Source organism: Helicoverpa zea, chromosome 18 (assembly GCF_022581195.2).
Source record: "Helicoverpa zea isolate HzStark_Cry1AcR chromosome 18, ilHelZeax1.1, whole genome shotgun sequence".
Taxonomy (NCBI): Eukaryota; Metazoa; Arthropoda; class Insecta; order Lepidoptera; family Noctuidae; genus Helicoverpa; species Helicoverpa zea.
The window spans coordinates 187,985-260,073 of record NC_061469.1 but is presented as its reverse complement, the minus strand read 5'-3'; the positions used below and the strand labels follow the sequence as shown (position 1 = coordinate 260,073).

At 39.9% G+C, this 72,089-nt stretch overlaps 3 protein-coding genes across 4 annotated transcripts; 1 reads left to right on the top strand and 2 right to left on the bottom strand.

The window, feature by feature from the left end:
* Nucleotides 1-5,036: 5,036 nt before the first annotated feature.
* Nucleotides 5,037-7,843, bottom strand: LOC124638879 (protein charybde-like). The gene is made up of 3 exons (XM_047176012.1): nt 7,492-7,843; nt 6,666-7,011; nt 5,037-6,549 (listed from the first exon to the last, which is right to left on the bottom strand). The coding sequence occupies exons 1-3, from the start codon at nt 7,541-7,543 to the stop codon at nt 6,465-6,467; spliced, it is 483 nt and encodes a 160-aa protein (XP_047031968.1). The 5' UTR covers nt 7,544-7,843; the 3' UTR covers nt 5,037-6,464.
* Nucleotides 7,844-40,377: 32,534 nt separating this feature from the next.
* LOC124639170 lies at nt 40,378-41,823 on the top strand. Of its 2 annotated transcripts, none has more exons than XM_047176406.1 (2): nt 40,378-40,878; nt 41,029-41,823. In XM_047176406.1, exons 1-2 carry the CDS (start codon nt 40,483-40,485, stop codon nt 41,401-41,403), a joined length of 771 nt encoding a protein of 256 aa, XP_047032362.1. In that variant the 5' UTR covers nt 40,378-40,482; the 3' UTR covers nt 41,404-41,823. The 2 variants fall into 2 exon arrangements, with proteins under 2 accessions (XP_047032362.1, XP_047032361.1); XM_047176405.1 differs by having other exon boundaries at nt 40,387-40,878; nt 40,969-41,823.
* Nucleotides 41,824-57,485: 15,662 nt separating this feature from the next.
* Nucleotides 57,486-61,998, bottom strand: LOC124639056. The gene is made up of 2 exons (XM_047176275.1): nt 61,529-61,998; nt 57,486-58,186 (listed from the first exon to the last, which is right to left on the bottom strand). Exons 1-2 carry the CDS (start codon nt 61,847-61,849, stop codon nt 57,659-57,661), a joined length of 849 nt encoding a protein of 282 aa, XP_047032231.1. The 5' UTR covers nt 61,850-61,998; the 3' UTR covers nt 57,486-57,658.
* Between the last annotated feature and the right edge of the window lie 10,091 nt (nt 61,999-72,089).

Below are 72,089 nucleotides of genomic sequence, written 5' to 3'. Positions count from 1 at the left end.
ACTAAATTGATATGGCAAGCATCTCGTTTGGTTCTCGTGTCCTTTTCTGCGTTGTCATTAGCTGTTATTTCATGTATAGCTTCGTGTTCTTGATTACGTGTTTTTGTCCAAGTAGGTGCAGCTCTACGGAGTATGATTCGTTAAGGTTTTTGTCTACTAAACTCGTTTTTGTCAGCTGCTTGACCTTTGTAAACTGATGGTATAACATAACTGGGTAAAAAAGTAATAACAATTTCTTCATAAGTAGGATATCCTGATCTTATCTTCATCAGCGACAGAAATGAGCCTTTTTTGAGACTCGTACAATTTTTGACAAACTAGCCAGATATACCGATTTATACACAGTGTATAATATTATCTGATTTCACTTATAATTTAGTATGAATACTGAAACAAGAGGTGTAGAATAAAACAATAGGTACAATTAAGACTTAGCTAACAAAAACATAGATGTTAATACTGAGATAATTTGGTTAAGTTTTAAGGTAATCGCAGTCATAGAAAAGATACTTGAAGAGTTTATTTTATTATCTTGTTATCTCGAGAGACGTAGGTAATTGTTTTGTTGTCAGCCGCACGTTAGTGGGTAGGTACTAGATCCGGTTGGTTCGAGAGTTGTTTTTTTATTTGAACTGAGAGATTTTAATTAAAGAATACATCATCGAGTCCCGTTACTTACATATTAGAGTCATTTCCGTGAGCTGTTGTTCAATTATAGTCAAATCAGTTTAATGACAGGTATTACACACTAAATACATAGTATATAAAATATTGGTAAAATCAACATCATCATAGAAATCTATGATGCGTGACTTAGAAGAAAAGAATTATTACTTATCTTACTTTTTTTGTTATAAATTCCTAGGAAATAAATTTTAAAACAAGCAACATTATAAAATAAAACAAAACCTCTAGGTATTAAAAGGTGAATCTATTTAAAAAGTGGTTCGTTTCTGAAACGAGTCATTACAAAAAAATAATATGACGTCATGATTCATATACGTTACCTAATTTTAAATACACGGAGATCCTTGTGAAGCAAAAACTTAGGTATATTTTATTTCTTACTGAAGTATAAATTAGCATTAATTAAAAAAAAAACGTTAAAAAGTGAAATCTTTAGATTTTGGAATGAATATCAGGTTTTATCATTACAGACATTTAGTTTTTTATGATTTTCATTTTTTTTTTCACCAATTGTTTTTCAATTAAAGACAATAAATTCGTACTTTGACCACTACGCTGTTAGGTATTACTCATTTAATCTAATTAATTGTATCGAAAAATAATTGCCTTTGCATTATGGAATAATAACTACTTTTAAATAATGGCCGTGTTAGCAAGTTGTTACAAGAAAATTGAGTTAATTAGAAAAGTTGTAACGACCCAACTTCTACTGTTACAACTTATTTTATGGTTCATTAATACTATTCAATAATTATTGGAACACGCAGACTGACTTACGATATTTCACCATTCAGCTGTAGAATCCTACAGCATACGTTAAAAGTAGTTACGCCCGATATTTTTGGATAGTAATTACCTACTGCCAATTAAACGGTGTACCTACCTTTAAAGTAAAAATAAGAAAAGATTTGTTTTCGAATTTGTCATGCGAACAATTAAAATGACGAAACTAATGACTGTAGTTATCTGCTTATAATTGTACTCAAATAAAAACAACTCCACCAGATAACACTGGGTATAAAAACGACTAGTTATTATGAAAGTTCGTTGAAATTACTGAATGGATTTTATCATGACTACCCACTTACTAGGTTGTCAAGTTACGATAATATGTCCTATTTTGAATAACAAAAGCATATTTTGTGACTTTTGACCCTTCTTACATCATCGCTAAGTATAGATTAGCCTCTGCCTACCGTAATTGCTGCTATTTTCTTGTCAAAAGGTCGATACCCCCTGGTTTGTATCACGCAAGTCACTGTTTCAGATCAATTGTACTCGTTAACTACGGAATAATCATTGTCACGAATGCTCTGAGTAGCAGAATCTCCTTAATGAGGTCTCATTTTGCAAAAAGGTCAACTCATAAACAAATGCTAAGCGATTTGCAATTATTTCAATTCTGTTTTTTAGTGTGACATGTGAAAATCTGAACTACGTTTGCAAACTCTTGAAAAATCCTTCCCCACAAACAAATGTTGGAGAAAACCGTTTGTTCAACCCAATCTTCGATAACCAGTGGTTGTCCTATCAGGCCTTGGCAACGGTTAACGTAATCTACGCCACTTACCCCCGGGAGCAGCTGGTCCCCCACGCGACGTGGTCAAACGTCCCCTTATCGCGGGGTAAAGGGGTATTATAGACATCAAGGGGGTACTGCTGATATCGTTGTGTGATATGTCAATAATGGTGTTTCTTCAATGTTGTGTTATGGATTGAAAGTACTGTTCATATTTTGAAAAGTTTATTTGTTATCATCATCTGCGGAGCCTTTGCCCAACTTTGTTTTGGTCAGTTTACAGGTTCCGTGGACGCAACTGTCCAGTGTTTAAGTACACACTAAACTACATATTTGCCCTTCTAAACCAAGTTTTCCAGGCAACCTATTGGTAAGACTGAACAGTCAGATACACAATTTGTCCCAAATGTCATTTTTTCAAATTGATTTGAATTGATCACCAAGGAATATTTATGAAAATGCTAAAAATAGTATGCTGAAATTTTCACTGTACCTATGTGATAAAAGCGTATTCACCTGACGAATGTTCTAAACAAGAACCTAGCCGCTGTTTCTACCCATGTCACGTCCTCAAATTCTAATGCTTGACTCTTTAGATCTTTGATAAACAAACTATAAAATATGTTAATTCATGAATCACCAATTCTCTCTGATTTCAAAACATCGCTAATATTATTGTTATCGATACGAAAGAAACATGATTTTGGAATAATCCGGAATATCTATAACATTATGTTTATGATGGTATCGACATAAATAGCCCGGCCTTAGCAACACTTGTATCAATATTAACTTAGTTGAGTAAATAACTGAACCACGGAACATCTTTCCTGAACATTGATAAACAAAAATATACCTAAAGATGTTTCGCAGAAAGTTTATATTGCTTCGGACTGGATTGATTATTTTGAATATCCATTTTTTTATATTATTTTACGATAATTTTATTCAGTTACTGCAAAACTAACGGAAAAACATGTTTCACTAGGTTCTTCAGCAGCTCTGTAGTACCGTTAAACGATAACAGATGGCGCTATTCACAAGAGGCGTACCTTCACGAGCCGCGCCTAGCAACAGCACGGCAATCAATGCTTTCCAATTCTTTATACATAAATTGATTTCAGTTTAGTGCTTGTAATTTCTATTTAATATACCAAACGGGTTTATTGAAACCATTCAACAACACTCACTTATTATACCTAGGAACGTACCTAACTACTACCTACTTATTATTGCTATTATTTTAATCGCTTTTGCATAAATTATAGTTCATAAGCTAGATCTTACTATTAGAGCCAATCAATATGATAGCTACCGAGTTAATTGAAGATAATTTGTGAGCTAGTGATGTGCCGCGTCGAGAGCTGTCGATATCGATAGTTGTAGCGAAGTGGCTGGTGAGCTCGCTGCGTTACGCGCGTCGCTACAATCATGTCGTTGGGTTGCGGTTAGAAAGTAAAATAACCCCTTGTTTTAGTACCTATAAAATTAAATATTGCACAAATTGCGGGATTTCGTTGTTACCTTAATGGTAATGAGATTAATTTATTTTGAATAGTGGATAGGTAAGTACGTCGAAAACAGTCAATCGTATTCATGATAATCTTAAATGAACATAATTTATAATAAGTAGATATGCAAAGTAACTCGTTAATAATCAACATTTTATTTACGGTCAGCTAAATATACACTTACGTGGAGATAAATAAATCAATTCACAAGTCATAAAATAAATACGAAATACAACAAGCTATAATTCTTTAGTCACACATTCGGAAGTGGTTGCCTATTTTTTAGCGGATTAAAAGTGATAATTTGTGTTTGCCAAAACCGTCCAGTTATATCTGAACGCATAGAATTATAGTCTTTATTTCCTTCACAAAACTGGCGATAATCGCCGACACGCCTTTCTCAAAACGTGTTGCTACGTCAGCTGGTCCATTTCTTTAGAATCGATACAAAGACCTTTGCATGTTAATTTGTTTACTTCGAACGGAACGAATTTATTTTTATGTTTTCACATCCATAAAAACTTTATTCGTTCGCTAAAGTCAACGAAAAAGTGAAGCGAGTCTAACAGCCAAACAAAAATTGATGATTGCTGCTTAATTTTGAATACAATGGATAGAAATAGTCGCAGTCATCTCGTGTGCTGAAGATGGAGTTGTTTATAAAATACTGATCATAGGACCAGATAAAAAGATCGATGGAGCATTTGGCATTTCTTTATATGATGGACATATAAATAAAGAAATGCCAATTTACTGTAAGCAATTCAGCATTTGAAGCTAGAACCTATGTGTTATCCATAGCGCTGTCTTGCATTACTGAGGCACATCAAAGCTATTTGGCAGCCTCCGCCGACACGAGCAGGCAATGCAATTTTTCTCATATCGCAATCGGTACATATTTCGCTTCAGAATTTAGATTCGTAAACTCGCGAGAACATTTACCACCATATGTACAGGTACATGTACGACTGTACCGACTCGCTGATACCTAGGCACTAATTAAAATACAAAAAACACACGAGGATGGGGTTGCACCAATCTGTAGCGAGACCGGCTCCTGAACCGGTCCCGACCGGTCCCAACCGGTCTTATTAAAATATTACCCCGACTCTCTGCTTGTTTTTACCTAGTTTAAATTTATGATAATGTATGGAAACGATGTTCTTGGTTCTCTTTGTTTCTTTAAGTGTCGTCTGTATGGAATATGTTATCTCGCATTGAAAGCGTATTGTTTGCGGATGAGGTAACTGGGTGCGCTCATCCGCATTGTGGGCTTCAGCTCGCGTGTTCAGGAGGAGGAAGGGTATTGAAACAATAAATTTCCATTTTGAAACTATGTATTTTTTTTCTTCAATATTTCTACATTTTCTTTTACGGTCTATCAAATAAATATCAATTATAAACAATTGATACATTTATTATTATTGTTAGTTTTTGTATATGTCGACATTTCAAGTTTTAGAAGTAAAATGTTTTTGTAGCTTTTTAAAATCTTTTTATTTATCGATGAAAGTGAACTCTAGTACTATGATATTGTGCGTTTAAAACACTGGACCCTACAAACATTTAGATTTCGTTTAAAAACGGTTAGTCTATTGATTTACATTTAATGTAGTAATTACACTGGATGAAGAAAATGCAATCTGCAATATTAACATCTCGTCAATTATTATGTACTGTTAGTACAAAATGTATCTCTTATCACCCACTGGACTATAGTAACGCAGCTTCGCGCGGCGATAGAAAATAATCTTACAAAAAATTTCATTTTATATTAACTTAAATAACTTAATACTTTTAATAACTATTAATAATATAACCTGAGATCTTTTGCCTGCGGCACGCGGAGTGCGCGGGGCGGTGCGCGCGCGCGGCCTGCGCCCCGCCCCGCCGCACCCCGCCCGTGCCTCTACTCTCCACTCTATGATACACATCTCTAATATTTATAAATCTGCATTCATGTTTTCACATTCATAAAAAGTAATATTTTTTTCTCGCATTTAAATTTTATACATTACAAAAGTAGTATCACAAACAAATGTACAATTACGAGAACGTACACATATCGGACCTCTACAGAGACCGCCTCTAATAAATACAGTTACGATACATGAAAATACCAACTCTACGCAACTTCACAATAGAATCGAACTCGAAACAAAAAATAATACCTAAGACTATATCGTTCAGGGTATCAGTATCACACGCGCGGCGGCGGCTGAGATCAGAGGGTGCGCACGAACGCCGCCACGCCACTCACGCGACCAACCACCACGACTCACAATCATTAAAATATCCAAAATACGAACAATGATCATACAATGATTAACATAAGTACGAGCGGCGCGGGGGGCGAGCGCAGCGGTGGGCAGACGAGACAACCGGCGTCCGGGGGGGGGGCGAGATCGACGCTCGCCGCCGCGCGCCGGCGCACGCGCGCTCGCGCTCGCCAGCACGCTCGACCGGCGACCGAACATCGGCACACTTTATCGACAACAAAGTGCAGTTCGCGTCACTATCGACCGTGCCCGCGAGTTGCGAGCGACGCAACTAAAACCTGCGCTCTTCCGCGCGCTTATACTACAACTATACGTTACATATCACGCTGTGCTTTTTTTCTCTTATTAAAAATATATAATAATTAATATAATATATAATAATATGATATTTGTTAAAATAACGATACGTAGATATCGAGGAGGGCTGTCAGTCGGCTCGCTCGCATCACGCGCATATCACAGGCGGGTTCACTCTGCCTGGCTCCTGAACAATTTCTTCTTTTCTATCGTGAACTGGGGACTGATGATGATGGTGCCGCCTCGCGTTAAGTTTCTGTAACAAAGGAGAAGGTCCGTTAGTACCGAACGATTGCCCTGTCGCAACTGTTGCTAAGGTGTTGCAAGTTTATCAATGAATTGCCGGTGCATCAGCAGCGGAGCTGAACTTACTTTAAGAATTGCGGCAACAGGCTAGTCCAGTTCGTCGCATCGTGTTCCAGATGTAGATGTATCTCGTGTGTGGTTAATGTGTTGGGGTCTATTTTGAAAGCTGCTAGTCTTCTCCCCGCGACGTCGACTATGACGGCGGCCCCCCGGGAGCCGCAGGGCTCGCCCTCGGCCAGCGCCAGCGTCTGCCGCGAGGCTCGCGCCAGCAGCTCCGCCGGCACCAGCACCTCGGCCGTGGCTAGCTCGCTGGCTCCCTTGGCCGCGCGAAGCTCTCTCTCGAGCCTCTGAGCCAGCGCCGCTTCCGTCGGCACCGGCACCGGCGCTTCCCGCCATGTTGGTCCATTCCAAGCTATAACAATAGAAAACAAAGTTTAGATTTCAACCCTTCATATTAAAGTTTGTCTAAAGTAATGTCCTAACTCCATCGGAAAAAAACTAAGTTAATGCTGTTGCTATATTGCGTTAAAACAAAAGTTGTTTTGATCTAAATTCATGAGTTGTAACTAGATTATAACAAAGTTAGTGCGCGTGTGTCAGTCCGCACCAAGGGCGAGGGAGTGCGGCGCAGCGGAACAGCTGACACGTCAGCTGATACTGACGGCTGGGCCCGGCCGGTGCACACTGCGCTACCCGCTAGTGAGCCGAGCCGGGCCCCTCGACTGGTTGCTGAGGGCTGATGGAGCACCGCTGATGCTGAGCACTAAGTTCTGATCGGCAAGAGTGAGGGGCGAGCGAGCGCAGTGCGCGCGCCGCATAGCAACAACAATCAGCCGGTTAGAAAGCCAGTTCCCTCCCTCGCCTCTCCACTCCGAATAGAAAGTCAACTCACCTTTTTCGCTATTGAATCCGACAAACTGATTCGTGACCGGCAGGATCTCCATGTTTTCCAAATTTTTACTTATATTGTACACTTTTAAACGACGAAAAAATTAAAGCGTTCCGCTGCGGAACTTAATATTACTAGAAAAATATCACAAGTCTCTTTTGTACTGCGAATGCGCACTGAACAGACCGGCTACACACCACCGGCGACTAGTTATCGTGAAGAGATCGATGGGAAATTGATAAAACGTCCGAAGCTCACGACCGCATCAGATCTGATCTCGTAACCATAGGGCTTCGTCACTCGCCCACGGCTCACTATTCGACCCACCCAACCCTGTCGCTCTCTGTGACGGACTGGCGATGCCGGGGAACTTCGCTCGTTATATAGAGGGCCGCGGCGGGGGTGCGGGGCGACGCTCCGCGGGCCGCAGAGGGGGCCCCGCGCGCCAGTTGCGCCGAGCCTCGGTCCGCGGCGGTCGTCTCCACGCCGCTCCGTGCCGGCGCCCGGTACAAGCCGGCCGGCTTCTTTGTTCGCGTCCCACCGATGGGCCGACTCGGTTCTATAGTATAACAAAGTGTTCCTGGGTTCGATTCTCGTGTGTTACTTTTCGTGCTCCTATTCGTTTATGCATCGGTTTCTTTGTTCAGGCTTCTGTCGTTCAGAATTTGCTAGAATGTACAAGTCTGTATGTTGTAACTATCTTTGTACAGTAGATTATGGAAACCGTAGCTATCTGGTGTGTAATCTGCCAGACTGTTCGTACTTTTCTATATCATTAAGATAAAATTTTAGACAGATAAGAGATTTTATTGTTCTTATATTGTGATTATTGTGCATTATGTATGGTAATAATAATATTGTCATTAGGTAAGTTATGAAAAATAGAGGTGTATAAATCCATTGGTTATACATATATAGGACATAGAGAGTTTTTATTTATATCTAGACTTTTGTGCCTAACTGTCTTATCTTGATATCTTTGAAATTGATTCGTTAATCCTCCTCACTTGTTATTTTGTTAGAGATACAAGTTTAGGTCATATCAATAAGTACGAAAAACATCGATAAGCAACAATATGTTCTATTTTCTGACGATAAGATAATTCGCTGCAGCTGATAGCTACTGCATAAACATTCATACAAACGCGGTTGAGAAAGAATAATTAGTTAGAACAAAGGTTTATACCTAACTTGCAAATTTTCAAAACCATGTTACCTGCAGACCTTCCGAAGATCCTCAGTGCATAATTATAATAGAAACTGAAGTTTACAAAACTAACTACACTGACGATGTTACATGAGCAAAATTTGGGTTTTCAATATCATTCCATTAAGAAAAAAATAATATCACCTCATCTTGTCGAGCCAACTCAGACCGAAGAAAAACAAAAATCCTCAAACAACACAATCAACCAATAACAATCGGCCAGGAAAACCGGATTAAGCTTAAACAAACAGATTCCACCAATAAATAATAAACCAAAAATCCATATTCATAAAGAAGTTAATAACTCCCCATAATTAAAGCCAAGTATGACTTTCATGATGTTAACTGAAAACTATAAAAGATCAACCTTCATTATAAAGAAAACAAAGCTAGCAAAAAAATCAAATCCAAGAAGTTAACAGATAGAAATTGCAATTAAATAATAGCTTCAGTTGAAGACACATCGGCAGCCTACTCAAATATAATAGCTTCAGTTGAAGACACATCGGCAGCCGACTCAAATATAATAGCTTCAGTTGAAGACACATCGGCAGCCTACTCAAATATAATAGATGTAAAAAGTGGCGTACGTGACGATCCGCCAGCCGATAGACAATAGCACAATGATTTACTGCGACCAATCCAATACAATAAAAAGGATGAGAACTCCTTCACACAAATACAAGTAGATTCCAAACAAATTCAAGAGGAAATGCAATAACTGTTTACCAAGCTAAACGTTAAACACAAAATAATGCAGCAGAAACCTAGGCTACGGTGATAACAGTCGCAGGTAATTTTGAAAACAATAATGAAATTTCAAATTACGTTGCATCAGCCGACTAGAAATTTCTCTCTGTAAAAACCACTCTACGTGATTACTTGGGCGTACAAAAAAAAGAACCCCGTGGTCAGAATCAGCGTCCCAAATCGTTAAACGTATATTTTGGAACGTTTTCAAACTGATTCCTTTTTTTAATTTACCTCCAAGTTCATCCAAAAGTTTATGAACACCCGAGATATAAAAAGTAAAATATAAGTGTTGACATGAGAATGTGTTGTATAATGTAAATAAAGATTGGCTTCATTATCGCGTGTGTTATCGCGCTGCAAATGTTTTGCATAAATGGAAAAACGTTTTTTCTAACAATCGTCGTTTTAAACGTCTTTTTGCAATGCAAAATGGCAGTAAAAGTAGGCATTGTAGAAAAAAATAACTTTGAAATCCAAGTGCAGAAAACAGAACGATTTCAAATATAATAACTGGAAAGCCACAAAAACAATCGAACAAAAAGAAATGAAGAAAAAAATAGGTTCGGTTGCCAAGCGATGCCGGCCGGCGTCTCGGCCTTGGGCGGACATGAGTCACGATTGACAAGCGCGGCGAATCGCTCGCTAGTCCATGTTCGTGACTGTAGCTCTGTGCTGCTAATGTTAATGCCAATTCATATCTAATCAAAGTTCACGGGTCGATTCTGCTGTTTATGTTTGTGCACCAAACAGTTTGGCTACCATTTTTGTGGTTTCTATCTTTAGATGTTTTTTATAGCTATCATTATCGAGGTGTGCATATCGTTTTATAAAAACTGTGGTTGGTTCTAACAAAAGATTTATATTACTCTTATTATATATTTTCGCTTGCAAAGTTTGAGAATGAGTAAAGTTCATCGGAGAGGTAATAAAATCTTCGCTATCAAGTCTCCTTCCGCACAGTTTATCGTTAAACACACTTAAAAGTAAATGAAAGATAATAATTGAAGAGTTCGCTTCATTATGATACCGGTGTATCTTTGTTTTAGTAACGACAATGATGTAATTGTTCAAACAACCGTAGTGATTATAACATTGTGTACAGTTTCATTGTGTACCGATAGTTTCGTGAATAAACTAATGTTTGTGTCAGATGTGCTGGCGATAAACCGCGATGGCTTATTCCTCTATGCTCAGGACTTCATCTGTGAAACTGACAATCACTCTATCTTTATTAGCCTGGTATTGAACATCATCATTAATTTCTCCTTTCTTTAACTTCAGACACTTCAGAGGCTAATTCGTCATTTCATACTAAAGGTTCAACCATTCTTTGTACCTTCAAAAGTTACTATCATAATCCTATATCGCCAAACCAACAATAAGTTCTATCAAAAGAAAAATGTATTAAACCTCAAAAAAAGAGATGAAGGTAAATTCAACGTAAAAGGGAAGATTAAATAAAACCCAACGGAAATTAAAAGAGCGAGCAACCTGTCGCGGGATTCCCGTTCGCTACACAATACATCCCTTAGCCCCGACTTATTCTTGCGATCCCTACACAAAGGGACAAAAGGGACCAACAACGCACTACAAGTTACATGTCCCAACCTGTTCCTACCTCACTATATTCCCCTCTATTATATTTCAACGTAGCATTCATTCAAATTAATGAAAATTCATGAACAAAAATGATTTTTTTTGTACACAACCCAAATGAAACGACATTGTAATTAATTGAAGCAGAAAACTAAACGAAATAAGTAGTGATATTAGAATAAAGTGTTGAATTGTAAATTATGCTTTGTATTGTCGACACTACAAACATTTGCTTAACGCTGTAAGACGACTATTACAAATAGCTTACTTTGTTTGCAAGTTACTTTGTATGAGCGACATTTTCATTTAGCCGGGTGTTAGGTGATTTATACTGGCAATGTTCTCTGTGATCAGTATTCAGCACTCGTGCATGCTTCATGCCAAGTTTAGGCAACGATTCATTAGCAATTGTAATGTGTTTCTGTTTGTGTCTCGCAAGTAGCCACGTGTATAGTTATTGTATCAGTGTACACTACATGGCCTTGTATGCTTTTAAAATTATCTAACTCCAATATTGTCTCATCAAGATAAGCATCGTAAGCTGACAGGAATTATTATTTGTTATTTACATTTAAATTACTCATATCAGGATCAGGAATATAGCTTTAAATGTTTGTACAAGATATTGTTCTTATGTAAACAGTGCACTTTAATTTTACGATATACGAAAAAACTTGAAACAAAAAGTATAATAAACGTTGTATAACAGATTTTTTGCGTTTTTATTTCTCCAATTACCCACCTTGTTAAATTAGAAAAAATAACAAAGACTAGATTGGGCACGTTATGTCATATTTTTTACTAAAATTAGTAATACCTACCTACCTTTTGTTTTTGTAATCAAGTTTCAACTTAGTCAAGTTTTTGTCTTCTTTTTTTAGTAAGTAATTAAAATTGATTATATTTGAAGATAAATCATCTTCACTTTAGAAACTTATAAATGAAAGCCATTCATCATTGAAGCTTTAAAAATTACGAATCAAATGAGCTACAAATAAAAACTAAAATGCAAGGACATCAGTTGATTGCTGCATAAACTCTAGCAGCCAGAGGAAATAAGTATTAAATACAAACACGATAATTACAATAAATAGGTTATCGCAGTGTTTATATCTTAGGTCATTATGGCACTCCGTGACACACTATTTGGCAATTTAGATATAACAAATGTTAATGATAATGATGAATTTAGATAAGTCTGTCAAGCAGGCTGGCTTAACACTTTCGATGCCCAGCACCCGGGATTCGAGTCGAACCATAGTTCATTCCTTATGCCCGCAACCCGAATACCGAGTCGTCGCTATGTGTAGCTATAGATGCATGTGCTTATGCCCAGGACCCGAATAGCGAGTCCATAGCTAAGTAAGCTGTAAGGGTTGTCAAAAGTAAATAAATGAAATCAATTGAAAAAACATCGCTTTAGTTTATAACGGATTAGAAAACGTAAATTGGTATTATTCCATCCAGTTATTGCTTCACTCCAGTATTGTATTAAAGTTAAAACAAAAGTGCATCTATCGCCTTTTGTGCAATAACGAGATTTATGGTTCTTTATCTCTGGCCCGTAAAATGACAAAGCGCGTCGGCATGTTTTTTGAGATTACGAGTATTTAAACTAAAAACTAGATACTTATTTTCTTTGTTATCCTATGCAGGTGTTAAAACAAAGCACGTCGGCGTTGTATTGATTAAAAAAAAAGCTTACAGAAACATGTAGATAAATCATATTAAGTAAATCTGTTCTAACAATGTACGTTAAAATTAAAAAAATAGTCTCTTTAACAACATAATAAATTAAATAACAAGACGGGATTTATTTTCTTTATTCTGATCAAAAATGCACAATAATTATATTCTAGTAAATTATTTTGGGTAGCCCTACGCTCGGTGGGCGGGGCTTAAGTGAACCCGGACGCCGGGTTTTCGGGCATAAGGGTCCCGTTCCGATACAATTGCGCTGTTGGACTCGAATACCGGGTTGTTGTGTAGTTATACAAAATATTTTTGGGCATGTGGATAGGAATTGCTTTTCGGAGCTGGGCAGCGAAAGTGTTAATGACGTCTGCTCTTAAATTTTGGGTTACACGAGGAACTAGTACTTATAATAAGTTAAACGATAATGTTCAGCTTGAGAAAAATCCAAGTCACCATGAGGCAGAAGATATTACTGAATATTCTACAGATCCGGATGAAGGTGACAAGAGTCTGCCGTCGGTAACAAAACGAGAAAAGTAAGTATTGTCTTGAAAACCAATCAGATTCACAAAGAACAATTGTAAGTATAACAATATAAAAAATCGTCAAGATAATCTATTAAACAATACGAAAGCAAAAGATAAAGGTGCCTTTGCAAATAAATGATATTTTTAATCTTATTCTTATTCAGAAATCAATAATATAATCGAGGAAATTTAAATAAAATGCAATAACACTTCTGTAGAAAATAACCTTATCAAATGACATAAAGATAAATCCCGAAATTTACAGTAAGAATCATTTATAAAAAGCATTATATAGTAGAATTCACTTCTATAAAGTAAACATTATTATTTTTTCCTGAAATCTACTGTCTTTCAGGAAAAAATCAGTATCTATATAAATACTTCCAAAATCCTTTTGTTTGGCATGATTTCGCTGTACTTTCTTGTTATACCGACTTTAAAACAATAAGATTTGACGTCAAATTAACTTTGAAGTTTTGATATTTAAATAGAACTGAAAATGTTCATGTAACAGGCCTAGGTTTACTCAACTGCCAAAATTATGAAATTGGTGAAATCTTACGAAAATCAAAGCTATAATTTTGGTGATCGGTTCCAAAGTAGTAGATGTTCCAGCTGGCACAACTCCAAGTATCGCAACTCAGTACCTACAATATATTATTTCTTGTTGTGCCATTATTTTGTATAACATTTAACATATATTAACATTAAATGAACCTTACATATTTAATAAGGCACCTAGCTGTAATAAAACAATACAATGGCTTAGGTAAATTAAATAAACCGATTTCCATAACAAAACACATCTAGAATACAAACAGTAATAACAATACAATTGACTCAGCAGCGAACATCGAGGTTTTGCTTCAAATAAAACGAGTTTATTCAATAAAGTTTCATTTTTGCGATGAAAAGCAATCAGAAAGCAATAGTGCTGAGCATCAGCAACTAGAAAGTTGTCAATGAATTGCCGGCCGACACGGAAGGGGTGAAAACGATTATACTGGCAATAAGCCGACCCTTTCACCCCTTGAATGAGTCGTAAAAGTGCTTATTGAATCATTTTATTTAGAAAATGTTAGCTTCAAGTTTCGCTTTTCTGTTTTTTTTTTCAAGGGTAAACTGCTGAAGGAGTCGAAATTGGTTCGCTCTGTATTTAAGAACTTATTTAACTTTTCTTTTATTTTTATTCGCTAAAAGCTTTTATTTTAGTCGAACAAATAAATTATTACTCTTCTTTATTTGGGAGCGCTTTCTTTTTACGTTGATGTTTAGCTATCGGTTTATAAACACGGTTACTGGAAGCGTACGCAAAAATCAATATCTGTTTTCCTGACAATGTCTGCGTTGCCTTGAATAACTAAAAACCGTCAGCAAAAAGCCTGCTTCGACAAAAAAGGTTTGCTTTTATTTTAACAAAATAAGCTCCGCTAACCCAATTCTATTTGAATGTAAACGAAACAAAGTTTATTTTTAAATCAAGTTGCTAACCCCAAACATCCCCGAGCTAACACCCCACGCACGGGGCGACCGGGGCGACCGGGGCGACCGGGGCAAACCGAAATTACTAACATTTGAGGTTATTTCATATGATTTACGACCAAAATTATATCCTTTATTGCCATTACTGTATTTGAGTTAAGCGATTTATAATTATTATGGGTTTACCTTCAATGGCCGCGATTCCATATATAGGTACGTATATGAGGATAGCCAGTGATTGCGTTATGGAAACACATTTATTTACCCACTTTACTACTAAAAGTTGGGTCAAAAGTAACTACTTACGGCTTCGCTGTAATGACTCAATTAGTCCAGTTTTGTGTCATGAATATAATGTCGTATAAACATTATCATTATGATACCCACCGGCAATTTTAACTAAAACTACTACCAGGGGTTTTAAACTTAATGTTAGTTTAGTATTGTTATATGTGGATTAATGAAAGAGGCTTACAAAAATAACCAATATTGGAGTGCATACCTAGAATTAAAAACGGTTTGTACGCACGCTTGTATTTCGTAACTACACTGAACGATAATCCATCAAAATCCGGATAACTGAGCACGGATAATCGGATTTGTGCTGTAGTTTCATTACGCCGAACAAAAAATATACGGACCCCAAAACGTTAATGAATCATAGCAAACATTCGATATTTAAAATCACACTGCCAACAAAAACCATTTATATTATTGACATAAAATAACAATCGAAATCTTGCCCAAAAAAATTATACGTACAACAGAAATATACATAGCATCAAAACGGTACGTATCTCAGTTAAAATCGTTTGCGATTATTACAAAGCGATTCCAGTCACGCACGAGTGACGGACAAAAAAACTGGCAAACTGTTTTAATAGTGTATAGAACGGTAGCTGTTGCTAGGCGACCCTCGCGGCTTTGTTACCGGCAACAATCCGTCGCTTGTTCGACCTACCAGTGGTAGGGGTAAAAGGTGTTTTGTAAAATTATCGGTTTGTGCGCGTATGATGTAATAATGACACGCGAAATGTAACTACTCGCATGTTTGACTCTCTGCTAATTGTTGCGATCACACCTTGAGACGATGATGGATGAGGAGTATTAGCTGTGCACCTTCAGCCGCCAGTTGGGCGCTTTGTTGATAACAACAATATTTATGCTCAAGGGCTAAAGTACCGCCCATACAAAAAATAAATAGCACGGGTATCGAAAGCTGGAAAGCACATCTTGAGGTTGAGAGTATCAATTTTGAAAGTATCGAAAAAAATAAGCCTTAACAAAAGACGAATATTTTATTTTATCTCTATTAAAAGTTTCAGGTCCCTGAACAATTAATGCCAATCTAGTCAATGATGCGAATAAGCAATTTTAATCAAAGTGAATTGGTCTCGTTACTCGTCGGGCTACAAATGCAGGCTTTGGTCACGAAATCAGGTAAAGAAAATAATGATCAGTCCTGTGGGACTGACCTAATGCCCCCCGGGGTGACATGCGTGCGTGATACCGAACACCTCAAGCTGTGGGGACCTACGGGGGACATAGCCCGGGTATGTGTACATTATACTATACGCATATATATAAGCTACAATACATTGTGTACATGGTGGTATAGAATCTATTTCCCCAGTTCAATGTCAATAGCGAACACGTGACACATCGGAAGCGAGCTGGAACCGAAGTGTTGCTATGCCGATACTAAACTTAATGGATATGGTACCATTAAGTGCCCCTTCTGCCATAAAACTCTGTGTGCGTGATGTTTTATGACAAAAGAGGTACTATTGTTCTTTGTTCTATTGTTCAGGGTAATCTCGGAAACTCCTGAACCGATTCACATACGGTTTAAATCGTTCTGAATTGTTATTGCGCTAAGTCGGTGGTAGATTGGTCTGGAGAAACTTAGGTTCACGGTAACTTGGATAAGCTTTCTTGTTTATTACTTTTAGTTGTAATAGGATTCTATTCGAGTGAATGCGTTTTGGTGCCTGTAAAATGACAATTTCATTGTTGAGAAGACGCCTGCTGTTGATGTAAGGTGAGGTTTTCTATTTGCAAAAATCCAGTAAGTCGACACCCTCGACATTATCTGCGATGATTTGAATATTGAACACAATCTTGTTTGAAATGGTGCGTGAAAAAATAACAGGCATCTGTCCCCGTCCCCCCGGGGGTGGCGAGGGGACAGGGCGGTGGTGGGCGGGGCGCATCGCCACCAAACGTCAATCCAACTCAGCGGTAATTTGGTTTAGTGTTACGTACGGACTTTCAATTTGCGACTTTGAAATTGGTTTTTGACAAAGTTTATATGCAATATGTACGCGATGCTATAAAGATTTTTCCAGAAGAATAAACAAGGGTCGCGGGTGATAAAATTCTTAAAATATGTGTTTGTTAACGATCGTGTCCTTTTGGGGTCGGGCTCGAGTTTGTCCCGGACCGTCGGGTCCGAGCCTAGCGACAACAGAGTACTGGCAGCGTTAATCCAGTAATTTTCCTAAGTCAGCGAAGCATTAAGCATCATTAACTGTGCACGGTTCGTAACGAGTTGTAATACCGTTGCCAAGGATAGTTGGCAAGGTCACAGCTCGGGTGACAGCCCGGGGTGGCTCATGGCAGCTGACTCCCTAATAATGAAATGCTTTATTAATAATAAAGTATTCGTGTTGCCACCCGATTGATTCGGGAAAGGGAGATTGATTCCAATTGTGTGAGGGGTAATAATAGCGAGTCGAGTTGTCGCTAGGCAGAAGCCGCGAGGGTTTCACATATTATTTGAATTTAGTAGGTGTGCTGTATTTGTTCAGCTTTGCCATTTATCGTAAAAAATATAATTTAGTTTTTGATGACATTGCAAATTGCGATTGTGTAATAAAAGATGTAAATCTCAAAACATTTAGGGCCTTACTACAAAAACTTTAAACCCTGTTTTACACTTGTCTAATAAAATGTTGGCTGCAAAATGAACCATATGTCAACGTCATAATTTGACATTTTTTTAGACAAGGCATAAACTGACGTTTAAAAGTTTTTGTGGTAAGACGGTTAGTTTCTACTTCAAAAATTTTAAAGAGGCAATTATTCACAATCGAGCCTGAATTACGAAAAAGGAAAATCAAAAGCGAAACATTTTCGAAACCTTCAAAATTCATCAAATTAATTTCGAAACGTTGGATCGTTTTAGCGAAAAATAATCATTGATTTGTATTCAGCTGGAATCAGTGTTGTCCAATTACTTGGTTGTTTCAATCAATCATATTGCTCAATTGCTGGAAGTCTAGGCTTGATTGACTGCCAACAAAAAACTGTTGCTAACGAGTCTCAATACAATATATTGTATGTCTCTTTATTTCTTACAGAATATGTATTATAAATGCTAACTTCTGTCTGTGATTTTTCTTTTCGCCTTATTTTAAAGCTGGGTCCAAAATCTGGATGGCAGTGAAGCATTAAGAGTCTTCCTTTCATCCAAATCAAGACAGCAGTTTTGGAAGAAAACACATACAAACAAACTTTCTTATTAGTAAAAGTGGGCACAAATGCAATAGATAAATTATGTGTATAGTGCTCTAAGAAAGTAAGTATTATGACTAAGCGCCTGAAACTAGTTCAGTCTTGAAAAGTGGAGCGCAATTATTCGTTGCTATAGCAACGTAAATTATTATATTCGTCACTGATACATAACACTTCATGTATGACTCATGCAGTTTCACTTATAATGTTCGTAGGTATTTGCTTTGTGTAGTTATTAGCATATTTCTCTAACTATTGCCTTTTTAACGTCTATTTTTAACTTTTTTTTGTGTAATATATCATCTCGAGTTTATATTTATTTAAATAATCATAGTTTTTGTATTCATCTTAAAATATTCGATTTGACGTCATACTCGAATACGATTGCAATTGTAATAACTTGTGTTTTTGTTGATTGTACGTCTCAAAATTAAATGATTATTTGAATCGGTTATAAAACTAAAAATAGCCATGGAATATTAAAACTTTAAGCAAGTATATGCAAATTAGTTGTAACTTTACTTAGTAAGCTAGTCTTGCCAGTGCGTTTCACATAACAAGCACACGTTACTTAACTTTCGTTTAACTTATGTTTAACTTACAGTCTGTAGAGTAACGAACATAACTTTAAGTTATAAATAAGTTAGTGTACATAGCGGTCTGGTAACTGTACCGAATTGTGTAAGTTACCACCAACGTATATTGACCTATCATTACGTGTGTATACTAAGTTATGGAATGTCTAACTTAACTGGTTAAGTAAAACGAACAAAAGTAATCGTTTACAAATGTATCTATTTCTGGTAGTAATGTGTTTTTGTGGTTATTTTTAGTGTTTGGTTAGTAACAGGCATTTCAATTAGTCTGTCTAGGCGCTGTACCTAATTACCTTTGTTGTTACTATAGTCTAGAATTATCCATGCTTATTTAACTGCGATAAATATAGTTACTATTTGATGTAGACATAAAAGAAAATTAGACGTGGTTATTGAAATAATTTTCAGGACTAGTACCTACTGTGTTATATTTTAGATAGGCTATAACATTCCTGGAGCCGAAAATCGATCTCAGTGGCGTGCACTTGGAGAGGCCTATGTCCAGCAGTGGACTGCAATAGGCTGATGATGATGATGATAACATTCCTGGATTGTCCTATAAAAAAGTTTCGTTTCGCTTTCAGAGGGTAGTTCTTTGACATAAAAGGCTCAAAGAATAGGTCAAAGAAGACCATCCGGTAGCAAAATTAATTGTTTTTTAAATTAACCGGATGTTAAACTACAAACTATAACTTATGTAGGCTTCCTATACAGCCTTCTAAATAATGTAGCTACATAATTAAGTGAATAATGTTGGCAGTTTTGCTTACATTTCAGGGAAGCCCAAGTTTGGTCCCTTCGTCCCAGAGTATAGCAAGTAAGTATTCAGGGAGTTTCCCACATTGAGAGTTGTACAGTTACCGGCAGAGGCGTCGGTCAACACTAACTCTATGAACAAATACCGCCTACTAGGTAGTAGTGTAGGTTCTATGTCAAAGTAATCGGAAAACTACTGAATATTTCACTATTACGGTGCTCAAAAGTTTCGGCAAATGAAATAGTGTTTAAAAATGACGTTTCTGGAACCAGAATTTTTGTAAGTATGGTTAAATTTACAAACATAATGATTTTAAACGAGTCTACTGCTTATCTTTAAGCTCTCATGTACCTACTTACGGACATTTTCTATTCGATCATTATTCAAAAGTAACCCTCAGTTATTCAGCCAGGCTAACTAGTGCCTACAAACATGTAGGTATGTGAGTAACAGAGAACTTTTTAGTAACTGCCTATCTATCCAAGTTTTTAAAAGACCTTAATTATAAGCATTTTCAACCACATTTAAAATATGACTCCGCTTTATCTTACACCTTGGACACTACCCAAACTGCTACTGTTTGCCTTGGAGCCACAATTTTTACAGCTAAGTTATTAAGTTAGCTTCACGTGCAACTTGCCGCACGTGGGCGACGTGGAGCCATTGTTCTCGTGTTTGTTTGTTTATCCTCATTATCTTAATGTCCGAGCTTTGTCAAAGAGATGACATTAGATGACCTTGCCATGTATTTTGTGGGTAACTAGACTTATGTGTTGTTACCTAAACAGGCAAATGCATGTACTCGTGACATGCATTTAGTTTGGATAATAAATAGCTTGTCGTAATAGCTTTACGTAATTGTAGAGACCATAGTTATCACTTCATTCAATCAAAGTATCAATATAAAAGGACTTCTAAGTTTACCTACACCCTTTTGATCTAGTCTAAACTATTCTTCAGCAGTGACTATCAGGCTCACTACCTACTAAGTATCCTTTCATGATTTAGCTTAGAATCATGAAAAGTTTTTATTTCATTTATGTATAACTCATCGGTCTACCTATTAAGTTAAGTACAACCAGTCTCCTCTCTCCTCGTTTGTCCATGACATATAATGTTCAAAAACCAGGAAATATCACAAATGTGTAAGTCATTGTTACCTAAACTCAGTAATTGCTGTATCGATTTACATTCAGCCATTTCTTGCTGTAGCCAATTGTCCAGTCAGGGTTTTTATATTCTATGCTTCGAAACTAATATTCCAATAATTGTCGTAGGTAGCTGTTATTGAGGAAAATTTAACTAAGCATAACTAGATCAGTTTTTTTAATGTGGATATCTGAAAATTTGTACTTACAAATATACACAGGATAAAGTTACTTTTCATCTTTTCAGCTGTAATTTTCAGTCTGTAAGTGATATAACATAGCATAATACCGCTAAATACTAGTTTAGTTCGTACCAAGACAGTAACTATGTATAAAGTCATGTACCTAGGTACTGTGCCACGGTATCATTATGTGATAATGATTAGCCAGATAATCTGCTCCCAGGCACGTAGCGACAGATCTAGATGACGTAATGGTTGCTAGGCGACAAACGCTTTCTAAGCCTTACCTAGGTTTTTATGTTACGCGTGTGCTAAGTAAACCTACTTTAGTGTCATAGTTTAAAAAGGAAAAGTATGTTGTCTAGTTAGTCAAAATTCTAGTCTTTATTTCCCCACAACACAATTCTTTGTGACTAAAAGACGATCGTGGAAAATTTTACCTCCGTTTCAAAGTGTAAAAGTTAGTAAACTATGGAATAATAGTGTGAGTGATGATGTTATTACTGGCACAATAAAGCAGCTCCTCGTCACAGCAAATCTAGACAAAGGCAGTGACGCAAGAGTGCAGTGTTGCTAGGCGACACGACATGCGCGCGCGCCGACAGCGCTGCACGCCAGGGTTCACTGGGAACCTGCAGCGTGACCATACTATACAGAGATACATTACACATATATACAAACACGAGGAAAAATATTATATGTCGCTATAATTTCAGTACGCAATGTCAATTGAGAAAAGCGACCCTTCGAAGTGACATTTTCGTTTGAAAAATGACTGTAAGATTAGCCAATAGACTGTAATGTCATGTCTATTCAGTATATAACATGAAGACAACGTTATCCAGTCTCGATCTCAGTGGATAGTTAAAAGCTAATGACAGGCGTACTTAAGATTCTCTGAGATATGGCATTGAGCAACATTCTAAACTGTATGACAGGATTATTTGCGAACTGTTGCTTCAAGTTTTACAAGCAAATTAGCCATTTTATTTAGAAATATATCATCGTAATATTCTAGAAATAAGCAGTTAATAAGAAGCATCGGTTATGTTTACATTTAGTTTAGTTATTAGCAATGTAATTAGCTAGTAATTAGCATCACACGTTACACAAATTAGTCACCTTATAATTTATTGCATCAATAAAGCTTAGGTCGGGATCAACGATTCTCTGTACTTAAGTGTAATGAAAACATAGTGGAAGGTCAATATTTGTGCTGGTCCTCTGTGCCCTCATATATTATGTCCTACCAAAGCATATGCTAACATCTTGTCAAGAGGTATTTTTTAGTTATGTATTGATCACATACTCAAAAGTCCTGAGTATTATTAGTATAATACTCATACAGTCCTTAATATTGTGCTCAAGACGTACTTTTTGTCTAAAAGTAAAGAATATTAGAAAACTCATTATCCGTGATCACAAGACGTGGTTACAATGCACTAATGCATAAAAAGTGAACGTCATCGTACGATGCATGAGGCGATGAGACTGCAGTCACGAATGAGCCTGGCCACGTTTCTAGAAGCATTGCGGACTTGTCTTACTGACCACGTGCGCTGTGACGCTCACTCGCTGCAGACCGCTTGACTGTTGCCATGCGCGCACGCACCTCCGCAAACTATTGTGAAACTTTTTCAACCAACGAAGATGACGTACGCCGAGTTTTTTTGTTGAAATAGCTGCTGAAGTATGCGTAATTAAAAAGTTGTTAATTTTTTGCTGGCAGCTTGACTTGCTTTTTTTGTGATGACTAGATGAGTAGAACTGTAGGTATGTATTAGCGAGTTTTCTTTTTTTGCTTTTTTTGTTTTATTTGTAGGTCGATTCTTTGCTATACCTAAGTATTATTGCTAGTTTTTTAGAAGTCATAATTTATTTGATTAGGTAGTCATATTTATACAAAGCCATGTTTAAATGAAACCAAATGGTGTAGCTAAGATTACTTATAATTCAGAATCTGAAGACAACTTTGTAGGTAAGGTACCCAACCACCTTAAAATACAATGTAGTAAACCATCTGTCAAAACATAATGACCGGCGAAAGGAAAGTCCCGCCAATTACACGTAATGATGATGTATTTCATCACCCATCGCAAATCGCTAGCTAGCGACTGCTCGCGGTTCCGTCTGCTAGGTACGTACCTACAGTCACGTACGCAGGAACCACTTAATGATACAAGTGATTAAACGGCTAGCCATAACGTCTTCTTTGTCATTCACGTCTTATTATTTACTTGTTAATGGTATTTAATTATTGATTGATTTTTACTTTAATGGTGATTGCTGATTGTGTTTGCTATAATATTCTGTGAGTCCTGACCATCTTTTTGTAAACTTTACTGTCGACTTTCAATGAAAGCGGGTCGATTAGGGAAATTAAAATCATAGACTGTTTTTACTCTATCCTTCTTGTGGCTCGATATTTTATTCTGTATCATTAGAGACACTTCTTAAACAAACCGGCCGCGTAACAAAAAAAAAAAAAAAAAAAAAAAAAAAAAAAAACTTTAATTTAGGTAAGTTCTAGGAATGGTTCCAATTGTTTCCATTCACCAAGATGTAGATGACGTTAATGTCAGATATGACTCCTGGACTGTTGCCTGCTGGTTTTCATCACGACTTTGAAGAAGTGCGGAGACATATGAGCTGTCCTGCGTTACTGGCAACTGGCGTGAGGAGTTACGTGACGGCAGACAAGTTGATTAAACGCCTGGCACCACGCCAGCACTGTCCCACCGGGAACATAAAGGAAATACCCAATTGAAATACCCAATTATACCTAAATAGTTACCCGCTGATTACAAACTATCTAAATGGCAGATGATGAAACGCAAAAGTTTTAAACTAGTCCAGTCAATTCATACTACTTCAAATTGACAGATAAAAGTTAACAATAAAAAAAGAAATCGACCATTAGTGTCTCACTAACGATAACGATATTTATTGCAAACATAATACTTAATTATGATAATATTGTTTTTTAACCTTTTGCAAACGGTGGCATCGGTAATCGTATTCATCTAGGTATGAGTCATTTCTAATAGCTCGGGATTCGAACTTTACACTTTTCATGAATGCTAAATCAGTTATAAAACGTGCTCACCGGATTTTGGTGTGACTCACCAAACTTACTTAATAACGGATTTTCTTTTCACGTCGTGTGATTACTTGCAGATAATAATTTCGTCACTTTGCAATAAAATGATAATGGTGACAGTACGTAGGTACTTACTGAACGGAAATAAATTTCAAATTGATGAATAATAGTGGCTTCATTACGTGGTACTGTTGCGGTTATGCCCTTACAAGGAGACGAGGGTTTGAAGGCACCAACGGAAATATTGATCATTGTTATAAGTAAATGGTCTATATTACTTCATCTATTGCGTTTTTGTGCAATCGTAGCACGGCGTCGGCCTTTTGATTTTAATTTCAAGGAATTAAGAAAATGATAACCTACTCCAATTGTATCTTATTCATAGTAGTAGGTACCTACTATTCACAGAATTGATAAGTGTGATGAAACATAGACAGCTGTATCCAAATCACCCCACTCGACAAAAATTACAAAGAATCAATTCAGATTTAAAATTCGTCATCGATAATGCAACATTAGAAGAATTTAACACTATCACCGAATATATAACACTTACTGAACATTCCAGTAAGATTAATCAATTTCCGTGTGATGTAACCGGTGACCGATAACGAGCGGTTGAAGATAACCGCGGTTAGTCACGTCGGAGACAGGCTGGGACTTGTCACTGCTGCCTACTCCTGCATAGCAACAGGGGCACATGGTACGTCACACATCATTGTAGGTATGCTTGCGTCAGCGTCAGCAGAGCGAAGGGTTAGTCACGTTGATGATTTTCTGTAGAAGCAGTGGCGCGATGACTGTTGGGTGTTCTTTTGGGTCTACAAATAATTTTATTCCAGAGATTACTGTGTATTTTCATCGTGTTACGTATATTTTTATTTGCTTTACGATGGTTTTCATCATTAATTTTACACAATACAACTACTAATCATTGTGCAATTAAAATGAAATACTTCTTCAATAGTATTCGGCATTAGGTTCAGAGTTTATCATTGGCTTATATCGTAGCTTCCTACTTCATCATTGTTAGATTATTTATTTGCTGAAGAGCAAATTTTACGTGTTGCCTTGAAATGTGGCTTAGCAACAGCGGACAGAAGTACCTAACAACGTTGACAATCGTGATGCACTCTCAATCGGTATTGTTGCAAAACATTCGCTTCTGGGAAGCGTGTGTTTAGTAAATTTTGTGGCGATGAGACGCCGCCGCTCGCCTTCTCAGTAAAACCACGCTCTGTTGCTAAGCATTACCTCGGTGGAATACTGCTGGGAACTTCTGGAAACTTTGTGAATGGTGGAAGGAATTATGACTGTGATTCAGCCTTACAAGATAGTGAGACTTGTAGATACAGATTGATTAAATTAGATTTTACTAATCTATTAAATATTTAAAGTATTTTACTACCTACACAGTTTTGTTGATCGATAAAATACATAGAACAAAGGAAAACTCGAGAAGAGAATGACAAGGTCCTGCGCAAGGAAAATGTTTGATATAAATGGCGATAATGTTAAGACCAAGGTTCGAAATATGTCTACAAGTCTGTTCACATGATACAGCCTGTCCTTTACGTGATTGTTAAAGACCATGAAACTGATAAATTAATGGCAGCAGAGCTCCAGTGCAGCATTTAACATATACATATGGTAAAAATTATACTTTTAGGAAACTAAAATAATTCACAACTGTGAACTTGGACAAATGTGATTTGATCAATATATTGATTTTATGTTCTTATCTATATCCTACTAAGTAAAAAAATCTGAGCTTCTTTAATTTTACTACAGTACAATATGCAAGTATCCTTCTTTCTTAACCGCAGACTTACACCTATTCGCTTGAATTTACCAAATACATGATAGGTACCTATTGCGTTATTCTTGAATCAGCCGCTACCTCAGTCTTGATATCCTGAACATACCTCTACAATCCTGAGTTCTGACGTACATCCTTTAGATGATAGTAGGTTAGTCTTTGTGTGAATTGTTATCGTCAAGCAAGCGTCACGGACGCGGCGCACGCGGCGGTCGGCTGACGTCAATGCCAACATAAAGGAGATGCAGAGGACTGATTGACACGTACAGCTGGTGGATAATATGGGTCTACGTCTGCAGTACTTGATTACAATGAAGGTGTTTTACTTATTGATTTGCTTGAAAGGGGACATCTTGGTGACAAATTACTTTCCAGTTGAAACTCTGACGATGAATGAGTAAATAAGAGAAGAACGTAAGTTTTGTTTTCCACTCGATTCTAAAAAGAGGTAAACTCTGATGGAAAAGCCAATAATGCAATTTTATTTTAGAGCCGTAATACAAGGTTATTCGACAGCAACATGCGTAAACGTGGGAGACGGCGGTAAAATTAGCTTCTACAGTTTTAAACACAAAGGCCAAACTATCGAGAGATGTGGTTTATTTTCTATTCATTGAGATCAAGTTTTTCTGCAAAATAATGTTATTCAATGTCCTTTTATTCGATTTTCTATATTAGGTCTTACACTACAGGCTACGAATATCACTTTGGAAACAGTTATCTTTACGGAAGATAATAAAGATTAACTTTAACGAAATTACCTGTTTGACGATAAATATCTATGACATGAACCACTCCTTAGTAACCTCGGCTGTGTCACTTTCCATTTCTACCCTGCCTGGCTTTTTGTCTAGACAAATTGCTGATTTAAAAACTAGTTAGATTGCTACTTTCTATGCTAGATCGTGCTGGGTCATGCATGCTGGTATTAACAGTCTAGTCTGTGTAAGTACTAGATACATTATGTAAAGTCTAAGTCTGCAAAAAGTGCCTAAGTATGAGGTGGTGGATAGCTCCGAGCGATAATTCAGTAATCGTTGCTGAATATAAAATGTTTGTTGCGATATCTTAAGATATCTAACCTAAGATTAAATCTAACTGAAGATTAGTGTGTCCAAATATCAAATTGATTATAGAACCGTACTTATCAACCATATCTGCTAAAATTTTAGTTAAAAAATCAAATTATAAACTTTTCTAATGAAAACTCAAAAACATTATAGAATTGAACCCGTAACATTCTGCCACGTTTTTCACAACTTCCTTATTCTTGAAGTCGTTTAGTGAAGTCTGATATGTACTTGTGGAAGTAATTTGTGAGGGCTTGAAATCGGCAGGGCTGGGTTTCGTCAGCGGGCGCCATCTTGCGTGCGGGTATTGCAGCATCACGGTGCCCGATGAGTGGGCGGTATTCAAGGGACTACTGCCTACATTTGGGGGGTTGGTAGACGAGCGGATAGGACGCCGGTTTTTAAATATTTCAAAGCTTCGATATGGTATATTTTTAGGCATTTAATTAAGGTTTATGCAGAGTTCACGATGAAACCACGAGATGAACTATTGATAATTCTGAAGGAAATATTAAAATGATCATGCAACATTAATATTTATTTTACAAATGCGGATTGTTAGTTTCTTGGTTGCAAGAAGAATTTAATTAAAAAAAACATTCAGTGTATTATGTAGAACCGCATTGAAGGTTTTCATAAACAGTTAAATTTCGCATGAAGCTCTGTATCCTGTAATGACTAATAATACGTAAATGCTGTCATCCAGACTCGTGCGATTTTATTTTGGTTAAACCATTTTCCTGTAAAAACTTTCCGACAATTCACAATATTTGTGTAAAATATTGTGTAATTTATAGTTGGGAATTATCAGGGAAAATATTACTTAATAACTAACTAATTTAATTATAAGTATTAATTAAACTTTAACCGTGACTCACTGTTTTAATTCACACTCAGTTTTTTCCGACAATACTTAAATTTACCTAGACTATGAGCATTTTGTGTTTTTCATTTATCCTGTTATTTTTCGATATGTACTTTTAATATAAAACTGCTCGTCTGCACAGGTTCGTCCAACAATCACACAAATGATTCGAGAATTTACGAGCGTGCGCAGGTGCCAGCGACTCGCTTTTATTGCACCGTTTCCGAGCACCCTGTATATCATATACTACTGATATACAGGGCGTTACATCAGATTACTTCAGCGAAGGTTCTGCTTTTTTATTTGTTTGTAGAAAGGTAGCAGTTGGGGAAATATACTCATTTATATGTCGAAGATAGGCTGATGACTTGGTTTGTTATGTCAATATTGAGTTATATGTCTAAACTTCCTCTGTTAATTTTCTTAAAATCAATATTGATTACAGCAACATTTGTAGCAATTATATTTAAACAGTATAGATAGTGACAAATGGTTGTAAAACCAACACCATTACTTAAAACATTAGCATAGCCGACGAATAAATTGTGATACTAATGTTTGTACAATTGAAATGCATTTAAAAGATTAATTCGGCGTACGTTGTTGGCACAACAGTGTTGTCAGCATAGTTATATTGATTATCGAGTGCGAGTAAATTGACAATGTCAACAGTCTCGATTGTCTGTCGATTATGATGAATGGGTCACAGTTCGCAGGAGGGTCTCCCCCCGAATATAACTAAATTATCGATAACGCCATATCTCCCTGACATTCGATAGTAATTAATGACCATCACTTGTGTTAGTTTTTCTTTAGTGTAAACATCGTTTGTCGTATGTGCCATTAATATTAGGTAATGGATTGAATAGTTTCTCCCTAACTTTTAGAACAATATCCCCTACAAAACTCCTAATTAGCAAATAGTAAGCCAAATCTAAAAACTAAGGTTCGATTTCGGCTTAGAACACATGACTCAACTAATTAAGTAGGATTCTTGTCTATGTTTTCTTGTGAAACGCGTACTTATATATTATTATCGATATGCCAAAAATCATTTATAATCTCTTAAATATTGTTAAACTTTCAAGAAACATTGTCGTAGAAATCCACGATTTAACACTATAACAAAGTTATTAGACTCAAAACAGTTCGCTTTAACTACCAACTGGCAGTGGTTTCTCATTTAATTCGCAGCTCTATGGGCTGAGCAATAAACGCACAGTGGTACGAGTCACAGTGGTAGCACGGGAGAACATTAAGACTATATGTTTAATTAACATCGACTTTACGAGAGCTGCCAGTTAACGGTGGATGTCGTAAAACGTACCAGGAATGAGGAATCACCACATGCAGGTAGATACAGAAGGTTCACTTGTGCTTGTAATGACGTAAGATATGAGTTTTAACTTTCCTGCGGTTTAAGGAAGAGTGCTGAATCAAGGGCGGAAAATTATGGTCTAATAAAAATAAAACCTACACCGTTTTGCAAGTAAAACTTTTTCCTATTTTTTTAATGGTTGGTTGATGAAGTCTCAAGATTCATTACCCTGCAACATCAGGAAACAATAATTCAGGTTAACCTCAGTAAATCAAACCAACTATTTGAATACCAATCACTGCAATTACCTATAAACCTTCTGCAGGTATCTGAGCAGCTCCAGGGTACGGAAGTAATCCCCATCTTAAGATAAGTAACCCCAAATTTCGGGGATAAGACTTATTGCGCGTTGCACAGTATCGCAATGAGTTATGGCCTGTTATGGCCTTATGGCCCGTCTCCCAGCAGCCACCTCGTAAACCTTCCTGTTTCATCATCCAGGTTATATAATACTAAATAGATTAACCTTCATCATTTGAAATAACACGAACATCAACACTTTATTAAATACTACAAATAATTTTGCTGATTTAATTCACTTCCTCAACAATTCCGATGCAGTAAAAAATAAACTAATTAGCAGAAAAAAGTAGGTATTGCAAGAGCGTCTAGACGAATATTGCAAATTGCATTGTTAACGGAAATAATGGTATTGAATGCTAGTCTGCGTTATTGTGGGCCGGACATGCATGGACCGGGGTGTACAATGGTACATAAAGCTATTTATTATAGTAGGTATATAATACGAGGTGACGCGCTCTGCCTAGTGACAGCGCATTGCAATATGGCGGCACCGACCTGTCTGCTTGCGCGGTTACGCAGACAGAACTAAAACGTGCTATGTGCCTTGTTGGAAATATGTATTTGAATCCTTATTGATTGATTAAACTTAGGTTACCTATTGGTCATTTAAGTCCCTAATTACCTAAATTATCTATTATCTCAGTCATCATCTGATCATCATTAATAACCGTCAGCTCAGTCATCATCACAGATGGTGCGATACAAAGATTTAGGGTGTGTTACATCATGCAACGATAGGTAGTAGCCAAAAAAAACATCATCATTTCATCCGAAAGACGTCCACTGCTGGATTGCCTTCCTCAAGGTTCGTCACTCTGCGCAGTTTTTAACGACCCGCAAATTGGTGAACCCATATATGGTGCAACCTATGATTTCTATATACGATAATCAAAACTTTTATTAAAAAATACCATTTACTAACTTCCTTCTATAAAGCAACTTCAATTTTCCTAAAGTACCGACGTCTTATCAACACCTTAAAATCGAATCACACAATCTTCATACAATTCATGAGTGATTTCCCAAGTATTTCAAGGTCTTGGAATCGGACACGGCTTCTCGAACCGCAGCGATAGCCTGTTACCACGTGTGCGAAGTTGCATTTGACTCATTATCGCATAAAGCCAGTTGAGTTTCTAACCTCCACCGCCGCGTGAGTCACTATGACTTTACTTGATGCAGCCGTGATTGCGATCACGTCTTTTAAAAAACCTATATTCTGGGTTAATAGGTAAATGCCTTTAGCCTATTTTTTTTAGTTTTATGTTGTGTCACAACTGGACATAGGAAAATAATGTTCGACGTCATTTTGATACTATAATGAATGGTGCAATATGTACTTATACTGCGATTATGATATGAGCTTGATTAATGGCGCAATGATAGGCAATAAAAGTAGGTAAAAGTAGAAATATTTGCTGGTCTTACAGCGCTTAATTCTACAGTTTGGTTTATCTCTCACACTAACACTTCTTCGTATCGAATAAGCTGCATATTTAATCACCTAACCAGCCCTAGTGTCAGAGTTTCCTCAAATCCGCCTGACTGCCTCTGACGTGAATTGTACGACTGCTGCCAAGTAGCATTCAGTGACATCGGCTTTAAGTGCCCTCCCAGGCACGGACCCACTGTCTAAAATCGTCCCATTTTCCTAGTTGACTTTTCTGGATCTCAGGAACTTCATTAAATACCTCATACATATTATTACTAACTTGTTATTTTAACTCGATACAAATAACTACGTCACGAGGAAACGTGTGTCGTCACGTTGTGGTTTCACTTCTAGGAAATAACTACTAAATTACTCAGACAACGAAACATTGACTATAAGATCCATTCATTGTTTAAATGAATTTAGATATAGGAGGTCCTTACGTCACAGATCGTAAGTAGGTTAACAAAGCAGAAGGTTTAAAGGAATACTGGAATGTATGCAATTTTTCTGATTAAGTTAATAAACCCATATTTAACTGTGGAATTACTGGGTAATACAAGCGATACCTACTTATTAGTTTATTGGTATTGTGGGTGCGAAACTGGTTTTACAGTATTAAATATAAATCGTCATTTAAATTACTTCAATATTCTAGGTCAACAACCGTTTACCCGTGAAGAAGTAACAAACATACACACTCATATACTTTCACCATCGGGTATAATGTTAGTTTAATACCTATCTAAAATAAAAAACTCTTTTATCCAAGGTCATAGGCGTGTGACACACCCACTTTTGTTACCAGGAAAACCTCGAAAAGGAAAATGGTACCTATCAAAAACCCTGACACTGTACACTCACCCTTGCATATTCTTGCATCAGTCGCATGGCGTGATGTGACGTCACGAGCATGCAAGCATGACGCATGCGCGGTGCCGCCGCGTCTGCGCGCGCGCAAGGAAGTCAGAAGGTACACTTGGTACGGACGGTATTGACTCAGTATTGTACCTACATTGATAAAAGATAGCATATCGAGTCCTCGTTTCTGGGATTAGGTGTTCAATGACAGGTTTTCGGAATAACATGTAACACGTCATGTTTCGAAGGAGGAGAGGATATCTGGTGTTATCTCGTGGGAGCGGCCGTTGTGTAATTAGTTGGCTGTTGCTATAATATTATTTAGGGTACCTGATCCAAGGTACTTAAAGTAAGATAACAAAAAAACTAAACGTCGTTATCGCATCTGGAAATATGGCGATGTGGTTTCCAATTTCTAATGGGGATCTTTCTGTCTTTTCATCTCTTTTTGAGATTTCCTGTAGCAGTCCTGGATTTAAAAGTTTGTGATTAGGCCATTCGCTTAGGAAAATAATACACATAAAATCAGTTTTTCTATAGTTATCGGCACGGATATTGAGCTCTCGGCGGAAGAGTGCGGATCGCTTTGCGCACTGTACACATAAGGTAATAAACCAATAAATCGCTTCTGCGCAGATGAAGGTCAGGGCTCAATATCCGTGCCGATAACTATAACACAAGTTATATTTAACTCCGCCAAAGTATGTCAGTTTAACACAAAGCATAAGTGAACATAGTGTACATAACAATCTGGTAAATAAAGCTATCGGGCGCTATCTGACAAATAACATCGTACGACTTTGTCCCTGATAAGCCAGTTCCTGCACTCCTCAGTCCTCTGTCCTCACGTAGGCCCTGTCAGCTGTGATGTACTTACTACCACAAAACTGACTGATTTGCCCCTTCTATCCCCCGTCTATAAAATTCTTTGAGAATGACATATAGCATATTGTTTGACAAGGAAGTAATGGAAAAATGTTCTTGTTCTAGATATAGTTCTGTGTTCGTTTGGTCCAAATAATGATTTGAGAAATTGCAATCTGGTAAGGAATAAAACGCTAACACGAAGAATCGCTTATTTTGCTCGCCCTGAAATGTTTAGGTGTCTACTCCGCGTCATCATCATCTGTCAAGCCTTTTTTCAACTATGTTGAGGTCGTCTTCAAATAGGTCCCGCAGCCAATAAAAATCATTTAAGTATGTGTTACATGTATGTATCTATTGTAAAATACGTAGATATTCTACATCGACGTGCCTTTCGAACCTAAATCAGAAAAATATTTATACTTATTCTTCCTGAAAATAAAATCGTACGAGGAGTAATGTGCAGTTAGCCAAAAAACAATAATATAATGTTTATCAAAGCTGAAATGGTTATATAAACGCACAGAGAGTTATCTGAGTAAAGGCAGATGTTTTCGTATTGCGACCTACATTTGTTCACGTATTTCAATAGATAATATTTACACGTTATTAAACTGTACCTAGATCATTTTGGTATCAAATGTTTTACATGTAAAATGGCGTATTTTAATAACTGCATTGAAAACCTTACCTTGTCCATTGCAATTGTTTTCGTAAAAACCAAGCCTTGATTTCTAGACTTTTTCGAATATATCCGATTCTGAAAAACGTTTTTTTTTATTCAAAAACTAGTTTTTACTGGTTCTCCAATGCAAAGATCTAGCAATTGAAGCATAAAATTAGTGAGTGCTGAATAAAATGATTTACTTGTATTTAATCAATCTTGTTTTTGTACAGGAAATAATGTTTTAGCACAGCTGGTTACTATTGATTTGTGCCTGTTCCAATGAGAATTATTAACTTCCTCATAAATATTGTTATTTGGAAATAAGTTCAAGAAAGAAATCGGATGAAACCGGTTCATATACTTAATCTGGAAACTAGGTTGAGGCTGGTAACATTTGAGATAATCTGTTGATGTTGTTGTCAATGAACTTTATCTAGCTTACGTACGTAGATTGTGAATTATTTTAGTCCTTTTAATACTGATGATTAGTTTGTAGTGAAATATGTAGGAACCTACCTTATAAGTACCTAGTTATAAGTTAATATTATGAATAAAGCAACATTAACACAACGTGTTTTTTTATGTATAAAAAATAATGACTTATTGAAGACCCTAAATTTTGACATTTTATTAGGCCATTCAAACCTTTAATTAACTTTACCTCCCAAAAATATTCCTTAGGTACCTTTACAATCAATATCTGTAAATTAAATAATGCATTTTTAATAAAATTGCATATGTAGGCAACAAACACGAAAATTGTTATTAACTTGCCAACCCTATCTCCTACATCACTATAATATCTAGAACAATGGTGCACAATGATTATACCTAATTGTACGAGAAGTATAACTTGCCCAAATAACAGGCCACTGATAACATAACCAGTATGCACCGGTTTGCACCGGCTCGCTATCGGTCACAAACCAGTTATCTGGATGTTATCAAGGCGACTTGCTAAGCTGACATGTATCCATTTTATTAATTTTTGTATTTAGTATTTACCTATACATATATACCTATTGTTTTAATGGGCTCAAAGGTTTGGAAGAAGAAGTTTTGGAAGAAGAAGAAGTTTGGTAGGTAGTTGTACCTTCTTATACGCTAAACTTTTTGTGTAAGTAGGAGAAAGGAAAAAGTTTACAAAGACTGTAAAGTATCGCGTTGCACAGTGCTATTCGGCACTTTTCTTCAATCCTAGAAATAGGTCGATGAGCCAGATTTATACTTATTGTCTCATGTAATTCTGACGTTCGAAAAGTGACTAATTTTCAGCCTACTTTGAATAAACTTTTTGGCTTTGTTTTTTTTTAACCATAGCTCATTCCTACAATTCCTCAGTAGCTTTTTTGAAAGAACTTGCTACCGTCAGCGGCTTTACCCGCGTCCCGTAGTCACTTCTTCGTGCATCCGGATAAAAATAAAAAGAAGCCTACAGCCTCTCTCAGTAAATGGGTTTTTGAACTGAAACTGAAACAATTTTTCAATTCAAACCTGTAGTTCAGAGCGTTTTCAAGCAATCAAACAAATACTTCAGCCTAACAATATAATAGGAAGGCATGACATACCTTCTTATTTCTACTCAATGACGTTGTAGGAAGAAATATAAATGGGTTTGGTATTTACATCGATATATTTACATAATATTTACAAGATAAATTGAGACAATAAAAATATACATTTTCTTCCTACCAAAGAGAAAAAACCGACTGCCGACTGGTTTGACAAGTCTTCATTTTTTACGAACGTAGCTGCCAAACCAGCCGGCCAGTACCAATAAGTGGCGAAAGAGGTAGGTCACCACATCACCCCCCCCCAGAGACCTTCAAGGGCGATAATAAGCTGGGAAGTGGACGCGACGTCCTGACCGCGTCGTTCTGATGACGCCATCGTCAGCCGAAGGTAAGCCTCGGTTATCCGCGTCAGGTGAGTAGTGATGAGTGTTATTGTCGAGTGGTGACTGTGGTGAGTTATGTGCGATAGTGTTGTGTGGTGAGTGTGCTGTGGTGTCAGGGTCACGCAGTATGAAGGCCGGCTTGATGCGGTCTATCGATACTGTGACCTGTTTACCGTTCACCAGTAGTTTGAACACCTTGTCACCTCGTTCGAGCACCTTGTGAGGTCCAGAGTATGCCGGTTTCAGACCACCACCAGCAGTGCAGTCCCTAAGGAACACGTGCGTGGCTGTAGCCAGCTCCTTGAAGACAAATGTCTTGAAGCGGCTGTTGTGTCTGACTGCTGGTGCTGGCTGCAAACTCCGGACAATACTCCGAAGCCTAGAAAGGTAATCGGTCATGTCGACCGTTTCCTCGACCCGCGGGTCGAAGAACTCGCCTGGAAGGCGCAGTGGCTGGCCGAACACTAACTCGGCAGCGGAAGCCTGTACGTCTTCCTTGAAGGCACTGCGCACTCCTAACAGCACAAGTGGAAGAGATTCCACCCAACTGCTGCCTGCGTGGCAGGTGATTGCAGCCTTCAGTTGACGGTGGAATCGCTCCACCAGTCCGTTGCAGGCTGGATGGTAGGCAGTGGTCCTACGATGCTGAAAGCCAGCAATGCCGGATAGGCACTTAAAGAGGGCCGATTCGAACTGCCTACCTCTATCGGTAACGATATCCGATGGGCAGCCGAATCGGGCAATCCATCCACCCAGTAAGGCCTTTGCCACGGTTTCTGCAGTGATGTCTGCCAGGGGTATTGCCTCAGGCCATCGCGTAAAGCGATCGACGGCGGTGAGACAATACCGGAAACCTTGACACAGCGGCAAAGGTCCTATGAGGTCAATGTGGATGAAGGCAAATCTCGCCTGGGGCAACTTAAAGGTCTGCAGTGGTGCAGAGACGTGCCGTGTGGTTTTAGAGCGCTGGCAAGCCAGACAACTCTGAGCCCAGTTACGACAGTCCTTCCTAACCCCAGGCCACACATAGCGGGCTGCAATCAGCCTGGCAGACGCCTTAGTACCAGGGTGACTCAAGGAGTGCAGGCTGAGAAAAATTGACCTGCGCAGCTCCTTGGGTACAAAAGGTCTAGGCGTGCCGCTGCTGAGGTCGCAGTACAGCTGCTGTTGTGAACCTGGGACGCTAACCAACTGCAGACGCAGTGAGTTGTCCCCGGCGAGCAGCTGCTGCAGCTCCTGGTCATCTTCTTGTGCTGCAGCGATCCTCTCGACGGGCACAGGTTGAGTAATCTCCTCAACCCGCGAAAGGGTATCCGCCACGACATTATCCTTCCCGGAGATGTGCCTGATGTCAGTAGTGAACTGAGCAATCAGGTCCAGGTGACGGAACTGTCGTGGGGAACAGTTTTCTTTACGAGAGGTGAAGGCGAATGTGAGAGGTTTGTGGTCCGTGTAGATCACGAAGTCACGAGCCTCCAGCATATGCCTGAAGTACTTCACGCTCTCGTAAATAGCGAGCAGTTCACGGTCGTAAGGAGAGTACTTAACCTGCGCGTCGCTCAGCTTCCTGGAAAAGAATGCCAGAGGCTCCCATGCTCCTCCGGTACGCTGCTGTAGAACTGCACCTATAGCCTTGTCAGACGCATCCGTGACCAGCGCCATCTTGGCGGTGCAGTCAGGATGCGCCAACAGTGCTGCTCGACACAGACTGTCCTTGCAGCCCTGGAACGCCTCACGTTGGTCCGCTGTGAAATTGACAGGGTGCGAACCCTTCACGGAGTCGGAGAGCAGGCTGTTGAGAGGTGCTTGACAGGCTGCGGCATTCGGGATGAACCTGCGGTAGAAATTTAGCATCCCGAGGAATCTGCGCAGCTCCCTGACCGTTTTTGGCTCAGGAAAATTCTGGACAGCCTCAACTTTGGCAGGCAACGGTCTCGTCCCTTTGGAAGAGATGTGATACCCTAAAAAATTAACCTCCGACGCACCAAAGACGCACTTAGCACTGTTGATGACCATACCATACTCTCGCAGTCTGGTGAACAGCTGACGCAGGTGCAGCTCGTGCGTCTTTTGGTCTTTCGAGAACACCAAAAAATCGTCAAGATATGCGTATGTAAAGTCCAAACCCCTGAGCATCTCATCCACGAAGCGCTGAAACGTCTGTGCGGCATTTCGAAGCCCGAACGTCATGAACGGAAATTCGAAAAGCCCGAACGGAGTCGTGATCGCAGTCTTCGGGATGTCATCCGGATGCACTGGAATCTGGTTATAAGCCTTAACTAGGTCAATCTGCGAGAAGATGGTACAGCCAGACAAGCTGTGCGCGAAGTCCTGGATGTGCCGGATAGGGTATTGATCCGGGACAGTGCGTGCGTTCAGCATCCTGTAGTCGCCACAAGGGCGCCATCTATTGCCCTTTTTAGGAACGAGGTGAAGAGGCGACGACCACGGTGACTCGGATAAACGGCAGATACCGGACCGCAACATGTCATCAAACTCAGCCTTCGCAATTTTTAATTTGTCCGGTGCTAATCTGCGTGGGGATGAAGATACTGGTGGCCCTGGCGTAGTACGAATGTGGTGTACTGTATTGTGTTTGGATGTGTCGTGTATGCCGCGAGGTCGAGTGATGTCGGGATATTCCCGCAGTATGTGTGTAAACGCGGAATCACCGAGACTCACCCTCACCGAAGACACATCATCAGAGCGGCGGACAGGCGACGCCGGGGTGGAGAGCGTAGTATGGTTGTCGATGAGGCGTTGGTTCCTGCAATCGACAACCAAATTATAATAAGACAAAAAATCCACACCTATTATCGCCCTTGTAACGTCTGCAACAATAAATCGCCAGGCGAAGTCGCGGCGCAACCCTAGGTTTAATGTTAAGCTCACAAAACCGTAAGTGTTTATCACAGTGCCGTTTGCTGCACGCAGTTCATACTCTGTTTTTCCTAATCGTCGCGGAATCGCCGACCGGGGGTATACACAGAGGTCGCTGCCGGTGTCAACCAAAAACTGTATCTTCAACCTTTGGTCGGTGACGAAGAGGCGACCAGCGCTCGGACAATCATCGGCCGCCATCACAGATTGCCCCGCGCATTTCCCGACGTTGTGTAGTCGCACGGTTTAATACACTTCTTAGCGTTATCACCGAACCGCTGGTGGTACCAGCACTGCGATCTTCTGGAGCTGGACCGGTGACGTGAGCGACTACGGGAACGGCTTCTGTTGCGGGATAACCTCTCGAGCTTGAGCGCCATCTTCTGCATCTGCCGGTTTAGCGCGGCGATCTCGGCGTGCAGACCGCTGGTGGACGACGACGGTGCAGTGGCGACGGCAGCTGTTGATGCCACCTGCGCGGGACCGGTGATGACGTGGATACGGTCCGCTAACTCGGCCAGCTCGGCCAAGTCCAGCTTGGATTGCGACGCCACTATGGTCTGCGTACCTGCTGGCAGACGGCTCGTCCACATCGTCCGCAGAAACTCCTCGGGAACACCTGGACCGGCGAGGTTGAGGAGGTGCCGGTAAAACTGCGACGGCTTCCGGTCGCCGAGCTCCTCGTGCATGAGAAGCTGCTTCACCTTCTCCTCGCGTGAAGCTGACTGCCTCTTGATGAGCTCGGCCTTGAGCTTTTCATACTTATCGCTGGCGGGCGGGTTGGCGATTATGTCTTCGACGACGTCGGCGTATTTCGGGTCGAGGTGACCCGTGACGTAGAAGTATTTCGTCTCGTCGGTTTTGATGTTCGCCAGCGCGAATTGCGCGTCCATCTGCGCGAACCAAAGCGCCGGCTTCTCAGGGTAAAACGGTGGAACTCGCACGCCCACGCGGCATGCCTCCGCAGCGTCGATGCCGACTTTGCTAGTCTCAGCACCGTCAACGTCGGCTTTGCTGATCGACATTGTTGTCGTGCTCAGACGGGGTCACCAAATGTAGGAAGAAATATAAATGGGTTTGGTATTTACATCGATATATTTACATAATATTTACAAGATAAATTGAGACAATAAAAATATACATTTTCTTCCTACCAAAGAGAAAAAACCGACTGCCGACTGGTTTGACAAGTCTTCATTTTTTACGAACGTAGCTGCCAAACCAGCCGGCCAGTACCAATAAGTGGCGAAAGAGGTAGGTCACCACAACGTAGTTAAGTATAATTTTATAAATCAGAGGTCCTTGGTGAACTTCATCAAGGTCTATTAATCTCCTTACACGTGGAACTCAAACAAATCTGTTTATCGACGGTTATGATAAAAATAACTTTAATCATGATCATTGTAAATCATTATTAACTTCAACATTGTAGAACTTAGCAGATATGTATTATAATAGCTACGTATATTTTAAACAATTTATTGTATTTGAACTTTATACCGTATTTATTCGCGTTAAAAAAACCATAATAGAACATAATATACCTATTTAAGTAAATACCTGTAACAATAAGTAATTAAAGTGTCGGTAGTTATTGTGATATGTTTATAAGTAAGCGATGATTCGCTTAGCTTTTAATTACTTAGTTTATTAAGTAATTATTATTTAGCAATAATATAGATACTACATAGAGGTTGCCCGTGAAATCTTTTTATTAATCGATTCTGCATATATTCGTACATTCAAGTATTTTTAAGGAATATTTAATTTTATTGTTACTCCAAAAAGGTAATTTTAAAACTATGCTACGACAATAAAACACCCATGAATTTATGTCTGTAATTTTTTACCGACTTTATCTTCGAGACGTTTCTCGAATAGTGCATTATTATGTAAGTGAATAGTGCAAACACAAAAACGTCCGTTCTCATGATATTTGGGAGAAGCCCGGGCGGAAGGACGCCATAAACTTCTCGGAATTATGGACGCCGTTACCCCACGGTACAACCTACAGCTGATCGAATGGATAAAAAAATCTCCGTCAGCTGTTTGAGGCACGCACTCCAATAGTGATTGAAGTAAATGGATTTGTGTAGTTACGATACAGGTATAAGTACAGTTTCTTAGATAACGATAATACTTATTTATAAAGTAGCTACACGTGCACTAAAGATACCCGATGTACGGGCAATACGCCGACGATTCTGCTCACGCCGCTAAGACAAAGCGGCGCGACGTGCGAGTGTGGCGCGGCCCCGCCACCGCCGTGCGTGCGTCACGGCGCAGTCCCACGGCGTCAGTCAGGCGTGGCCACGCCGAGCGAGCACACGCCGCCGCGCGCGCGCACCGTCCCGTCCCCGCACCCCGCACCCCGCCCCGCCGTGAGCGACGCCGACACGATGCGTGAGACCGGCTTGACCGCGCACCAGCTAACGCAGAACCACATACTGCGCATCGATGAAGCTAAAACTATGGAGCTAGTAGAACTGTATAAAGAGGAAGAATGCTTGTGGAACTCCACGTTAGATGACTATCCCAACAAAGCTAAAAGAGCGAAGGCCGCGAGCAAAATCGCACAAATACTCAACATACCTAATTTCGAAGGCAGACATGTCATGATGAAGTTCAAAAATCTACGAAATTCTTACTCTCAAGAACTGAAGAAGATAAAGCAAAGCATAGACGAGCTTGGAGCAGACTCACCTGATGTGTATCGACCGAAGGTACAATGGTTTGGTCTGATGGACTCGTTCATACGACCACATCTACAGGCGGCACGGCTCCCCACTATGCTTGTAAGTTTTACATTTACTTAAATGCTAACATTTCTAGGTTATGATCTGCACTTTTATTGATTGAAAATCTGAACACATGATTCTTTACAGCAATGCAAACGAGCGAGAGAAAAAGAAATGGAGCCCAAAGTGAAGTTGGAAATCTTTCAGATAGAGGAAGACGAGTCGTGGGTGGGGCAGCAGCTGGACCAGGTGGAGGCCAACTACTCGCAGTCGGAGTACATGAGCGAGGGCGAGGACCACTCCAGCCAGGGTCGGGCGAAGCGCCCGAGGCGGTCCAAGAGTCCGGCTGACAGTTGTAATCAGAATCAGATATTTCTGCCGATGCAGGCGGCTCCTGGCAGCGCTGGTAGGAGTGACGATACGTTCGATAACTTCGGGAGGTATATAGCGTCGCTGCTGCGAGGGCTGCCTGCGCAGGAGGCGCTGCGGGTGCAGCCGAAGATCGTGAGCATGGTCGTGTCGCTGGCGGTGCAGCGGCCGCGGGATGCGCTGGGGAAGGAGGACACCAGCGACTCCGGCTGACAGACACGACACAAACACGTCTCATCGTTTAGTAGTTCATTCTTTAAAGTTTTTAATTGATGACTGTTTTAGTTCAATAAGTATGTCAAATGTTATAGTCGTTTCAGTATTCAAATTATTTTCATGTCTTTTCATTAATGTAAGAATGAAACTGTGTTAAAAATGTATACGAATGCCTTTTTTAAGATGGAAATTACTTCAAGTGCAGTGAATTTGATTGCTAGTTTACAGTTTGTGTAATTTTCAAGTTTATGGCGATGTTTTTAAAGACTATAGTAGTTTGCGTGACACTGAAACTTATTCTTTAGTTCTCAAATAGTTACTCGATATTTTAAGGTTGAAATGTTAAATCATAAGTGATTCCATCTGTATACTTGACATTCCTATAGTTAGGTAGTATTAAAAATATTTTTTATAAAAGTACAGTTGTTTTATTTTTCAACAAAATGGGAGAATGTTCGAATTCTTTGTGTGTTGGTTTGATTTCTGTTTCTTACCCGACTGCGACAGCCAAAAGGGTGGCATTTTTTTGTCTGAACACCATAATACAGAAGTAACTCTCGTCACAAAGTAAACTTACTACACAAGGATACCGTAATTTCGCTTTCAATGTCAGTTAGTAGCAAAATATATTTATTATTAGCCCCACATCCCCGCTGTGAGGGTTACCGAAATATCAGAATACACAATAGCTTGTAGTAACAACAATTAATAATATCCTGTGGCCTCAAAAACGCACAAACACAGGTAAACCATCCCTTACTTTTTTATCTGCTATCCCTTTCCCTCGCAATGTCATGGGCATGTTGCATCTTACTCTTTCACATCTGATAGTGGTCACGTAGACAGTCTTACACGAGTTTTCCTTGAACTGAGACTAGACTTCAGTCTAGATTGTTATTGATAATCATTTATACATTGTCGATATTGAAAAACGACTCATTTACATAGTGTCGGTTATTTTCGTTCACGGTGCTTAATATATCCGTTGTATTTTATTATTAATACGCTACTGTATGAGAATGAAGTTAATAGTAATAATTAACAGGACTTGTTTTTTAATTAAACACTGTATATGCAGTTAAATTAGTTGTTTCAGGTTCCTGTCCTTGACTACCTAGGTATACCTATAATAAATACAGCAATTCATCAACAATATCCAACAGTGCATTGTTTTTCAATAATCTGACTATCTAATTCGAAAAACAATTAAATTGTCTCCGACCTTTTGACAGATATCACAAGTCGAAATGAGGTTAATGTGTTTACTTTTATATAACGATCAATTAATATCTACATAATATTATACAGTATAATATCATGTTTATTGTATGTATGGCAGTCGAGTGTTGTGACGTGTTCCACGCCTCTAGCATTAAGAAAACAACCGTCGCGTTGGTAATTCTGTTTTTCTCTTTTTCCTTATGGAAAGTATTTATTTATTCAAAGTAACATGACATAAAGCGCTTGCCAGAAGTGTAGCAACATCAAAACATATATTTTCTTCAGTTGATCGTCCTTTTTTATGTTGAGTGAAAATAGGTTCTTACTTATAACTTCTTTCTTTTGTTAATATTTCTCCTGCCAGGCATCCAGCTTAATTGTTTCTGATGCTTGATTATTCCCAACAAAACAGCAATACGGACAATCATGACACTCGACAGGATAACAGATGACTCCATTGAAATAATTGCTCGGAGTTTCTTCACAGATGTTACATGTCAATATAGCATTAATTGGTGTTCACCCACTTCTAAATATTTCTAACCAAAAGTATCACGTTACACTATCCTGCCATAGACTGCAAAATCCAAGGAAGCGTGCAATATTAGAAAAAGTCCGTACCTCCGTTCTGGCGGGTCGGTTTTTTACCCAGATTTGTTATAATGACCGGCTGTCGCCGCCGTCATCCCCCAAGCCTCGCTTTTTCAATTAAGGAGCGCACAAATATTTCAGCTTCGCGACTTTTTTGCGAACATTTCGGCGACATTCAGCAATTATATATTTTTGGGACAATTTCGGCAACATGGCGCATCCAAATTGACTGTAGACTTGTTTAATCCTTACTAATATTATAAATCGGAAAGTGAGTTTGTTTGTTTGTTTGTTTGTTTGTTCCGCTTTCACGCCGTAACTACTGAACCGATTGCTTTGAAATTTTGCAGACGTAAAGTTAGAAGTCCGGATTAAATAATAGGGTACTTTTTATCCCGAAAAAAATAGATATTCCCGAGGGAAAACAAAAATATTGTTTGCTTGATGGATAGTTTGTAGATGGCGCTGTGTGTCGTTTAAAACAAGGTAATATATTGCAAACGAATATAAACATGTAAATTTAGAAGCTAAATGATACGATAATGAATCCCCGAAAATGAGGAATTCCCGAGGGATGATGTACAATTTGTTTAATCGTCTAAACTGTTTTTTTTTACATCTACTTATATATTGCAAACGAATATGAACATATAAATTTAGAAGCTAAATGATACGATAATGAATCCTCGAAAATGAGGAATTCCCGAGGGATGAGTTACGATTTGTTTTATCGTCTTAACTGTTTTTTTTACATCTACTTATCCTGAATTAACTATAATTCAACGAATTACTCATTGGTATAATGGTGAATAAGTATTAGTTAAGTTATTTCGTTCTTGAGGTATGCGATAGATGGCGCTGGGTGTTTTTAAAACGTGGTAACGATGTGTTTTTAAAATACATAAGAAGTGGAATGATAGCTTTTTAAAACGTGGTGACGTTGTTTTTTTTAAGATACGTAAGAAGTGCAATGATATCTCGCGCTTTAACCTGTAGCTCATTGTTCAATCGCGAGCTTCCCGATAGCTCGATAGATGGCGTTGTGCTTTTCTGTATCGTGGTGTTAAGGTTCGCCGCGAATTAGTCTGTTTTGAAATCAGTGGGGCCCAGTAGCGCCAGGGCCAGCCGCGGCTGCGGGTTGTTCGAAAGAGGTACCGCGGCCCTGGTATATAAAAGGCCTAGGACGGAACCCGGCCGCCGTCAGCGACGCACGCTCTCCAAGTCCACGCTGCTGCCTCCGCGCCCCGCGCCCCGCACACCGCCCGCTCGCGCCGCGTCTCTGCGTGCGCCGATCTCGCCGTAGCTGCTAGCTACGAGCGACGCCCCGCCCCCTGCTACGAACTGCACGTAGCGCTACACCGTAGTGCTACGTCGTAGTCTAGTAAAAGGCTTATTAGTTGAAGTTGCCTTTTTCAAGGCAACTGATACTAAGTGTTTCTTATAACATACGACGTCTAATAATTAGATTAGCCCCCTCAGGGTAAATCCACAGTTTCGTGGTTCCCGGGTGGAAACCTAACGGTGCCAACGACCCCGGGAGGGTGCAGACCCACCGCACCCGCCGAACCCCTTCAGGGCTAGGCAGTCAGGTGGAAGGACCTGCGAAACGGCCTTGGGGGGCCCCCTAGTCGCCAGCAGTGCTCTTTAACCCCCGTTTGTCCACAGCCGCACCCGGGACGGTTGGGTGTCTCTACCCCAACGGCCCGGTTCGGTCGCAAGACCCATAGGGACCCACTGGGCATTAAGATTACCAGCGGGCTTACAAGCTTAGGGCTCACAGTAGGTACTCACCTCCCTGACCACACCCGTCAGGGAGGGTACACATCCCCAGGAAATCCCACCTGGGGAGTTAGGTTAGTGGCCCTTCAGGCCGAAGGACACTTGTCAGCTCAGCTAGCGAGTTTGTTTGTGTTTTTCTTCTCGCTAGCGCAGCGCTAGGAAAAACACGAGGGAGGGCGCCTTTGGGGAAGTGTCCGCTCGAGGAGCTCACGTTTAACGTGTCTCCTCGGGGCATAGGTAGGTTAGCTACCCCAACCCCCCCCACCCCATCCTGTATCAAGTAGTTAATTATGACGCAAGACGTCGTAATTAACTACATCCTGGAGGTCGTGGCGAAGGACGCCGACCTCCAAAGGCGCTATGGCGCAAGACTGGCCTCCCTTCAGGAGTCAGTCGAGTGCGCCAACGCTCTATCCGACGCGGGCGCCCGCTCCCGCTCCAGCTCACGCTCCCGATCCCCACTCACCACGAGTGGAAACTCGTCATCCGAGGACGAGTTTCAATTAGTAGAGAGGGGTAAGAGGAGGAAGGGGAAGAGATCGAAGGGGTCAAAAGCCCCTAAGGCCTCTCCCCCCTCTCCCCCTCCCCCCCCTCAGCCACTTCAAGCGGTTTACAGACCGCTTTCCCCCCGTCCATCTAGGCCGGTCAGCCCTATGGCTGACTCTCCGGCCAGTCCAATGGCTGACTCTCCGGCCTCCCCCTCTCCCCCCTCGTCACCGATGGCCCCTCGTGCGGCCCGCCCAATCCAACCGTCGGCTATAGCTGGTCCGAGCAGCCGACCGGACAGCCCCATGGCCCTCTCACCGGCCACGCCTACGTCATCAGCTAGGAAGCTGAAAGCCCCCCCCCCCCTGTACATACAGGACAAATCGAAATGGACCGAAGTGTCCAAATTCTGCGCGGAGCGCAGAATCAACTACACATCGGCCAGATCCACGGCCCAAGGGATCCGAGTTCAGGTCCCAACCACTACCGATTTCCGCGATCTATCTCGCGAACTTCGTGGTAGGCAAATCGCCTTCCACACATACTCCCTGCCGGAGGATATCCCGGTAAGGGTAGTCATTAGACGCGTCCCTAGGGAGATCTCCACCGAGGAGATCCTCCAAGACCTCCAGGCCCAAGACATCCCGGCCTTAAAAGTGCACCGCCTACACAAGGCGCGCGGGGGTGACCAGTACGACATGGTACTGGTCATTTGTGAGCAGACCACCGGCCCACACCCCATTTTCAAGATAAAATCGATCTGCTCGCTCACGGGCATTAAGGTTGAAAAGCCATACAAGTCCTCAATTGTAGGACAATGTCATAGGTGCCAGCTGTATGGTCACAGCCAAGGCAATTGTTTCGCCCCGCACAGGTGCGTTAAGTGCCTAGGGGCCCATTCCACGGCGGACTGCCCCCGCCCCAAAGATGTCACGCAATGCACGGAGCCTCCAAGCTGCGTGCTTTGCGGCCAAGCGGGTCACCCCGCCAATTACAGGGGCTGTCCGAAAGCCCCCAAGTTAGCCCAAAGGAGGCTGGCCAAACGCCACAGCGCGCGGCAACAGAGGGAGAGTCCTTCGGTGAAGGCCCCCCAACCCCCCCCCGCCAGACTCAGCCCACAGAGACCGTCTCCATGGAACGCTCTCAATCACCAGAGAGCCTTCCCCTCCCTGCGTCCCACTGCAACCCCATCCATCCCGGGGTTAATGGACACCGCTGTCCCTCCCCCGGTTGCAGTTACCACTCCAACCTTGGTCGAGCGGAGAACCACCCCCGCCCCGATCCCTTCCGCACAAGCCCCAGGCCCAGTGCGAAATTCCCCTGCCCCCCCCAACGGGGAAAGGGCAATCGACATCATCTTCAACGCCTATAGAGCGTTTTTCACCCCTGCCGCCGATCGCATGGCGGCGGAGGTTAAGGCCGCGGGCAACAATGCCCAAAAGCTACTTGAGATTCTGGGTAGATACCCAGACATAGAGCGGGCCCTAGGGGCACTAAATTACGACTGAATATGGATAGGTCCCATACAACGTCGTCTCACAAACCGCGTTCCCTAAAATTGGCTTACTTCAATGCAAACAGCATGAATGATAAGAAAGAGGAGATCGCAAACTTCCTTTGCGATCACCAAATTGACGTCTTCCTTATCCAGGAAACATTTCTCAAACCCCACAACCGCGACCCCAAAATTGCTAACTACAACTTAGTGCGCAATGATCGGTCGCGCGGCCCAGGCGGAGGCACTCTTATCTATTATAAGAAATCTCTGCACTGCATTCGATTAGACCCACCAGTCCTAGAGTCAACTCTAGAAGTATCTCTATGCCGGCTAGGCATGACGAATCACCCGCCAGTGACAATTGTCTCTGCGTACATGACTCCAAGAAAGGGGGAGACGGAAAATCACTCCCTTCTCGCAAAAGACCTCACCACTCTCTTCGGCCTGAGCAACTCTGTAATCATAGCAGGGGACCTCAACGCCAAACACCCAGCCTGGAACAGCAGACTGGCTACATCCAGAGGCAAAACTATTTTCAACCTTAGCGGTACTCTTCACTTTGACCCGATCGCCCCAATGGAGCACACCCACTTTCCTCATAAAACGTCGCAGCAATCTGACGTTCTTGACATAGCTCTACTCAAGAACATTAACCTCAGGTTGAAGCAAATCGAAACCATCCACGAGCTTACTTCAGACCACAGGCCAGTATTAGTACACCTAGAATCTCGAACGGGCCTAGACCCGGACGCTCCAACTCCTACCAGGGTGGTAACTGACTGGAAGAAAGTAAGCGAAAAGCTGGAATCTACCACGTCACCCCACCTTGATAAAATCCCCGATCACATTAGCTCAGTCGCAGACACGACGGTCGCAATCGACTCGCTAACAGAGCACGTGCAATCCATAATTGAGGATTGCTCACGGGAAGTCCCAGAGTTGAGTGATCAACGATGGAAACTGCCCGTCGACGTACGTGAATTGCTAACCGAGAAGAATGCAGCCACACGTGCCTACAGCGCCTTTCCCTGCGAGGAGAACAAAACCCACATGCGCAGATTGCAGCGTGCTGTCAAGACACGCATGGCGGAGTTACGTTCGAGCCGCTGGGACAAGACGCTGAGCGAACTTGAGCCTACTCACCTCGCCTTCTGGCAACTCCAAAGGAAGTTACGTTCAGTCGAGGACAATAACATTCCTCCCATCACCAGACCCGATAAGAGCATCGCCTTCGAAGATGCCGAGAAAGCGGAATGCCTAGCCGACAGCTTAGAGTCCCAATGCTCCCCCAGCTCACAACCCTTCGACCAGCGCCACCTCGAAAAGGTGAACGCAGAGGTCGAACGTAGAGCAGCCCTCCCACCCATTGATGACCCAGATGACCCCCTACCCCCCGTCACTGTAGACGAGGTAGAGGACATCATCAAAAACCTTCAGCCGAGGAAAGCTCCCGGCAGGGACGGAATCACGAATAGAGTCATCAAACTCCTTCCCGCCCAAATGATTGTTCTATTGGTAGCCATCTTCAATGGAGCCTTGAACAATAACATCTTTCCCCAAGCCTGGAAAGAAGCCACAGTCATCGGCATACCCAAACCAGGAAAACCTAAATCGGAGCCTTCGAGCTACAGACCGATCAGCCTCCTCACCTCTCTCGGCAAAATCTATGAGAGACTTATTCATAAGCGTCTCAAAGATTATGTCGAGAGAAAGAGCCTTATACCTAACGAGCAGTTTGGATTTAGAAACCAACACTCGTGTGTCCACCAAGTGCACCGTATCGTCGAGGACGTTAGCGTTGGGTTCCAACGCAAACTCCCGACGGGGGTGCTCTTCTTCGACATAGCGAAAGCCTTCGACAAGGTCTGGCACAATGGCTTAATATATAAGCTATACCAACTAGGAGTGCCGGATCGTCTCGTACTCATCCTGCGAGACTTTCTGTCGAACCGCACCTTTCGTTACCGCATCGGCAAGTCATTGTCTGACCCACACCCGATCACTGCGGGAGTCCCTCAGGGCTCTGTCATCTCCCCACTCGCCTTCTCGCTGTACACGAGCGATATTCCCAAGTCCCGAAAAGTTAAACTTGCACTCTTCGCTGATGACACGGCCATATACTATACAGGCCGTGACATTAGAACCATTGCCCGAACCCTACAGGAGGCAGTCAATAACTTAGCTGACTGGTTCCGGAAGTGGAGAATTGAAGTGAACCCGGACAAAAGCCAGGCGGTGCTGTTCAGCAGACCACGCCACAAGCCTGGCACTCCCCCCCCTGTCACCATGAACGGCAAGCCTATTCCTTGGAAAGAGCAAGCCAAGTATCTAGGAGTAATCCTAGATAAACATCTCACGTTCGCTCCACACATCAAAGCGGCCCGCGGCAGAGCCGCCTTCGCTATGAGCCGCCTCTACTTCCTGACCAATGCGTCAAGCAAATTAGCTCTCAAGGCTAAACTGCGCCTCTACACAGGAGTGATCCGTCCCATCATGACGTATGCGGGAGCCATTTTTGCCCACGCAAAGCCCCGCTTCATCCACAGAATGCAGACCCTGCAGAATAAGTTTTTCCGTAGAATAACCGGAGCGCCCTTCTACGTTCGTAACGAAATGTTACACGTCGATCTTAAAGTGCCTACCGTGGCGCAATTTCTCAAACGCCTCACCAAGCGTCACTTCGACGGTGCAGTCAAGCACCGCAACCCACTGATCGTATCGGCCGTCCAATACGAACCTTCGCGGATGAGTAAACTCCGCCGGCCAAGACACACCCTGACCCTTCCTGACGACCCCATCACAGTGCTCCAAGAGAGCCGTAGGGACACTAGCACTCTCAAGAAACACAGACACATCCGGAAACTTCCGAAACCTCGCCGCCGAGGTACGCGTACGCGTAGAAAGTCAAACTCCCCCCCCGACCCTTGCTTAGCCAGCCCGCGTAGCTGAGCGTTAAAGTTAAAACGCCCCTTAAACATGATCCAGCCTGTCCCTTTGCTGTAGTCAGCGACGCCCTAAGCCGAGGCTCGTACCCCACAGGGGGTGCCCTTAGCGCAGTCGCTTAGTTTGTAAGCTTTTTTGCCCCTGGCTGGAGGCCTTAAACTCTAGGCATCCACAGGGATTTGTCCGGTTAAGCAGTAAACAGCCTCCTAGGCTGAACTGCGAGATGCCATTCACAAAAAAAAAAAAAAAAAAAAAAAAAAAAAAAAAAACACGACGATTTTAGTCAGTAAGAGTCTGACACTCCCTCACCGCTGCTAACCCACAGCGGGAGGGGTGAACCGAATTCCACGCGGGCGAAGCCGCGGGCGGAAAGCTAGTTTATCATAATTGCGATCTTTCTGCTGTAAAAACAACAAAGGAATAGGATATTAAGGCGGTTGTTTCGTGATCTGTGTTTCAGAATCTAAGAATAAGATTTTAAATTGCTACATTATGGTCACGCAGAATAGATTAAGAATTAATCATAGCCGTTTTAGGAGTTCATCCGCATTTTAGGTTTCAAAATTCAAAGTGATGTAACTTGCTTATATGCAAAACGCTTTTACTGAATCACCGTAAGCAAAGTAGGTAGATACATCCTGGTCCGTTATTGATCAGAAACCTTTTCCCAAAAGGTCCTTGTACCTGTCCACTCTGCTGAGAGTGCTTGTGAACAAGATGTCCCGGCGGGGTTGTGCCGACATGTGCCGACTTGTCCCGACTGGTCGCTTGCTCCTCGGTGACGTGTCCCTTGCAACTGTGCTCACTGGAATACTCAAATAGGCAAGTCCTGCTATAAATAGACATCCATTGACAGCAAAAATAAAAAGAATTAGCCAAAACCTGCCCATCATTAAGATAAGAAAATTATCCGAAGATTTATTTGCGGATTTGGCAAAAACCCTTGGGCCGGTAATTCAACGACTTTAAATAAATTAAAAAATTGTACGTATCGACCAAAAGGAGCGAGCCAACAGGCCAAAAATAAAAATACCCAAATTGTACACATACATACAAACCAAATCGCAAATGAACAGGCCACCGACAAAAAAGGGCAAAACAATTTAACATGTGTTTTAGTTCGACACACATAGTCGGCAAAAAGAAATAAAAAATCTGTCAAAGGCAAAACAGACGACAATATTATTCTAAACAATGGCGAGGCGTTTTGTACAAAAGACGACAAGCTTTCTTTTGTTTGGGCGTCATCTCCCGAAATACTCGTCACTCGAGATAATTATATCTTTCAGTTAGTACCGTGGCCCGCATCACGTACGCGAACTCTTAACTCGGTTACTTTAATTATTTTTCGCATGCAATTCCTTGAAGTAGGCCAGATGCTCGTAGTTTGAGGAAAAATATACTCAAGCAGCTTATTGCTGGAAAGTTACTATATAGTGTACCTAAAGTTCTGAGAATATGAATACATATCTTCTGATCCTTTTGGCATATTCATTGTTTCATTGCATAAGGTAATGGATTTATCACCTCAGTCGTTCAAAGCTAATTAGGAACCAAAAGAGTAAAGTGCGTTTTTGGAAAAGGAGAACTTGTATTTAATAAATAACTAATTTTATATTCCTTTGCCTGTCTTTTGATTTAAATGCAAAAACCTATCACGGTTGTTTGGTCCGCTTTCTTTATCGTAGATTTCTCCTTTATCACCAAGGTATGCTGGTGTTTTCGACTTTATATCTGGAAAGTGGAGGCTGTAGTGTCTATTATGTCAGTGATTACATAAACAATATGGCGTGGTCTCCTATTAATAAATATGATACAAATGACTTAGGTCCGGTTGATACAACATATCTCTTTGATCCCCTTATCAATGTTTTCACTTCACGGATCTTAAATCTAAGAGGTGTGATGTCATTGCGAGATTTCAAGAAACTTCCTTATCACATGAATTTGAAAATCATTTTTAATGATTCATAATAAACTTTGAGCAGAAAAATCTCGGTCTAAATGATATTCTAATTATAAACAGTTTTTGTAGCGGCTACTGCGTGTCAAGGATCTGAGTCTGAGAGTTTAGTGAAGTGTTGCAACAATAATTAATATCTAAATAAATAACAAAAAACTTGGACAATTAGCTCAAGTCCTACGTGATGAACTGTATTGAATTAACAAAGTGGGCTGTAAAAATAGCCGAAAGGCCTCGACTGGTGGAGGTCGCGGATTTCAAAGCAACTTCTAGATCTTATCTATTGTATTCGAAAATCTTTTCGTTCACAAGTTCAACGAACTTTTGCAAATGAGTCCCGGCTTACATTGAGGTGCATTATTTTTAACCACATGTCAGTTGTTAGCGTTTGTTGGCATTACATACAATATGAACTCCACTATCTAACATCTTGAGATCTATTTTCATTCAAATAGAAAACTCTAGTGACTCTCCTTCACAAAGCACTTGTTCAGTTTTTGTGACGCAAGTGTAGTGTCACCACGTGTTTGAAGTTTCCTCGTGTAACATTCAGCATGTGTAGCTCTTCAAATAAACCACTGCAAATATATTAATTTAATCTTAAAAGATCTTTTCCTCAACAGTTTTATTAGCGTCCATTGATGTCAGGAAGTTCACTACAACAATTTACGTAAACACCCTCAATCCATTCTTACTTCAAAGTGACAATTTAGTAATTACTTTTTCCATCAAAACTGTTCTAATGAACCCTCGCATATTGCACTAAAACTATCTACGATTATACTCCCTATTTTTATACAAATAAGGGCTAAAATTGCGTGGTGCATAGGGTACGAGTGCTATAATTTATCGTGGCAGGGTGTACGTGACGCGTGGCTCGGCCTCCGCACAAAAATATCAACGGAAAACATGTGTTGTTTACTTGAGATTCCGATGTTTTTAACCTTTCTCTAGCAATGTGTGATACTAAACGTTATGTTACGATAGTCACGTTAGATACTACCTTCTGGAACTTTCGACTGATAACAAGTTGTACTGATACAGTTCTGCGACTAGCTGCATGAGATGTCATATTTGTCTATCTACTTACGGAACTTGTAATCTAAAGACAATATACTTCCTGTAACAGGTTAAATCCAAAGAAAACAAAATTTTCTAGAATCCTCCTCATCTTTTTATTATCTTCAAGAGTAGCTTATTTAAATTAGCAGGCAATAGATGTATATCTCTAACTATCGATCTTCACAGCCACAAAGTCTGCATTGCAAATAAAAGCACTTGATGATGAGACAATCCGCCATCTTTGCGAGTGCTCTCAACTGTCACTCATGCGCAGACGTTCTTCAATGCAAGTCCTATAATAACCTATTGATAACTATACACTTAAAGATATCACTATAAGTAGTCTGGTTACCTTGTTCAAATACTTTTAGATGGAAACCTCTAGCAATTATTACATCAGATATGTAATAGGTATGTCCTTTTCTCAACTGCACGTATTAACGAGAATTGAATTTCAATACATATCTGTACCTACTTATTCCATAGATAATTGTTAACAAAATGTAATAACGCTAAGTAGATTAGTGTTAAAACTATACACTGAATATAATTTTGCGTAAGTTGACTATAGTTAGGCAAATTGTAGTGTTATCCGCAGCACTGCTGAGGCTTCGAGTGCCGACGCTGCGGTAATCAAATCCGCTTGCAATTATGTGTGCCTTGTACCTCCAACACGATTCCGGTATTATAAGAATAAACAATTAAATCATGGGGATTTTTAATGATATCTGGAGAGTCAAGCAGAGTTGTATATTTGTGTTATTGTACCTCCAACTAAGTCTTTTTTCACTCGCTAGTTGAAACAGAATAGAAAATCAATCAGTCAAAGTCAATAGACTAATAAATGTAACTCCATGATGACTTAAATTATAGGCACTACGAAATATCTCCTAAAAATACATGGGTATCAAATGAAACTGAGATTTACTTCAATGTACATGTACAGTGCATTGAACTAATCTTGTATTCACAGTTACAACACGTGTGATTGCATCCTATACAGCCTTATCATCAGGTGTTTGTCACCTTTCAGCTTGTCAACGATTATCCATTACCTAAGACTATCATCATCCTGATATAAACGAATAACAAAAACAAAGCCGTTGACGTCTGGATTCGATAACTCGAGGTCGAATATTATCTGATGCCACATCTCCACGGGAAAGTCGCTGTTATTTCTAATGTCGCAAGGTTCATTGTTGTACTAGAACATGAACGATACTTTGATGTATTGATATGTGTAGTACTGAAACTTACGTAAGGTATATATTTAGACACAGGCGACAATATGTCTGCTAACACTGAAGACGTGCTGTGAGAATCTCAGAGATGAGAGAGATATATTAAGTAGTTAGGTTTTGCTCAACGCAAATGCATATACCTACGTAGCTACTTACTCACATTTGCGAAACGAGTAGCAGTTTGTAGGACGAAGTAATTACCAGCAATACCTACGGTAAATTGAGGAAACTTTACTTAATATTGAACGGAAAATTTTTATTTGATGTCTGACCATTTTTTACAGGGTATCTTAAATTACAGGCAATTATTATAATATTGCTTCATTGGCTTAATGATCACATACAGTTGCCAACTCCTAGCTTGCCAATATATATTTCAGTCAGATAGCAAAAACTCATGTCTAGAATAAAAAGTGCAACTAGCCCAGTTTTTATGTTAACCCGTCGTCATAACCTGACATTGAACGTTGAAAACAAAAAGTCCATTGTGCTAATTTTATCAATGTGTCGATATTTTTTAAGGTCCTCTAGGTTCGGGTCAATTAATGCGGAAAGTCACACGTGTCGTGTGACAATCTAAATGAAAAAGACCTCTCCAACGGACACCCGAGACGGTTACGTGAAGGTTATCTGAAATTATGGGTCATTCCATTTTATGATTCACGTTCTCATTATCTTGAGGAGAAATTATTACTACACTTTACAGTGTTTCCTCGGAAACTAGGTATGAACGAACATGCTGGTTGCCTGCTGCGGCGCTGTTCTATTGTTTTTCCTCAATTTCCCGCATTCTTGCCGCTCTAGTTGTGTCCAGCGCAGTCCAGACATTCAATTTCTAAGTTAGACTGAGGAAGTCGCAGCTATTGTTAAATGTGTTTTTGAAAAATTCTTAGTATTTTTTACAATGGTTTGTTTGTAGGGCAATGCGACCCTTGTGTCGTGACGTCACGGCCGGCAAGCATACCCCGTCACCTGGATTCCACCGCCGGCTATGGCATACATTAGGCCTGAGGTAGACGCTGCGGAGTATAATACGCACCTGCCTAACCTTTTAAGGGTCGGGTCACATTCGCGACAATTACCACATTTCCTTCTTTGTACAGCAATTTGTTTGACGCTAACTGTACGCCAGCTACAGAAATAACATCAAACCGACACGTTGGCACGCCACGTAATACAATGTAAATATAATCCACCAATTTTTTACCTAAAGTGGAATTGTTTAGGCCTATTTCAGGAATTACACTAAAATAAAAGGAAAGAAAATGTTCAATTGAACAAACGCTTCCTCAATCCATTGTTTTAAATGGGGTTTTTCCTCCACATGAATGGCTCGATCGGCTAGACTAATTATTTATTGAGTGAGTGATGCAATTTGAGGAGAGTGTGAGCATGTCGGCTGACGCAACTCACACGATCTCTCGCTACTTTGTACACAAGTGACAGATGTCAGTCACCGAGTGATACTCGTGTTGCCAGGAGGATCCCACTCGCACAGCGGTACTTCAAGCTGAGAGGTCATTCCCTTACACCCACACTCTTTGTACGAACTGTGTTTAGAGACAGAGAGGGCGTTTAAGCTTCAGTAAGAATTACTCAAAGATCGTAGTCGGCCAATGTAACCTACATATCAGAAATCCCAGCAGGCCTAGAAACAAGAATGTAGGCAGGTACACACAGATCCATAACGTAACAACAAGTAGCTATTTTTCAGTGAGTGTTGAAGTCGCTTGGCAGAGCGCTTCATTACGCATGCGCGGCGATAAGCTGCCACACCCACTTCACATCGCTACTATATTTATTGGCTCACTGCAACATTCTTACTTTTGGGTAATTAATGGCCCAATAATGAAAAACGTGAACTCATCCACATTGCTGTTTTTCATAAATATTCGTATGAATCATCGGACAGAATTGAAAACGGGTCGACTGAAACGGTTCAGGTCAAAATCGCATTGTTAATCACCAGTAGGTATGTACATACCTATGGAGACGGTACTTCGGTGCAACGGTAGGTACACGGCCTCTACAAAAATATTTTTGATGTATGATAATAATATGTAACACGTGTGCTTGTGTGATACACATCTAAACAATCGACTTTTGAGAATGTAGTGAATAACAAAGTCTCATAAATATTCAAGTTCTCTAGTACATAACACACTTGTCATTCACAAACAATTGCACAGGCTAGTAACATCCAATTAGAATCATTCAACATATAAACTACAATAATAAGATACATTAAAGCAATTGAATTGAAAAATGATTCAACTAGTTTGCTATGAGCAAAATTTTCTTGTAACTGAAGCCAATTAAATGCAAATGCATCGCTAGATTGCACGCGAAAAAAACAACCATACATACACACAGGTGACGTAGATGGCGTGATGCACCTCACCAAGAACTCCATGCCTACACTTGCAATGTTGGTCTTGGCAACATAGAATACTCGGGAGATCACTGAGATCAACACGACTGCAAGATAAATGCAGCAATGAATGCAATGCACAAAGAAACTTCACCAAAGAAACTACTAGACCTAAAACAGACAGCATTTACCAATTTTGAATGCAGGTATAGTGAAGACGAATGAGCACGTATTACATTGACGATTTGCTACAAGAGACCGTCAGAGGCGACACATGTAAACGGCAATAGTGATAAAATAGCTAGAATAGTCGTGCCGGCTGGAGCTGCAGCAGATATCGAGTAGCGAGACCTGAGCCAGTCGTGTGAGCAGGCACGTAGCCTGCTCTAAATAATTGATTGATGGATGTAAAAAATAATGGAAAAACGTAAGGCGAGCACAATGCAGTTGTTTTAATGCGGTTGACGATACATGTGTTAATGTTGCCTTTTTTATTGATTCCATATTTTTTCCAGATAATTATAGTTCGGCGAACAGTTTGCCGGTTTTCCTGTTAATTGAAAATGTTTCAGTTAATAGACAGCAGCAGATTTATAATTTTATAATATGCAGGAAACTGTGATAAATGAGTCATGGAAATATATGAAAGGACGGAGGATTATATTATTTTATTTCCATGTTGTTTACATTGAATGGAAAATTATTATCTCGAGGCCTTGAAGTTTCACAAAATTCTGATAACTCACTAATACCTAATAATACCTAGTCTATTTGCAAACGACCCCGAAGTCAAATTTTATCAACTTCTAGACTAGAATATCACTATTAGGTACTTTAAAACTTTTACTTTTGTATTTTAGATTTCCACCAAGAAAAGATCTGGGTTTTTTCGGTAATATTTCATGACATAAATAAACAAACGGCTTGGTACAAATATTTATTTACAAACTGTTGAAGTTAAACTCAAAATAAGACAATATTTTATGCACTTTGAATTTAACATTAAGTAGTTACATTCATATCAGTACTATCTTACGGTACTCGAATCAGTCTCACTGAGGAATTACTTATCACTAGAGGTCTGAGTCATCATAGATTCACTTCTCATCACCATCACCTATGACGAGAGGGTTCTCATCAACTCCTGACAGCACCATCGTGTACTGTCCCGTGCTGTACTTCTTCATTTCCTGTTCGAACAGAATATTGTTGATAGCTTGCTTGATCATACTCCTCGTCCTCTCGTCATGTTTCCTCAGCGACACAGCTATGTACTCCCCAAAGCTATCACATTCATCTTTCTTTTTAGACAGATCTGATTTTCGCAATAATTTCAACGTTTCTAATAACCTGCTGTCTAAGGTATCTTTAACTTCTGGTTCTTTGATTAATTTTCGTTTTAGTAAAGGTCTGGTATTTAGTCTGTACTTTCTTTTTGGAAGTCTTTCCTTTGCGAGTGCTCTTCGCCTCGGTGGGCTGACGTGAGCCTCAGGCACGTATGTTTCCACGACTGGCTCCTGTTTGATGGTGATGTGGCTGTCGTCTCGGTCGTCGTCATCATCTGAGGATTCGTCTGATCTCGCTGATTCTGGATTCTGAGAGATCTGGATGTCATTTGATGTGCCCTGTTGAAATACGAGATTCATTATTATTAGGTACACAGTTTCGTAAAAGTATACATATATTTTTGTAAATTGAGAAAATTTAACGTATCATTATTTAACAGTTGTATTATTTAATATCACTACTTGATATCGACCGTACGAATTGCAAACAATGAAGTCACTCCCTAATTTGAATACAGGAAGAGACCCCAACCTTGACACGACCAGGAAGCGAGCTCGATACAAACACGTTATTATTTCAATGCATTATTAATTAATTAATTTGCACAAACTCGAGTTTGACTGACCTACATAGCGATGGTGTTGCTATCGGCTAGGTTAATTGTGCCGCCTATCGGAAGGTAGCGGTCATTAAAGTAGAAAAACAAGATAAAATGTAGCATTTTATTATTCTGTTTACTCCATACTTGTTTGTTGCGGTAAGAAAAATGAACGCTGAAACGTAGGATTTGCAGGATAGGAGGACAGTGAAAAGAGCTGATTTTTAATTTTAACGACCAGTTTAAGCAATATTCCCATTTCCTGTCACACCGGCAAATACAGCATAAAATAAAACCTCAGTAAATATACTATGCGTACATTCTAAGGACAGCGTTATGTCACACAAATGACCTTATTTTTAGCACTGTTAAGCTCTTTACAATTATATCTATACTTTATGCGAGATACGGATAACATATCAATCAATATCAACGCAAATCTAAATAAATAAGTACCTATTTAAGATTTGTAACGGCAAATTCCATTTTGGCGACTGATATGCTGATTCCATCATCTCAGATAAAGTTCACTTCCCGAATGATAAAGTGTGACGGTCCATAGTCAACATATTGTTATTCAAATGTTAGTGTAATCTGAGGATTAGCTTTTGTTTTAATACTGTTAACTTATTATTTGCGTGTTATTTAGGATTATAAAGATATTTTTATGAGGCTTATCTCGTGATTTGTGTGGTTCATTAAAAGTATAGTCATTTCATTAACGCTTCACAATAGTGTTAAATACAATCATTTTAATTTTGGGTTTTGTACAATAGTCAGTAAAAACATATTCCAACCAATAAAATAAAATCTTCCATATTTTATACAAATTAATTACAGTATCAATTTCAGCAATATAATGTCTTGTTGAAATTGATATCGTCAAATGATGCCCTTGTGTTTCGCAATAAAGTAGTCAATTATTTCCGCAATTTAATTTAGTTAGGTGATAAGCTGCGAATTCGGTGATAAGTGGTTGCTATGTGAAGTACAGCTTCTAAACGTCTTTATTCTGACCTTCGAAAATAAATATACGAATTTTTATATCACATAGGTACATTTCATAACTTTTACTGCTATCCTTTTTTCTTCTGACTTCGAAACTCCAATCGAAAAGTAACTTTTCCGATGAAATGAAAATGTCCTCGCATAATAGCATTTTCTAAAGTTCAAAACTCTTGCAAAGCTCTTGAGTATTTTTACCGCCTGTCATAGTGCATGATGAGTTAATACGTAAGACCCGCACGTAAATCGTATTGGACATGATCTAAGTCATAATGATACAATAATCTGTACCTGTCGAGAATGATGAAATTTGGCACGGAGTTACACTCGTGTTGACTGTTGACACAATTTCCGTGTTTCTATAGATACCATGCTTTATTTATAAAGGGTCTTCTATTTATAAGTTAGGGATGAAAGGGTCTTGTAGGATGGCTGTCGGAAAAGCTATTTTTTATGCATTTCAACAAAATGGTTAAACGGTCACTCAGCGGTAATCTGATTGTGAATAAGAACCAGATGCCTAGGCCCTTCCCATCGATTGTTCAAAGATTCCTATTTTATAAGCTATCTATGTAAATCAAAATGGAGAAGAGTGTAGTCTGAACTTCTCTCTCACACAGCTTCGTGTAACACATTACACAGTGACGTTATTTACTGTCGTCTCCAATCACAAGTCGGAATCCACTTTAATTTAATTTACTACATCGACCCCAAATTCTCTCGCAAACCAATTCATTATAATATTAAAAATAATCCGAGAAGTAAATAGATATATTAATGCGAGTGGATCGTTGGCAACGGTTGAACGCTATCAAGGTTATGAACACACTGACCGATTTTTTAAGACAAATGGCCGCAAGCCTGTCCTGAAGAAGTCTTTGTAATGATTTACCTGATGCCCTATATACAGGAACACTTGACCCTGAAGACGTAATCGGGTTGTTATAATATTTTAGAAAAGTAATGATTTTAGCTCTTTTAAATTTTTAAGAGTATGGAGGGTCTTGAATTATTTATTGAATTATTATTTTTTAAAGTTCTTTAGCGAAGTGTGAACCGTCGTTCCTACCTAAAAGAATCAACCGAACAATAAGTACGATTTATTTGAAATTCCTAGGATTTAAGGACTGCATTCGATAGAAATAATTATAATGAACTTTGACAAAGCAGTATTCAGACTTGAAAGCCTTCGTGACGTAGATAATAAAGACCAAAGATAGCCAGGCTCAATGAGTTCTTGTATAGGAGCAGGTGCAAGGCCACAGATATTATTATTGCCAAATTGCCGGACGCGCGGCGACTCCCGACTCCGGACGCTGTGACGACTGTCCACCGGTGTGACGACAGCGTAAAGTCATCACGTGGGCCTCATCATCTACCAACCTATGGTAGGTAGGTACATGCCATAGAACACTGCCGTGATGCTATGTCAAAAAGGGATAATACCTACATACCTAACATCGAAGATCGCTAAACTGAAAATTTAACTAAGGTGAAAGACAACTATCTTAAAAACTGTCGTTAGGTACTTGACAATGAATAGAAACTGAAATACAGGCTAGTCACGAGACCAAAATGTTACTCGACGTAACCTAACTGAGTTCACGTAAGGGCGGAACCAACTCGATTCTATTGCCAAACCACTTTGTACAATCTGACAGTGAAAATAGAGTCCAATTTCAATAAACCCAATTGTATTTCACTAGCCGATTTGATGCGGTTAAGCGTTGTTGGTATAGTTCATTTTAAACTTTATGTCAACAGACAGAGAGCTGATATTAGCTTGAACACTGCAATCGCAATGCAATGTTTGTTGCCAGGTGCGCTTCTAAGGTCAGTTTCGATCAATTTTAAAACTTAGGTATAAGTTTTTTCGCTATACGATGATCTCCCTGATAGTACCTTTTTTAACAATAGATAAATATGATTCTCAAAATTAATTTAGTCATTCAATCATTATTGCAGCATGCATGGCAGCAGAACATTGCAATGAAAAATTTTAACCGTCAGGGACATCATATTTCATATCATCATATCGCGAAAGAATTATAAAACAATGTATTAGGTAGATAATTACCACAATGACTTCGATATCATGAGGTGATTCCATATGGTTCGGCAGAAACCTCAAGTATGAATACAGAAACCAAGTGGAGCGGCCACCGTTACGAATCTTAGCTTTCTCTCGTCGATACGAAGCGAATATCGAATTCAACTTTTTCCGCAAGTCGGCGATATCGCACTCGAATATCCTGGCGATGTCTGCCCAGGCCTCGTACTTGGCGGTTTGCACGCGGTACAGGTTGTGCGAGTTGTCCCACAGCTCGGGCCGCTGCCGGTACTCCTCCACCAGCCGGATGGACAGGTCCCCCGACCACTCCACGTCCGACATACTCATGGCAACGCCGCGCTAGCAATCGCAGTTGTTTCAATTTAATTTAACCGAGCGGCGAACACGAATTCGGCACACGTTCGCTCGTGCGCGGCGCGAGCGGGGACTGCGGACGCGGAGCTCGGGGCGAGAGCGGCTCGGGGGCGCTCGGGCGCGCTCGGGCGCGCTCGGGTGCGCTCGACCGCTCGCCTCGCCGCTCTCGGGAGGGAGTCGCTCGGCGCACGACAGCGGTACATAGCTATGTAAATACGCGCGGCACACAGAACGGACGCCCACCTACCTCCATGACCGTTTTAACCTTTTTCTATTTACTATAGAAATAAGGAGTGTTACGTTAGCCATATTTGTATGGCTGCTATCGTACTTTATGTTCGAGGTTCCACATTTGATGGCCAGGTTTACGAACAAAGGTTCGCCATAAAAGATGATTATTTACTCAAACGTGAGGGTGTTATCTAGCCAGCCAGAAGCGAAGGGCACAGATATTGACGCAGTTTGGGGAGCGAACTTGTGAAATATGAACAGTAAGTTCATTGGCAACCTCTCTCAAATAATTCGCTGAGTGTGTTGAATGTTAATTGAATGAAATTAAAGGGTTGGATTTGGCAATATCTGTGCTTTATCTTTGTGCTCAGTTTGAAAATATTCACTTTAAATACTTAAATCGGCATTGGAAATTGTTGCAAAATGGGTTTAAAAATTAAATTACAAAAATGTTGAAATCTTTTATGCGGCTTCAGTTTCAGCACCAAGACTGCTAGGGGTTGGTCGGCTTTCACGCCAATTGAGCTACTAATGGTCCGGCTAGTGCCGGTCAGGCCGCACTCTCGCTATGCTAGCTTTTACGAGCGCCCTCACAGCGGGTAGGGGATCAGTATTCTTTCGCCGACCCTCGTAAAATTTACTACAATAGTTGATCTCCTTTTATACAATTTAAAACAAAATTCCCAAATAAAACCCTCAGTACTTTTGTAACAAAGAAACCGGGCATAAAACTTCGCCCATTTACGGAGACCTATTACTGGGCAATAAATCTTTAAGTTGGGAGTTCTGATTACGCTAGGCTGTTGACGGCCAGCGTGTGTTGAGCCGGGGCTGCGCGCCGCGGCACCGGGGCCGGCAGGCTCGCGCGCTGTTGCGGGGCTCAGCTCGCCTGGTGCTCCCGCTCGGCAGCCTCCTCCCGGGGAGGGGAGGGGAGGAGGGGGGAGAGTCCTCCACTCCCGGCGTTTTGTTGTCGGAGGGCAGGTCGTGATTAAATTAATGAAATTCTATTTTCTCCGAGGACACTGTTAATTTTATCGTTATTTATGTTTGCACATAAATCCCGTTTAGTTTGTGTGTAATTAAATGCAAGTTGTCTCGATCATCGTTTTATCTGGTTACTGGTTTAATGGAGGATCCTGTGGGGTAGTGATTGTGGTGGAACTGCTTCTGTTGCTAATTCCATTATTAAGTCGTTCATTACAAATAAATGAGACAGGTTCTATTGTGAGAACGGCGCACAAATATTTCGCCGGCTTCGTTCCTGTGAACTGTTTTGAGTAGGTACTTATATAAAAACCTGGCTGTACAAATTGAGATATAATTTATTGTAAAGTGGTATCAATTATTTAAAGGCAGTTTGTTCCACAATAATGAGGAATAAGCAGCAGCCCAGAGCTAATTAAAACCTCTTTCATTAAATTATTTACTTCATTACATAAACGAACAGAAATCTTTGTTTCCGTTTCCAACAATATTACAAGTACGGAATAAAATTTTAATTGCCATAATAAAGGAATTCATAATTAAAAAGGAGCGAAGGATTGATATTTAGGCCATTGTATATGATTGTGATATGAAGTTTACCGCAGCTTTGACAAAGATCTAGGTTCAAAATGTAGTATAGTAACAACCCTAAAAACAAACCCTTGCAATCTCAAAAATATTTTATGGCAAACGCAACTGTGATCCATGATTTTACACAGGGTGTTGAAAAAGTGAATTTCTTTTTATTTCAGCCGAGTGCACGCGGGATGGGAGCTTCTGCGGATTTCCGAGCCATTGTCCAAAACTGTCGTAACTTAAAAACAATATGGGAGAGAACGAAAGATTATGCCCTATACGTAGTGATGTCAACGTGTCGATATGTTGACTTTAACGATAGATTTTTAGGTTTAATTTTGCGTTACACGGATGCGTTTTAAAATAACAATTGTTATATATTAACAATGTATTAACTTTTAAGATTCACATAATACATATCCATTAACATTAAACATACTTTTTGTCGTTGTAAACACTTTATCGCAATGAATTAATCACCACCGCCATGAATATATCCCTCTAACAAACACGGACAGATTGTTAGTCTCCATTTATTGAACAACACATTCATACAGGCTTTCCATTAATTAGTCCCGGCACGCTCTGATAACTACCAAAGGAATAAAGGGAAAGAGAAACGACTGTACCATACCTAATATACGTTAACATGGTATGTGCGGCAATCTATCTGGACATTGTCCACAGGTGGGACATTGGCGCAGGTGCACACGAGCGGAGGGGATCCAGTATTTGCATAATTAGTTAAACAACAGCCAAATAATTTAGTAAAACGACACGCAACGCTAAACTGTGGGATTCATGCTCCAATTTTTTGGGAATGCGGTTATAACATTCTTCGGTAATTGTGGGACATTCTCATGAATTAAGTCGCTTTTTGCCAGATGTCAGAGCCGCCGTTTGTGTTTCGTTTCGGACGGTAATTTACTTTTTAGCCCTTTTTAACGTGACCTTTGTTACTAACCGGCGTAACTATAATACATCTAAAAGTAGTAGACCCTTGCTAGTAGTTTTACGTACACATGTGGTACGTTTAGAAGTAACGGTAACCCAATTTTTCCGAGTAAAGCATAGAGCACAACAATATTTGCCGTATTACACATGTAGGCTCTATTGATTTTGGTGTTATCTCATAAAGATTATGTCCTAAGCTTTTTACAAGGGATTTCTCAAGAGATACGGCAAGTTTGCCGAGTGCTCCGGGCATTACAGCCTGACACGGATTCACGTTTAACGCCGCCTACACAAACACGAGTTTAGGGCGTGGATTAGCTGTTGACTTCTGTTGACTATCTTATATTCTTATACACGCATGCTTACTTATGTACCTACCTATATACATTAAGGTTTTAACATTATAAGCCCAGCCGATGTATGTTTTCTTAAGAGCACATTCAATTGTACAACTTAATAGTATCTGGCTAGTTCCCATCACTTACCCCAATGTTATTTCCAGGTTTATCGACATGGGGGCAGCCGGAGTATCGACACAACGATCAAGGATGCACGAGTTATCGTGAAGCCAGAGATTATTCGATGGGGCTCGATCCCTGCCTATCTCCGCTCCCAGCCAACAATGAGACGCATTTGTGACGTAAAATTTACGAGCCTCTTTTACGAGTGCAAAATAGGTGGGACCATTTTACGAGCCACCCTGTATAATAAGGGAGCGCTCCAGTATGTCCAAAGTTTGGAGATAAACAAACCACTTTTGTTGCTTGTTTTAAGTTACGATGTGAATGTGGAAAGGGGATTAGAAATGAATGCGTTAGAGATGATCATAATAATACTGTGCGGTGATAAAATGTGAAGTTTATAGTGTGCTTCAGGGTAGACACACCCACGGCACTAACAACGAAGGAACAGTGCTTGCATACAAACTAACAGATTCACTTCTTTGTCCTCATTAGTTTCCGGTGCGGCCTGGGAGCACTCTGCGTACATTAACTGCTCATTAGTAATCAAAGGCCAAAACGCCGCGATGGAATCACATTACATCACCAACTAAAATAGCAACCTATCAACCAGTGAAAATAATTGTCCTCTACATACCAAACAGTTATTAACTGAAACATAATAAAAGAAAAAATGTGACATTGTTTCGCTTCTGTCCAAGCATATACTGTGAAAAAAACTAAATTATACTAGGCGTAGCATAGAAGGCATTCGATAAGAGCAAGTATTACTTCGACGGAGCGGCTAGGGGCTCGGCAGAGAGGTTATTGCGTCAATTGTAGCGTCCCGGGGAGCCGCACTCATTACCGAACGTTTGTTTATTGCCGACCAAAGGCGATGAATTCATACCGACAGATCAATCTCCACGGAGGAAGCGCTCGTGAACATTATGAATAACTTTATTTGAATGTAAATGGAATTGTTGTCATTATCTTAAGGCTTTATGAAAGAGTTTATGTCCTAAATGTTTCCACTTTGATTTACACATAACGAAGTTGTTACCGCTGTTGCTAGGTTGACGATTTCATTACAGTTGTGTTTCTTCTTGAAGGTTGAATAGAGGATTAACATCAGCGATTATGTATGCATTTCTATGCAATTCTCTACAGTTTGTAAAAATATGGAATAATAAGCATTCGAGCAGCTGATCGTTGCTAAGCCACCATCAACGTCGCGTATCAATCACAAATCCAGTTATTTACGACAGCCATAAAACTACAAAAAGCTCCTAATGCACATTAGCATTAATGTAACAATGCATCGGCCGGGATCGAACACAATACCTCTCGGTAATAATATTTAATTATATGGTGTGGCAACAAAGAGTTGTGCTGGCAACCCTGTTGTGTTCCGCTTCGAGTGCGCTGTGTGTGCGTGGCTTTAGTTCTGTGGTGGCCGCACATGAGCACCACAATACACGGTATGTACTCTATGTAAATACTACCGCTGCTGTATTTGAAACCGTGAAAGCCATATTTTTGGCTGCGAAAAGTAATAAAAGCTAAAATGATTTTAGGTGTTTGTTTCTCTTTGTATTAGTTACTTGTCTTGTAAATTTGTAGATTCCAGAGCCTCTGTTATTTCTAATCAATATTCTTAGTCCGATTGACTGATCAGAGTTCAGTATTATCAACAAAGTAATCATAAAGTGTGCCTTTGTCGTTAATACGTGATGATGGATTGCTAATTGCTAGCGATAATTCATTGCTATTAATATTCACAGATGTGATAACAGATCTAGGGCGATACATTATCATTTAATTAATTTTAAATATCACAATGTGGACTCTGTATTTACATACAGAACCACTATAAATAAGTAACAAAGTTCATTTATATCTAGTGGTACATCTCTGGTCGTGTATTTTGGTCGGCATTTGCATATTCTGATATTCTACATACATTCTCATTGTACGTGAGTGTGTACATACCACATATTGTAGTTTTTCTTCGCATACCTCAAGGTGAAGTGGTGTGGAGAGATAACAGATATTACGGACTTTTATTATGTGTTAATAACGTTTTTGTTTCAATTTAAAGCGAGAGGAATCGTATACAAATAGGCAGCGAAGTCTTTATGAATATTTTTTTTCGTTTAAAATTATAATTTTATGTGGTATTTTAGTTTAGTAGATCTTCTTGGCTTATGAAGTTTCTGGTGAGTCCATACACAGGTCTAATCATACCATGTAAAGCATGTTCTTATTCATATAGTTCTACAACTAGTGCTACCTTCATCAAGTTTGCGCGACACTGCGAATAGATTACAAAGTTGACAACAAAGGCTAGTCGTTGCACCCCTATACTCAAGACTGTAAGCATTAGTTGTATGTTGTTGACATAATGCGGGTAAGTAGGTGCTACAGTGAGTTTGCACGTAAACTGCGCCCGACGGACAGACGGACAGTGGGACTTACACGCGGTAATCCACTTAGCTGGTCACGCTGGACGCTGCACCACGGCTTCGCTGCGTTTGTGCATTTTGCGCATTTTAATGCTTCCTAATTATGTAGATGTCGGGTTACGTAAGCTCATTTAGCTGTTTGATAAGTCTTCACTTGTACTAATGCAGCTCTCTACAGTTTCTTGCCGTCTGGTTCTTAATTAAATTGCTATGAGACAGGTTATACAGGGCAATTTACTTAATGTTACGAATAATAAGAGTAGAAATTAAATCGAAGCACATCATTATTCATTCATTACACACAATTATTAGACTCATAAATAATGTTCGGAGGCCTAAGCTTTGATGAATGTTACCGTTAAAAACCTCTTAGCTAGCCTTGAAGAGTTACAAAAACTTAACAAATAGAAAGAGAGGTTATGTTTTTATACCGGCTCTACTCTTCACTCCTCAGGCAACATGAGCCGGCTAAAATTGTTTTTTCTTCAAACTAGATTGAATAACAACTTTTTGTCGGCCATTACTGTCGCTAAGTGAAGATGGCGGGCGGCGGAGGACAGCGGGAGGGGGGGAGTGCGCGCGCGCAACTCTCCGCAAAATATTGACTCAATATTTTAGCGAAGTGATGGTGTTACGATAGAGGTGCAGTGCTGACAGACTACTGGTTTGTTGTCATACAAGTGCTTCTGTTTGCACCCTCAGAAGCTCCTACTTATTTCACTTACACCACGAAATATCCTTAATATCAATAAGGAACATGGAGTTTCTTGCAGACTCTACTCCATTTGACCAACTTTTTGAGACCGTGATAATAGTGTGAAGTTTCATTCAAACCAAAACCTCTGATCAAGAACGATTTTGAACCAACTAAGAACCTAATATTGCCTCTTAAAATGAAAAATCAAATTTAATGAAGTGCACAGAATTAATAATGATTACAGTTCGACCAGTCGACATCGTATCTAATCCTGATAGAAAAAGTGAACTCGCTCACAGTAACTTTTTACAAAGAAACTTAGATACAATAGATGAGATTTTTTCATACACTTTGCTTATACCTACGATGTTTTTCATGACTCCTTACTAACCTTGAGCCACACAAACCTATATTACCGACCATTATAAAGTTTTTACTTCAAAACCGGACCAACTGATACATGCTTACATTTGTAGCCTGACCTTCAAGTAACTGAGCCTAAAAACGTGCTCTCCAATTATACTGTATATTAATATGAATTTATTATATACACATAGATAATTGACGCGTAGGTAGCCGGTCAAGCGTGTTCTGTTTCGTGTAAAAAATATTATGGTTCTGCTACTGGATGTTGTAATAATTTCCACTTAACGCTCGCGCTGGTGGTTTGAAGGGCTGCCTATCTATTATAGGCTTTCGAAGAGTTATCAATCAAACAAAAAATAGAAGTGACGGTTACTAAAAGTTATAACATTCCTGTTACCCGTCTGAAGTCCTTTTTGTAGTACCTAGTATGAGCTGGCTATCGAAACATTTCATATAAAGAATTAATCTCACATCAATTACTGATCTCCGTAAGAGAGATCATGACATATTCGCCTGCACAAGTTATTCTTCTTATTGTACATGTATCCTGTACACAACTAAAATAGTATTTTATTTAGCAGCTTCACTGCAATTCTCAGAATAATTCCAATATACTTAGAAATTAGCGTATCTGTGGTAATATGACTAACGTATCTATTCATGTTTTGTGTCAAAAATTGGCAACAACGTCCTTTTAGTGATAATTACAACATTTACGTGATCTCCAGTCAGTTTGTCTCGACAATATATACGGGCAAAGTACACACTGGTCTTTTATAGATACTTACATATTTGTATCTGAAAGATCGGCAATACTGGAAAAGCTAAGATAAAATTTTATATCATAAAGGCAAGAATCACTTGAACAAAATATTACTTTTATATTTTAAAGACAGATTAAATAAGAATTATAAAAAATAAGATTCAAAACGAAAAAGCAGATTACACTTCCATTGTCCCACCAGTACACAAACCACGTTAATTCTTCGCTCCACAAAAACATTGCATTACACAAATATAACTTTAAACGCAGTTCACAAAAACTGACAGAAAATTGCGCTCATTTGTCCCCAGCCTTACCGAGCTTCAGCATGGAGACACCAGTGCAATTCTCAGAACTGCCTCATGTATCCTGCATATTAACATTACCTACATAATGACGTGTATATATGTATCATGTATATGTAAATAATTATGTGTATATCAGTGGAATGAGTAACCTTTTGGAGGGCATCGCAACAGCTGCCTTGTGTCAAAACATTTAGCATGAATATGTTAGAACATCTATTTTCACGCCTGAAGGAAATAACAAGTGAACACTGTTCCATTCTTTCCTTATTTGCTACTCGCTAATTAAGCTATGCAATCACATCTAATTATAATTTTGGCAGGTCAAAATCAAAGTCAAATTAGATATTGGTCACTTACGGCCAGTTTCTTCATCAAAAGTTAAAGTTAAAGTAATGTCTAAAGTAAAAGTAACGGTCAAATTCGTTTTTTCAAGGCTAAAGTGACAGCAAAATTCATAGAAAAATTGAATTTAACCGTTACCTTAACCTTAGACATTACTTTGACTTTTACTTTGGCTTTAACTTTTGATGAAAAAACTGGCTGTTAGAAGCTCAGTTTTTTATCGTTTTGGCTAGTAGGTGATGTCTGACAGCTAGACAGCTGAACTATTCCAGTGCACTGACGGACATACTACAAAATATACTTCTCAATATGACACTACAAAGTCACATTGACTCGTCAGGTTTGAGTGGTACGTAACTATAAAAAATGTGATAATTTACTTCTTTGTTCATTAATATAAATTCACAATTGTCGGCTTTGTTCTAACAGCAAATTATGGTAGGTTTCCATGTTAGCCGACTTTGAAACAAGTGAGTCATGTTAGGTGCAATTATCTCTGTGCATGCAATACTTTCCGTTATTCTCGGAATGTGATTATGATGTGCAACGCTACCCTTGAAAAAATACTGAAGGCTGAATTTATTTAAAAGGAAAAATGTAAGTTTTGTAGAAACAGCGTGAATGTTTTTAATTACCACGCTATCGAGTGGATAGGTTATTTTATGGAATTCCCCAAATACGATTTTAGCACTGACCTCCTTACATCATACTTTTGCTTACGTTAGCCTGTTGCACTCAGAAATAATGTGAATATCTGTCAGTAAATATGAACCGGTACTGTTGTCAGGTCATCCATGCACTTCTTTGGCACCTAACCTTAGCTACTTTTATCATCATCATCAGCCTATCGCAGTCCACTGCAGGACACAGGCCTCTCCAAGTGCACGCCACTGAGATCGATTTTCGGCTTTTATAGGTAGAAGTAGAAATAATTGAAGAATCGAATTCCATTGGCTCAAGACACTTTATTGTAGCTTATTAATTAAAAATAATTTATTTGGGACAACAGTGTCCTTTTCAGTTCTTGAGTAATTATCTGACGTAGTAAGCAATAAAATGATTTTGTTTTATTACAATATTGCATCAATAAATGATTCAGAAGGGCTGGGATCTTGGTTTTACCAGGTTACAGTAATTTCAATGATTAAGCTATTTTCTAAATGAATATTAAACTCACAACTTCTAGTTAAAAGCTAAACGTGGATTCTATAATAGTGGTTTAATGTTTAATTGCATTTTATAGAGTTCAAAATTGTAAAGGTCTTTTCGTAATTCTTGGAAATATTCATGTTCATGTAACGTGTCGGATTGTTGCCGGTAATTTTTAATTATAAATGGTGGCATCAATTACGAGATTTTGGCATTGCCTGGTATTGTCTAATACTAAGATTATATGGTATCTAGTTGGAGGTCAATATTTAATTCTATTAAAAAATAAAACCAACAAAGCAGGTACATAAGTACTTAACTAATTACTGAAATAACTACATAAGCATATCTTGGTGGAGGCACTACCGTGTCCACAGAACTAGCATACAATGTTTAATCAGTTCAGTTCGATTCATCGCTAGCAGGACAAGATGCCTAAAATATCCTAATGACCTCTGCTAGACAGGACCTACATCTGCCTACAGCCTCTAACACAAACATTTCCCGTAGTAAGTATTACAAACTACATATGATAACCACGTCATAAGCACTTGGAAATAGCCGTGCTTAGCCACGTTACCCAGTAGCAGCCACATGACTACACAACGCGGTTCCTATAAACACGATGTTTTTGCACCGACTGGCTACGTCATGTTCCTTATGGCCATTTTGACCAGTTTTGGCGAATTAATGTTCTACGTGCGTCATTTTATAGCTGTTCACGTTATAGTAGGTGCGGTTGTTTTTTAACATATAAATACTGGTATAGAACCGGAGCCTGCGAAACATTATAGAACCATCAACCGTATAATATTGATGGCAATAACCAGTTTTAATAGATCTCCTCACATCTGGGTGTTGGATATCGGGGTACTTCCTCGTAAGGCGATTGTGTACTTTACTGATAATTATTAAAAAATTGCCTTTAGACGGATCCG

Bases quoted from the DNA above. Each gene is read 5' to 3' on its own strand.
- LOC124638879 (XM_047176012.1), bottom strand. From the start codon at position 7,543: ATGGAGATCCTGCCGGTCACGAATCAGTTTGTCGGATTCAATAGCGAA. The intron at 7,012-7,491 runs GTGAGTTGACTT...CTATTGTTATAG, and splicing joins CGGATTCAATAGCGAAAAAG to CTTGGAATGGACCAACATGG. The intron at 6,550-6,665 runs GTAAGTTCAGCT...CCTTTGTTACAG, and splicing joins CTGTTGCCGCAATTCTTAAA to AAACTTAACGCGAGGCGGCA.
- LOC124639170 (XM_047176405.1), top strand. From the start codon at position 40,483: ATGCGTGAGACCGGCTTGACCGCGCACCAGCTAACGCAGAACCACATA. The intron at 40,879-40,968 runs GTAAGTTTTACA...GATTCTTTACAG, and splicing joins CACGGCTCCCCACTATGCTT to CAATGCAAACGAGCGAGAGA.
- LOC124639056 (XM_047176275.1), bottom strand. From the start codon at position 61,849: ATGAGTATGTCGGACGTGGAGTGGTCGGGGGACCTGTCCATCCGGCTG. The intron at 58,187-61,528 runs GTAATTATCTAC...GTATTTCAACAG, and splicing joins ATGATATCGAAGTCATTGTG to GGCACATCAAATGACATCCA.